This window comes from Adiantum capillus-veneris, chromosome 21 (assembly GCF_014529385.1).
Source record: "Adiantum capillus-veneris isolate H3 chromosome 21, ASM1452938v2, whole genome shotgun sequence".
Lineage (NCBI taxonomy): Eukaryota > Viridiplantae > Streptophyta > Polypodiopsida > Polypodiales > Pteridaceae > Adiantum > Adiantum capillus-veneris.
Window position 1 is genome coordinate 94,936,080 of NC_140951.1, and position 72,089 is coordinate 95,008,168.

Sequence of the window (72,089 nt, forward strand, 5' to 3'; positions counted from 1 at the left end):
GGACTTGCCTAACACTGTGTGCGAGCCACAGACGGCTCCAAGCACACAACTAGCTTAACTAGTAAGCTCAAAAGAGGGCAATGGTGTGTCACTCACCGCTCTATGCTCCTGCCGTGGAGGATTCCTCACCGCGAAGAAGAAGGAGACGCCGCTTTGTCGCGCTCAACCGCTTCACCGCCGTCGTGCTGCCACAATGCTCGATCGCACTCTCTCTCACACACACACATACACACACACACACACAAGGAGGTGGAGAAGAAGAAGATGGAGATGGAGATGGAGCAAGAGCACTCTTCTATTACACAAATGAGAGAATGAGTGAATTTTAGGTTTAGTTGGCTTTTATATGAGCTCACCCTATTCACACTTGGGCACCCATGCTTAGCCAACTAATCCCTTGAATGTCCCAGTTAGAGTGCGCCTCTCATCGGCGATCACTCTTACCCTTTTCCTATTGGACCGACAAGCCCGGTACCTGACTCTACCAAATAAATAATACAATGTCCACCGTAGGTTACAACGTCCGTCTCGTAGGTGATAGGGTGTCCGTGAGCCGTGAGGGTTAACAGTCCATGATTGACCTTGGTTGAATGTTTTGGAACCATGTCAATGCTTTTCCTTCTAATGTCATTTCAAACCCCTCAAATTGAGTATGGAAATTGAATATGCATTCTGCTCTTAGAACTTGCTTAAAGCTTGCTAAGTGGTCGTATGGATTCCCCGATCCACTGTATTTTTTTACCCATTTCTGAAAATTAGCTGGTCTGACACATCTATTTGGTTCAACTCTCGGTCTCCTGGCAATTGGTCCTATGTTCCAAGTCCTTCAAACCAATCTGTAAATAGTGACTCATGTAGCCCTGGACTGGCTTTAGTGTCACCTAATTTTCTTCGTGATGAGGTGGTTTTTGGTTTCTTAACATTACTCTCAAATGATCTATCACAATGTTCATCTCTTGGAATAGTTTTTGGTCCTTGGCCCAATATCCAATCCCTTATGGACTACCCTTGGTATTTGGTTTGTTCCACCTCCTCAGGAGTCATGATAACAAAGTTGTTGTTATAACAATCCCTAAACAAGTAGTTTGGTAGGTCTGTTGATCCCTTATCTTTGATCTTGAAGATTTAGATGATCTTTATGGGTGTTAGTTATCCCGATTTGGCATGCGAAGTCCACAGTAGATCCTTGACATTTCTATCCTCCCAACAATAGACTCCGATCCTAGGATTGTCTGTACTAAGCCATTTCAAAGGCTTCAAATCAACTTGATCGTATCCCTCAAATTTAAAGTTGGTGGTCCTTCTTTTGTTGCATATCTAGAATTATGGTGTTTACTTCTAACCCCCATTTGTCTATCACGTCAGGGTTTTTGACTTGTAAATACTAAGTTCCGTCTCTATCCATGTACATTTTTCCTTGTTTGTTTGCCCTGATCTCTTGTTCGAACTCAATACCATGGTCATCAATGCGAATAGCATACTCTTCGTTGGGGTCTAGGTAAACGTGAGCTCCATGGCGATTAGTCTTATAAAATGAGAGTATATGCTTGTAGCGCACTGTCGTTCCGATTTTTGAGTGAGTCGAATAGGAAGACATTTCAGATGTTGAATCTGAAAAAGTGTATGAGACTTCTTCAAGGATAGTGTGCAAGGGATTTCCTTGATTCACACTCTCTTTGGTGTATATTCTACTGGAGGTTTCTCCAAATTGCCTTGGTTTCCTAGTATATAACTAGATCTAAGGTTCATATAGACTTGTGAAGCCCTGGATAGAGTACTTACCTTTGGATTGACTTGTTGTCAAATTCTTCCGCTTGACTTGATTGTGACTTCCGTCAAGCTGCCAATTCCTTGTCTGCAACCTGATTCCTGTATCAATTTTGATCAAGTTAGCTATTCTTTCACAAAGACTGTATTGTTTTTGCTAACTATTGTGATTGGTCTATGTGTATCACTTCAAATTGAGCTCTTGGAGTCAACAATTGAGACTTTCAGATTCGACTTTGGTCAAAAAATCAAAGGACTAATCTTCAACATAAAAACTGAGTGAACATGTACCAATTTGGATCCGATTGAACCCAAAATTTCCCAGTGACCTTGTATTATTTTGGTCTGACATTGTACTAGTTCAAAAGTCAAAATTGGTGTCTCTGTGTAGCAGTAGTAAATGATCGCAATTATATACTTTTCTCAGTTTTTTACACTTTTTCGCTTGATTTGCCAAGTATACAACCTGTTAAGATCCCTGGACAAGTTTCACTAAGTTTGAACAAAATTTGTTCAAGTTTAGCAACTGTTTCGTGTCCATAGACTCGATTTTCAAGAATCTTGCTTAAGTCTCACTTTTGTGATCCAAATTTCACCAAAATTGATTTGTGTGGTCTACTTGATATGCTTGACCTTGCGGTATACTCAAATGTGCAAGATTGTCAATTTTTGAAGCAGATGTAAATAATCGCGATTATTTACTCTAGCTAACTTTTTGCAAGTTTTTGTCCCAACCTTGACACAGATTTGTTAAGCACTTCAACTTAAAGTCTCTAGGCAAGTTTCATCAAGTTTGGACAATTTTTGGTCAAATGGTCATCAGTTTTCTGTCCGCAGACTGACTTTGCAAATTTGGTCACAATTTTTAATCCAATGATCCAAAAACTTACCAAATTTGTTTTGTGGGCTTATTACAACATGGTAAAACTAGTGGTATGCTAACTTGGTCAAAAAAGTTAAAAAATGAAGCAAATGTAAATAATCGTGATTATTTACTTTGCAAAATTTTTGCATCTTTTTGGTCAACTGAGCATGTATACATGTCTATCAAATCATTATAAGCCTATGAATCAAGTTTCATTGAGTTTGAACAAAATTTTCCCCAGTTTACACTCAAGTTCCCGAAAGTCAGTACAGACTTTAGTTTTTACCCAGTTTTTGGTCAATTTGGTGATCCAAATTTTATGGTCCTTTACAAAAGTTGTTTGTACACATGCAATGAGTCATTGGTATCAAGCTTGGTCAATTTTGAGCTGAAAGTAAATAATTGTGAATATTTACTTCAGGCCTAAAATGAACATTTGTTTGCACTTTTCAATGGACAGTCTTTTCAGGAGCTATTTTAAGCCTATGAATCAAGTCAAAACTTAATTTGGCCTAAAATGTCAAGAAAAAGTAAATAATTTGAGTTTTTGTAAACTCTTGAAATTTTTTACCTCAATGTGTCCTTGAACTTACCCACTGGTTCATACAACTTTTAAGTATACTCTCCAGTCGGATTGAGTGATTGGCAGTCTTTTCATGCTATTTCTGTCGTAGATCTGAAATTTTGCAACTTCAAATAACAACTCACAATGATTCCTTCAGAGAGAGCAATATTCTGAAATCCACCTCGGAATCTACTTATCCTACTCATAGGTTCTACTGCAATGGGGTTGTGGAAAGTGTCCACAAACACTCGTTTTCTTGTTTTTTATGTTTTTTGAGCATTGATCTTAAAACTTGTTTTGTCTATCAATCATCCTCAAATCCTAATCTAGTTCTACAATCCTACAATCCTAAAGGCACTCAACAAGTACGATTACTTCCAAGCTACCTCTGCACAGCAAAAAACAACAATCTTATGCTATGCGGTTCTAAAAGAAAGTTTTTACTCTAGGAGATCCTAGAGGAAGTTAAAGTATAACTTCACAAAATGCTGATGTTTTTTTCTAGTTTAGGTCTCTTCGGTCCTCGACAGCGACGCCAAATGTGTGGGTATCTAACCTCACTCCTATCTTATTGCAGATTTAGCGAGAACCACGATTATACTGTCTTCTTGGTTTTTGGTTTGGAAAGTCAAAAAAAAATTCCTCCCCTCCTTTCATGAGTAGCTTAGCTCTCACATGTTCTTTTTCCGATCCTGAATCATATGAGGTAGCTGAATGTTCTTCTAACTGATTTGTTACATCATAGTAGAGGTTTGAAAAGACTTGTTGAGCTTTCATCAAGTCCTTGGATTCTGAAATTTCGTCTTCAATGTGGAGGGTTGAGATCATTTGTATGGGAATTATGTCACATCCGTCCTCATTGCAAAATTGAGTAGGCATAGACGTATTTACACATACATCCATTGTTGCTAAAATTTGAGTCCACTGAAATGGCTTAAACAAATGCTCTGGAAAGGGTTCAGGTACATAAGCTTCATCTGTGTAATCCCTTTCTAAGATACATTCTTCTCTTTTTAAGATCCCATTTTCTGAAGCTCCAGACATCCAAATAGGAGTGTCTTTGTTCAACCAAGATAGAAGCTTAGTTTCAGTCCAAGAGACTGAATCGAACTCTTGTATGGGCATTTTCATGACATGTCTATAAGTGTGATATTTTAGATTAACCCTTGTTATTGATCCGCTTGCTTCAAGTATAAATAATTGTTTTCCCAATCTTGGATGAGTTGTACTTGTCGCACGAAAGGTCTTCCCAATATGATTTCGTAATTGAGTTTCTTTCCAAAGTCTACTATGGCAAAAGTGTGTTGATATTCAATCCCACAAGAATTAACTAGCACTTTTTCGAGCAGTCATAAGGGTCTTTCAATTTGTTCATCAGCCAATTGAAATTTCCATTCGAGTTTGTCTAATGGCTGGTTGTCCTTAGGATTCCCATACTGCTTTCGTGGCTATGGCTATGCCTGCCCACTATCCAGTATTGCCATGGTTTCTATATCATTATACCTCACTGAAAGAGTCGTGTTTACTTCTTCCCCTTCGTAATATTCTTTGACTTTGTTTATTGGAATAGATCGAATCTCTTTGTTATCCATTTCATGTTTCAAATTTCCCAAATTTTATGCGAATAGCCTTGCTATACCCACCTTGTCTAGAGTTTTCTATAGATCATTCCATAAACATGGCATGATTTTCAACAGTTTTTCTAAAGTAAGAGTGCATTGGATGGGTGTAGACATGATTGAATGAATGTTGTCTACTTCTAGGGTCTGTTCCACTCTTTTTACTTGAGTGTTTTACACACTATGGGTTCATCTTTGTTATCTCCATTCCTGAAGCTTCAGATCTGCAATCCCCATACAAGGATCGTACATCCATGTCCATACCAGAAGGTAGATTGTCTAACCAAACTTACTCTATAGGAGCTGACTTCAAAGTTAGGCTCCCATCATTAATCTCTCTAAGTTTTTCCCATAAGTGTCCTGGCCAGTCTTCTTCTGTGAATGGAATTCCGTCAAAGGCATCTTCACTATCCAGTACTATAAGTTCTTGCTCTTTTGTTTCAAGGTGGGGTTCTACCACCACTTCGGATTTTTTTGTATTGGTTCTTACCACAAGCTCTTCAGGTTTTGCCATACTTTCGAGCTTGGGCTTTTGTTTTTCCAGCATCTCTTGCGTGATTCTTACAAAATTTTGATAAGCCTCAAGCTTAGCTGCTTCCATGTCTGGAGAAGGATAGTTTTTCCATATGTTTTCTAGGTTTTGGCCTGCTTTAAGTCCCGCTTGGTAAGCTTCCAGGGCTGCATTAATTGGCTCAAAAATTTTATCTACCAAAATTGATCCTCCAGATTTCACGGTGGTTTCTTTGATTTCACTTCTAGTTTCTTTCACCTTTTCCCGGAATAGCTTTTTTGCTTTCTCCTCGATTTCAGCCCTTGTTTCTGTTTTCTCATCTCATACCTTTTGTTTCTGCTTCTTTTGATCTTTTGAGAGGAAATTTTGTAATCTCCAAATCATCAGAGGAGTTATGTTTCTTTTCCTTAGCCTGGGCTCTGGTGATTACCTTGATTGGAACAATCGGTTCGCTCTTAGATGAGCTACTAGGTATCACTTGGACTACATTCACTACTGTTTTACCCTTGTTTAAAGGATTTTTACGACAATCTTCTGGGAAGCGTCCTCTCTTTTTGCAACATTGTATATAGTAAGCTTCAACAGGCTTGAGGTTTTTGTCAGGCTCTGGGCATTCATTTTTCCAATGATTATCTGCACCACAGTTATGACAGTTTCTAGTTCTGGGCTTAATCATGGGTCTTACCATAGAAGGTTTAACACCTTGATTAACCAAAAAATACATTGGTGTAAGCTCTGGTGGAGTATAAGTGACATGTTCTTCCATTGGTGGTGGATGTGAATTATAACAATCTCCGTCTACGATTACTGTAGATGAACTAGGCTCAGCATAGGGTGTAACATGCACTAGTGCTTGTTCATCTATGACTCCCTCTAGATGCATGTACTTTACATGCACTGCATTATGTCCCGGATATGGAGGTTGTTGTCCCAACATAGGTTGAGGTCTTTCCATACCCATCGGTGGTCTTTGAGTTGTGGCCATATTAGGCTGATATATGTACATGAGTTGCCCTTGTGGCCTCATAGGTACGTATTGAACATTCCCATCATACTTTGGTCGGTAATAGCACTCATTGGTTTCATGGTTGGTCCATTTTCCCTCGATTGCAAACCATTTTTTTGGCCTAATTGGTTGTCCCTGTTGAGGTATCCCTTGTCTTGGTCCTATAATAGGTGCTTTTTGCATGTTATTCATAATGTCATTCATCCTTTTGAGCATGTCTTCTATGGCTGAAAGTAGTGCTGCAACAGCCGTTCCCACTTGTGTTGGTTTGGTGGATGTTGTTTTCTCGCTTTGTTATCCTTAGAAACATCTTCTCTGTTGAAAATATCACAATTGTCTCCTAATTCAATAGCATCTGACACACACTCTTCTAGGGTTGTATGCTTCTTGCTATACAGTATGGCATGAAGTTCTTTGTTTAGCAGTCCTTCTAGAAACAATGATACTTCTCTTTCTTCTGCGGGTATCTCTAGCTCTGGGCATCTTGCAATGTATTGTTTCATTCGAGTTGCACAATCCCTAGCAGACTCACCTTGTTTCTGTTTAAAGCTATAGATTTGAGCTACCGTATTGTATTTGATCCCCATTTTGGAACAAGCAGCTACAAATCCTTGCGCTAATGTGTTCAAGTCTATGGTTGACCTTGGTGAAATGTTTTGGAATCATGTCAATGCTTTTCTAATGTCATTGCAAACCCCTCAAATTGAGTATGGAAATCAAATATGCGTCCTGCACTCCAGCACTTGTTTAAAGCTTGGTATGTGGTCATATGGATCCCCAGATCCACTATATTTTTTGGCCCATTTCTGAAAATCAGCTGGTCTGACCTGTCTATTTGATTCAACTCCCGATCTCCTGGCAGTTGGTCTCGTTCCAAGTCCTTTAAACCAGTCTGTTAGAAATAGTGACTCATGTAGCCTTGGACTAGCTTTAGTGTCACCTGATTTTCTACGTGATGAGGTGGTTTCTGGTTTCTTAGTTATTGTTATAACAATCCCTAAACAGGTAGGTTTGTAGATCTGTTGAACCCTTATCTTTGATCTTGAAGATATAGATGATCTTCATAGGTTTTAGTTGTTCTGATTTGGCATACAAAGTCCATAAAATATCTTTGACGTTTCTATCCTCTCAACAATAGACCCCGATCCTAGGATTATTCGTACTAAGCCGTTTTAAAGGCTTCAAATCAACTTGATCGTATCCCTCGAATTCTAAAGTTGGTGGTCCTTCTTTAGCTGCCATCTCTAGAATTATGGTGTTTACTTCTAACCCCCATTTGTCTATCACATCAGGGTTTTTGACTTGTAAATACTGAGTTCCATTTCTATCCATGTACATTTTTCCTTGTTTGTTTGTCTTGATTTCCTCTTCGAACTCAATACCATGGTCATCAATGCGAATAGCATACTCTTCGTTAGGATCCAGGTAAACCTGAGCTCCATGGTGATTAGTCTTATAAAAAGAGAGTATATGCTTATTGCGCATTGTCGTTCTGGTTTTTGAGTGAGTTGAGTAGGAAGACATTTCAGATGTTGAATCTGAAAAAGTGTCTAAGACTTCCTCAAGGATAGTGTGCAAGGGATGGCCTTGATTAACACTTTCTTTGGTGGATACTCTACTGGAGGTTTCTCCAAATATGGCTTGGTTTCGTAGTACACGACCAAATCAAAGGTTCATAAAGACTTGTGAAGCCCTACATAGAGTACTTACCGTCGGATTGACTTGTTGTCAGTTTCTTCCACTTGACTTGATTGCAACTTCCGTCAAGCTGCCGATTCCTTGTCTGCAACCTGATTCCTTTATCAAATTTAACCAAGTTAGCTATTCTTTCACAAAAACTGTATAGTTTTTGCTAACTATTGAGATTGGTCTATGTGTATCACTTCAAATCAAGCTATGTGAGTCAACAGTTGAGACTTTCAGATTCCACTTTTGCAAAAAATCGAAGGACTAATTCGAAACCTGAAAACTGAGTGAACATGTACCAATTAGGATCCGATTGAACCCAAAATTGCCCGGTAGCCTTGTATTATGTTGGTCTAACACTGTATAAGTTCAAAAGTCAAAATTGTTGTCTCTATATAGCAATAGTAAATAATCACGATTATTTGTTTTTGTCAAATTTTTACACTTTTTGGCTTGATTTGCCAAGTATACAGCCTATTAAGATCCCTGGACAAGTTTCACTAAGTTTGGACAAAATTTGCTCAAGTTTAGCAATTGTTTCGTGGCCTCAGACTCGGTTTTCAAGAATGTGGCTTAAGTCTCATTTTTCTGATCCAAATTTCACCAAAATTGATTTGTGTGGTCTACTTGATATGCTTGACATTGTGGTATACTCAAATATGTAAGATTATCAATTTTTATAGCAGATGTAAATAATCGGGATGATTTACTCCAACTATTTTTGTGCAAGCTTTTGTCCCAATCCTGACACAGATATGTTAAGCACCTCAACTTGAGGTCTCTAGCCAAGCTTCATCAAGTTTGGACAATTTTTGTTCAAATGGTTATCAGTTTTGTGTCCGTAGACAGTCTTTGCAAATTTGGTCACAATTTCCAATCCAATGATCTAAATCTTACCAAATTTGATTTGTGGGCTTATTATAACATGCTAAAGCAAGTGGTATGCTAACTTGGTCAAAAAAGTTGAAAAATGGGACAGATGTAAATAATCATGATTATTTACTTCTGGCAAATTTTTGCATCTTTTTTATCGATTGAGCATGTACACATGTCTATCACATCAATACAGACCTATGAATCAAGTTTTATCGAGTTTGAACAAAGTTTTCCCCAATTTACACTCAAGCTTCCGAAAGTCAGTACAGACTTTAGTTTTTACCCAGTTTTTTGTCAATTTGGTGATCCAAATTCTATGTGCCTTTACAAAAGTTGTTTGTACACATGCATAGAGTCACTGGTATCAACCTTGCACAGCTTTGAGCTGAAAGTAAATAATCATGATTATTTACTTTAGGCCCAAAATGAACACTTTTTTGAACTTTTTCATTGGATAGTCTTTTCATGAGCTATTTTAAGCCTATGAATCAAGTCAAAAATTAATTTGGCCTAAAATATTAAGAAAAAGTAAATAATTTGAGTTTTTGTAGACTCTTGAAATTTTTACCTTAATGTGTCCTTGAGCTTACCCACTAGTTTATGCAACTTTTAAGCATACTCTCCAATCGGATTGAGTAGTTTGGAGTCTTTTTGTGCTATTTCTAGCCGTAGACCTGAAATTCTGCAACTTTAAATAACAACTCACAATTGATTCTTTCGGAGAGAGCAATGTTCTGAAATCCACCTTGGATTCTACTTACCCTACTCCTAGGTTCTACTGCAATGGGGTTGTGGAAAGTGTCCACAAACACTCGTTTTCTTGTTTTTTATGGTTTTTTGAGCATTGATCTTAAGACTTGTTTCATCTATCAATCATTCTCAAAATCCTAATCTAGTTCTACAATCCTATAATCTTAAAGGCACTCAGCAAGTACAATTACTTCTAAGCTACCTCTACACAGCAAAAGACGACAATCTTAAGTTATACGGTTTCTAAAAGAAAGTTTTTACTCTAGGAGATCCTAGAGGAAGCTAAAGGATAACTTCAAAAGACACTCGTGTTTTTCCCTAGTTTAGGTCTCTTTGATCCCCGGCAGCGGCGCCAAATGTGGGACGGGTGTCTAACCTCACTCCTATCTTATTGCAGACATATCGAGAACCATGAATAAATTGTCAATCCATGGGACAAAACTGACTCGGCTAGTGCATAGAGGCTACAAGAGGTTGTCAATCTCTTGGAAAATAACAAAGAACTAGCCTCTAACTCAAGCTACACTCAAGTGACTGAAATCACCAAAAGCCAATCGCTCATTGGCAAACAAATCACATCCGTTACAGCATCAAATGACATCCAAACATAACAAAACTTCTAGGACATGTTTATAAGACCTAAGCATACATGCTTATGGTCTCAAATTCCACTTTTGGTCGAGTGTAAAAATCACGATTATTAAGAGCAGTAGATTTTTTACCTAGTCGTTTTCGACCCAAAATGCATCTAAATGCTTAGCAATGATACTTGAATACCCTACCTATGCTTAGTTTTTTATTTTGAAGTGTAAATTCCTACTTATGATGAGATTAGGCGGCAGCTTGGCGTCGCCGCAGCTCGGCGACGCCAAAAGCTACGGATTACATGAAATGCTTACATCAATGCGTAGAGCTCTTACCTGCGGTTACAACGTAACAGACGCGACTGCAATGTGACAATCGGGGAGGGAGTAGAAAGCGCGAGAAGGAGAGAAGTGAGCGCCATTAGCTCACGTTGTGTACTACATTATCCAAAAACTTAAGAATAACTTACAAAAATTTGCTTTTATACCTTAGCCAAGGTTTTTGTGGGTCAAAACTAATAATCTGGGAGCTCTAACTAAAGATAGGTAAAGACAGGTAGATACAATCTGGAAGCTTGTAGCCCCGGCTCATCAATTACAAAGTTTATCCCAAAAATTAAAGTAACAATATTTTCGATTCATCAAAATAATAAACTTTTTTACAATGAGAGCTCCAAAAAATGGTATCCGAGTTAGCTTGTTGCTAAAAACAAGCCTGGCATGTTAGAACTAGTGTGTAGACTATAAAAGACATTGCATGGCCTTAAGTAAGTCTCAAGGAAGTGGTACCAAAATTTGACAAGTACATGCAATCCCAAGGTTATGTGAGGAGCCAAGAAGATTGCTAATTGTATATGTGGAAGCTGAATGATGGTTCACTAACCATTTTGGTACTTTATGTCGATGATATGCTTCATGATTTGCTATGAAGGATTTGGGAGCTCACTTTCTTCGTATGTGTATCAAGAGATAAAAGCGTGGAATACTGGAGTTATCTCAGGAGATGTATATCCACAAAGTCTTGCAATGATTTAATATGTAGGGGGTAAGGCTTCATTGAGTATCCCAATGCACACATATGAAAAAATTATCAAGGATGATTCTCCCAAATTTGATGCCGAGAAAGTGAAAATGGCAAAGGTGTAACACTCTTCAACATTGGATAGTCTTATATATGCCACGGTAGCCGCTTGACTAGACATCACACTTGATTTGGGAGTGATTAGCAAAGTTATGGAAAATCTTGGCAAAAAGCATTGGGAAGTAGTGAAGTACATTTCAAGATACTTTAAGGGTACATCGAGCAAGTGCTTACACTTTCGGAATAGTGATGCATCCATAGTGGGCTACATGGATGCAGGTTATACGAGCTATGTAAAAAGTTGAAAATCCACATCAAGCTATGTATTCTTATTTTTTAGAGTAGTTTTGTGGAGGTCATGTCTCTAGGATTGCATTTCATCTTCCACCACAAAGGTAGGTATGTTGCGGTTTCTAGTTACAGTAAGGAAGCTGTATGGTTAGCTTGTCTAATGGGATATCTTGGCATTCATTAGATTCAAGTATTGCATGTTGTGATATTCAAAGCGCTATAGCATTAGCTAAGAACCCCGTGTTTCACTCAAAGTCAAAACACATACATGTTAGGTATCATGTGATACAAGATATATTGTAGAGCAAACACATAGAGCTTGCCAAAGTCCATATAAATGAAAACCTCATAGATGCTCTTACAAAGAGCTTAGCTTCAGAGTGGTTTGGAGTGGGGTACTAAATCCACATGCATGATTCACAACTGTACACATTTGTACATACATAGGCCACTTGGGCCAGGTTGGTCTTCAAGTGGGAGATTTTTGTAATTTCAAGCCAACTAGGTGCGGACACCCACTAACCGATCACTAACATAATTCACTTATTGGTTTAATAGAACAATAAGGAGTGGATGAGTATTCTTCTCATCCTGCACTCCATTGCATGTCGTATGTGTCTTTTCCTTCTTGCACTCACCGCATGAATGCCCCACACACACTCATAAAACTTAGGTTCAATTCACAAAAGTTGGCCTGCCAACGGTCAAAGTATGGCTCTCTGGCCAGTATAGCTCAGCAAACTAAGTGCCCTAGGTAATTAAGTTACAAGTTGGAAGCCATTGTCCCCAATATACTCAATAAAGGCTCACATATACAAGTGTAAAAGTAATATTTATATTTTTCAATCATGCTTTGGTCACATGTGGTCCTACTTTCAATTGTGTGTTCTCTTAGCTACCAACATTCCCCCCTTCCTAGCTCGTATCGTCCCATGACATGCCCATATGTAAGTTGGTGTTCAGGCAATGTGCATGTCATTTTTCAGTGAGGAGCTTCAAAAGTGCTTTTCACTTCATATGGTTTGAGGCATTCTATCCGTTCCTTGAGTGATTTCTTCCCTTGGGTGTTCTTGCAAGTCAAGAAATTATCCATGTATTGATTAGAATCCAAAAATTATTGCTTGTTTTCAACTTCAAAATTTAACAAAGTGATGCACAACATGTCTATAAGCATACAAGAATGCACAGGACTTGTAAAAAGTAAAAATTGACACATTAGACTAGTATTGCAATACAAAATCATGATGATATTAAACTTTTTTCCTGATAAGTTAGGTGTCCACATTCCCTTGATGTGTACATGAAGTCTTAGGTGATTTGGAGCATGAAAAGTTGGTGCAAGTCCCCAAAATAGGAGGACAAAATTTGGAATTGGCTTATCTTGTGATCTGTGATTATTATTGGTCTAAAGAAGTTGAGATTTGATGAGAGGACTTATCATATAGGTGCCAACACTTGAGTGAGAATTCTTGCTAAGTTTGGACCTCTTAATGAGAAGTTAGGCCCAGAATTGTCTTTGAGGCTCTAAAGTTAGACGTCTTGGGATTTTAGGGTGACATTGTGTGATTCAAACTTGATAAAGATTGCTATGCATAATGTCAGTACCCTGTAACACTTACTAGTGATGGAAATCCCCCAATTTTGAAGAGTATTGCAATATTGAACAATCTTGCCCAATTTCACTAATAGATGTCTCACACATTCGCATGGTCTATAAAACACTTACATGCAATCAGAGCCCAGTTTGAAAGTTGAAATCATTAATACGTGTCTTATACATCCCCATGGTCTAAAAAATACATACATGCAATCACAACCAAGTTGAAGCTTCTTGATAGTAGTTTTGATATGAAATCTTTAAAATGCCAATTGTTAGCCTTATGTGATGCTCCCATGTCTCAATTGTCAAAAACGAATAAAGATTATAAAATCTTGAAGAGTCCAACCAAAATAGATACAAGCGTATTTTGTGAATTTCTAAAATTTGAGGGATATTTTGAGAATTTCCACAAATTAAAGGGGTACTTTGATACCCTTTCCTTGAAAAAAATAACATTTGTCAAAATGAGTTGGATTTCAAGCTTTTGTGAATGATTTATTTTTTGTTGTCGTTTGTGTCACTCACACCTACAATTGTTGCATTTTTCCCATTCGTTGCTTCCTGCCCATAAGATCACGCCCACACAATCCGGCTCTTGTTAAATATGAGACTCTCAAGGATATGGGATCCTTGAGAGCCTGCCATGTAGCCGTGGGGACAACCTACTTAGTAGATTAAGCAGTTAGCAGTTCGTTCCACCAAACATGTTTGAACATAGGCTACAAATGAGCACGAACTCTGTTCAACACAGGTCGGTATCCGAACTAGGGCGAATGAGCACGAACTCTGTTCAACACAAGTTAGGATTCGAACCAACACTCTCGATTCATTCCAACTTGGTATACCCCATAGCGCTAATGACGTTCGCTTACAGTTCGATATTTATCCTAAGTCACAGATGACAGTATTGTAGCAGATTGGAGGGACATTGGATTGTAGCCATAGACGTCTGCATGTAGAAGAAACAGTTCTATTGTACCTATGTTCCTGTGATGGTTGCTCTTGTTTACCTATTGCTGCAAAAGATCTTGCAGGCTTTGGAATTTGTAAATCACCATTCTTTGAGCTAGGACTAAAAGATTCTTTCAATCTTGCCTGGATATCCTAGGATTAGATGATTCTCTAGTTCTGCCATGGCCTTGGGTGTTTTTAACAGTGAGAGCACTCACAGTATAGAAGCTTTTAGGAATTTTTGCTTGATGATTTTATCTCTGCATCCAACAGGCAAATGCACCTGAGACTTGGGCCTTTCCTGTGTAGAAGAACTTGCATTTGGCTCTACATTGTATCGTTTTTCTCTACAGATCCCACAATAGACTCGTTAGGCAAGAAATTGTCTCAAGGAAGTGGTTCCAAAAGCAAAATGATCAGATAAAGCAACAAATTGGAGGTCCTGCAAGGCAACTCTTCAAGCTTTATTTTATCCTTAAATTTGCAATTAGGAGGGCTCAGAGAATTAAGAGGCAACTTAGAAGCCGATGCTGCACAAGCTGCCAACAAACTTAAGCGAGACGAGAAGTTTTGATATGAACTTTTGGTAATTAGTAAAATGGAGCTTGCCAACTCTTTTACAACTTATTTTTGAGAGGAGGTATGCCACATGGAATTGAATTGTATATGATTCAAGTATAAAGAGATTGCTTGTGCCTCAGGTATTCAATTTTCATATTGGTTTCAAAATCTCATTTTTTGTCGATTGAGTGTTAGATTTGTGTAGTGAAAGTAAGATGATAGACATAATTTTTTTCATTCACCATTTTTGAGAGGAGGTATGCCACATGGAATTGAATTGTATATATTTCAAGTATGAAGAGATTGCTTGTGCCTTGGGTATTCAATTTTCATATTGGTTCTAAAATCTCATTTTTTTGTCGATTGAGTGCTAGATTTGTGTAGTGAAAGTAATGTGCATGACATAATTTTTTTTCTTTCACCATTGTTTCTATTGTATCAATTTTCTCTAATTTGTCTTCGCTCGATTTTTTTTGCTCGGTGATTAGAAACCCCCGGTCTGATGGGATGTCCATGACAAATAAACAAATCTTCTCTTCTACCCATGAGCCATAGCAATGAAGAACTCCTAGCCGCTTGAAGGAGCTTTTGACCATAAAACTTGACCTGAGTTGTTGCAACTTTGAATTATACTTGATTTGCACTTAAATTTTCTTGAAGAGGTTATGGAGTGATGATCTTGAGTGTAGCTTCCCCCTTCCTAGATGTGAATGAATTCCATACTAGCCGTGTACCCATCAAAGGTTGGCTAAATTAAGATCCAAGAATCTTATGAGCATGTCTCATAAGTTTTAGAGTTTTGCCCTATCAAGTTTGGTTCTATTTGGAGTTGATTTGTGACAGTAGGTTGAAAATGATGCTTTGTGTCTATGCGTGTCGTTTTCTATTACCATAGGCACTTACCGATCTTATCCCTCAATCCCATTGAGGTACATTGTTCATAACCTCTATATTGAAGCCTCTTATTGTTTGATAGTTGGTTTTCCTGAAGTTTTCCATGTCTCAAAGTTTGAATGTATGCGTGTGTGTCTGATTCATTATCTGAGTCTTGATCCTCATATATTTCACTAATGTCAATGAAGGTTCATTTACTGTCACTTCCCTTAAGGTGTTATTGCAAATCCTTCTTGTCGGCTCCTTCGCTGGTCGGGAAAATAAGAAAAAATATCCTCTTCATTTCTATTCAACATTCGTGGCCGTGATCTTTCCTTTTCCAAGTCAAAGTCACTTGTGGTAATCGTATTGTCTTATTGTTTTGTTGGTGATATCTATAGGAGTGAGATCCTTTTCTACTTTAGTTGCAATAATTTTTACAAGTCAAATCATTTGAACGGGTATGAATTTATTTCCTTCTTTGACTCATAGAATTGTTGGTTTGTCAAATTCCTTGACACATACATCCAAGGTAGCCAACCAATGTATTCAAATGGCTCAAATTAGTACTCCAAAAATGGTTCAGGTATATATGTGTCAATTGCCACACCCCTTTCAAGGATGCAATTTTCCCTTTGTAGGCTATCATGGTCTAAAGCACCATACATCCACATGGGTGTATCATCTTTGAGCCATGATGGTAGATTTGTATTACTAGAGGCCAATGATTTAGTAAATCCTCTAGTAGTGTTTTATGTACATATCGGTAGGAATGATTTGTTAGAGTCACTCTTGTTGTTGCCCTAGATTGCCTAAGATATATGGCATTATAGACCTAGTCTTGCATCATCTGGATTTGTCTCATGAACAGTCTCTTGGTTGTCATTTTAAAAAAAAAATTGAGCTTATGAGCATGTCTCATATTTTTTGTGTTTTGCCCCATCAAGTTTGGTTCTATTTGGAGTTGACTTGTGACAGTAGGTTGAAAGTGATGCTTTGTGTCTATCGGTGTTGTTTTCTATTACCATAGGCACTAAATGATCTTATCCCTCAATCCCATTGAGGCACATTGTTCATAACCTATATATGGAAGCCTTTTATTGTTTGATAGTTGGTTCTCCCAAAGTTTTCAATGTGTCAAAGCATGAATGTACGCCTTCATTGCTTGATTCATTATCTGAGTCTTGATCCTTATAATATTTCACCAATGTCAATTAAGGTTCATTCATTGTCACTTTCCTTAAGGTGTTATGTCATATCCTTCTTGTTGGCTCCTTCGTTGGTTGGAAAAGTCAAAAAATTATCCTCTTCATTTCTATTCAACATTCGTGCCCGTGATCTTTCCTTTTTGAATCGGAGTCACTTGTGGTAATCCTGTTGTCTCACAGTTCATTGGTTGCATCATTTGGTCTCTCTGATGGATAGTTCATCTTGAATACTCTATATAAGAACATATGTCTCCTTCATTGTCTTGTTGGTGATATCTATAGGAGTGACATCCTTTTCTACTTTAGTTGAAATAATTTTTACAAGTCAAATCATTTGAATATGTATGACTTTATTTCCTTCTTTGACTCATAGAATCTTTTGGTTTGTCATATTCATTGGCACATACATCCAAGGTAGCGAACCAATGTATTCATCTAGCCAAATGGATCAAATAAGTGCTCCAAAAATGATTAAGGTATATATGCTTCAATTGTCACATCCCTTTCAAGGATGCAATTTTCCCTTTGCAGGCTATCGTCGTCTAAAGCACCATACATCCACATGGGTGTACCATCTTTGAGCCACGATGGTAGATTTGTCTTAGTAGAGGCCAGTGATTTAGTGAATCCTCTAGTAGTGTTTTATGTACATCTAGGTAGTAATGATTCGTTAGAGTCACTCTTGTTGTTGCTCTAGATTGCCTAAGATTCATGGCATTATAGACCTAGTCTTGAATCATCTGGATTTGTCTCATGAACAATCTCTTGGTTGTCATTTAAATATATATTTTTGAGCTTATGAGCATGTCTCTAATTTTTAGTGTTTTGCCCTATCAACTTTGGTTCCTTTTGGAGTTGATTTGTGACAGTAGGTTGAAAGTGATGCTTTGTGTCTATCCTTGTTTTTTTCTAGTACCATAGGCACTAAATGATCTTATCCCTCAATCCCATTGAGGTACATTGTTCATAACCTATATATGGAAGCCTTTTATTGTTTGATAGTTGGTTTTCCCAAAGTTTTCCATGTGTCAAAGCTTGAATGTATGCCTTCATGCCTGATTCATTATCCAAGTCTTGATCCTCATAATATTTCACCAATGTCAATTAAGGTTCACTCACTTTCACTTCCCTTAAGGTGTTATGTCATATCCTTCTTGTCGGTTCCTTCGTTGGTTGGAAAAGTCAAAAAAATTATCCTCTTCATTTCTATTCAACATTCGTTCTTGTGATCTTTCCTTTTTGAATCGGAGTCACTTGTTGTAATTGAGTTGTCTTGTAGTTCATTGGTTGCATTATTTAGTCTCTCTGATGGATAGTTCATCTTGAATACTCCATTTAGGAACATGTGTCTCCTTCATTGTTTTGTTGGTGATATCTATAGGAGTGACATCCTTTTCTTCTTTAGTTGCAATAATTTTTACAAGTCAAATCATTTGAATGGGTATGACATTATTTCCTCCTTTGACTCATAGAATTTGTTGGTTTGTCATATTCATTGACACATAGATCCAAGGAAGTGAACCAATGTATTTATCTAGCCAAATGGCTCAAATAATTGCTCCAAAAAATTTTCAGCTATATATGTGTCATTTGTCACATCCTGTCAAGAATGCAATTTTCCCTTTGTAGGCTATCGTGGTCTAAAGCACCATACATCCACATGGGTGTATCATCTTTGAGCCACGATAGTAGATTTGTATTACTAGAGGCCAATGATTTAGTAAATCCTCTAGTAGTGTTTTATGTACATCTCGGTAGGAATGATTTGTTAGAGTCACTCTTGTTGTTGCCCTAGATTGCCTAAGATATATGGCATTATAGACCTATTCTTGCATCATTTGGATTTGTCTCATGAACAGTCTCTTGGTTGTCATTTTTAAAAAAATTTGAGCTTATGAGCATGTCTCATAATTTTTAGTGTTTTTCCCCATCAAGTTTGGTTCTATTTGGAGTTGATTTGTGACAATAGGTTGAAAGTGATGCTTTGTGTCATTTTCTATTACCATAGGCACTAAATGATCTTATCCCTCAATCCCATTGAAGTACATTGTTCATAACCTATATATGGAAGCCTTTTATTGTTTGATAGTTGGTTCTCCCAAAGTTTTCAATGTGTCAAAGCTTGAATGTATGCCTTCGTTGCTTGATTCATTATCTGAGTCTTGATCCTCATAATATTTCACCAATGTCAATTAAGGTTCATTCACTGTCACTTCCCTTAAGGTGTTATGTCATATCCTTCTTGTCAGCTCCTTCGTTGGTTGGAAAAGTCAAAAAATTATCCTCTTCATTTCTATTCAACATTAGTGCCCGTGATCTTTCCTTTTCAAATCTGAGTCACTTGTGGTAATCATGTTGTCTTGCAGTTCATTGGTCGCATCATTTGGTCTCTCTAATGGATAGTTTATCTTATATACTCCATATAAGAACATGTGTCTCCTTCATTGTTTTGTTGGTGATATCTATAGGAGTGACATCCTTTTCTACTTTAGTTGAAATAATTTTTACAAGTCAAATCATTTGAATGGGTATAGCTTTAATTCCTTCTTTGACTCATAGAATTTGTTGGTTTGTCAGATTCATTGACACATACATCCAAGGTAGCGAATCAATGTATTCATCTAGCCAAATGGCTCAAATAGGTGCTCCAAAAATGGTTCATGTATGTATGCATCATTTTTCACATCCCTCTCAAGGATGCAACTTTACCTTTATAGGCTATCGTGGTCTAAAGCACCATACATCCACATTGGTGTATCACCTTTGAGCCACAATGGTAGATTTGTATTACTAGAGGCTAGTGATTTAGTAAATCCTTTAGTAGTGTTCTATGTACATCTCGGGAGGAATCATTTGTTAGAGTCACTCTTGTTGTTGCCCTAGATTTCCTAAGATATATGGCATTATAGACCTAGTCTTGAATCATCTGGATTTGTCTCATGAACAGTCTCTTGGTTGTCATTTTTTAAAAAAAATTGAGCTTATGAGCATGCCTCATAATTTTTGGGGTTTTGACCTATCAAGTTTGGTTCTATTTGGAGTTGATTTGTTATAATAGGTTGAAAGTGATGCTTTGTGCCTATCCGTGTCGTTGTCTATTACCATAGGCACTAAATGATCTTATCCCTCAATCCCATTGAGGTACATCGTTCATAACCTCTATATGGAAGCCTCTTATTGTTTTCTATTTCCATATGAACCAAATGATGTTTCCCCCCTCAATCCCCACGGAGGTACATTGTTTATAACCTCTATATGGAAGCCTCTTATGAAATCAGAGCTTGATTCTGACACTTGGAAAAAATAGAGCTTACTATCTATGGACCCCTTTGGACCTCAATCATATGGTCATCTAAGCTTGTGAGAATGTTCTATATGTCTATGTTGTGCCCCCTTCAAGTTTGGTCAACTTTGGTGCTTCGGGCCAGCCGCTATGTTCATTTTTGTGTTTGTCTTTCCCGCGAAGGTTCAACTAACCTAGGGTTTTTCTGAGCTATCCAATGGTCATACCCGCACTCAAACATGCTCATTAGTAGGTTAAGATATGACCCCTCATGTCTCTATAATATTGTGTAGCATGGAAGTTGCTAGAAGCTTTGAAGCACGCATTGAAAGAAGGTTCCGAGAGCTATTCTCCAAAGGTCACTAATGAGAATGAGACTCTATTTGGCCTACTTAGACTATATATACGTGGGCTTTCCAAATCACTTTCTTGTGTACTCTCAATGAGTCCTAATAATTCATGAAAGTATACTTCCCTTCCAAAAATTTCTCCATTTGGACTCCAATTGCTCCATTTTTTAGGATATTGCAGAATCACGCTATGTGTGTGCCTAATTTAGGTCTCCTGTCATCGTCATCGAAATTGAACCAAATTGGACATGCATATTCATCATAGCTTCCTACTCTTAGTCATATCTTTCATTTGTCATTATGAACTTGTTGCTATTTATTTATTTGTTGATCTTTTTTATTAGAAAAATCAAAAGAAAATTATGAATACAATCTAGAAATTAGAAATCCAAAAAAAAAATTATCAAAACATACATAAAAACTATACTTGGCCATATCTTTGTGGATTGCTGAATTTTAATCACCTTTTTAGCCAAAAAACACACAAAAAGAGTGAAAATTATAAATTTTTTACTTTTTTGACCGTTTTGATGATATTTACACTATATACACACACCTAGGAGTTATCACATTATATTTCTCCATTATCTTTACTTAGAAGGGTATTTTCAACGGATTTTGTAGAAAAAATCACACGATAATACATAAACACTTCAAACATTGCTCATTTTGTAACAAATTTCATGCATTTGGGTCTGCATTCAAAATGCTTCCCCCCTCTTAATTGGAGTCTAGGTAGTGCTATGCATGGGTTAATAAGATGACTCTATGCATAACCCTGATTGGCTCTACTATGCTTGTGATGCCAATGCATTGTAAAAAAGTATGTTGTGCAAGAGGAGTGTCTTAAGTGGATTGTTGTTGGGGTTCAACAACACAAGAATCCTTCTCAACACACATGCTCTCAAATAGAGAATCAAACTTCACTCCATAATCACACTCAACAGAATATCAGACACACAACTTCATGCAGAGCAAAGTCAGAGCCAAGAGAAAAGATCAGACACAGGAAGAAACTTCATTGATAGAGCTTGAGTACATCTTGTGTGTTGTGTGGTTGTTACCAACGACTTCTACTATAAAAGACAGTTACAACTGTCTAACTAAATGTTCTTGTCATATACATCCGATTCATCAAAGTCTAACCCAGCAACATTCCGACTAAGTATAATTCCAATCAGCAAAGCATAATCCAACTAAGCACTATTTTGGCTAATCAATTACCCTTTCAGCACATGGCACGCCCCAGTGGTGGATTTCGTAGAAATCCGACTTGGACTTACTTATCCGTTGATCCAAAATAGAATATGACCACAAACAACCACAAACAAGCTCAAAAATTTACATATGCTACTCAGTCTAAAAATACTAAAGTTGCATTTCAATTCTCAATAGCCTCAGAAACAGCACCACCTTGAGCTGCATCAAAAGGAACCTCCACCTACTCAAAATTGCTGTCAGCTGGTATTGCAAAATTTGCCAAGACAATTCCATCTAGCTCCATTTCAAGCTCAGCATTCACCTTTTGTTCTGACTCTTGGTTCTCCATTTCTTGCAATGGCTTTTCTAAACACTCAGCTTGCTCTGCAGACTGTTGCTCTTCTTCAACTCCTAGCTTCTCCTTCTATTTTGTTGTAAGTTCTTGGACCTGCTTAATCCAATGCTCTCTTCCCTTCTTGAGCTGATCTACTTCCATCCTCAAGTCAGCCTCATGGTTACTGACAAAACCAGTTTTAACCATTTCATATGAGAGCTTCAATGCAGTGGTCAACCTATCTTTCATTGGTTTCCATGCCTCTTGCATTGCACTCTTCAATTGTTGCCTAAGCACCTGCACATCCCCTTCTGACATTAATACTCCATTAACATCTAACTCCTCTTGATTCAACACCTGCTTCTCCATATCCAACAAGGGTTTAAGCCTTTGATCAAACTTCATATTCTGCACCTGCAAATCTGCATTTTTTCTGGCCAATTGCTCCAGCTCATGGTTCACTTTCCCTTCCAAAGTTATTGTCCATTCTCTGAACATCCCTAAAGACATTTTGAACTTTGCTAATCCACTCTTCTGCTGCATTAGAACATCTTGCATTTCATCCTTATGTTTTAGCTTCAAAAAATCCATCTCCAAGTTCCAATTCTGCACAATATCAGCCAGGGTAAAGGATAACATGCTTGAAATCATACCCTTGGTTTTTTTGAGAATATCCAGCTATGAATTTGCAGATTAATTATGCCTACATTCATCCCATGGCAAAGTTGCAACCTAATCTCCAACCTGGAAAACTTTAAACTTAACATTCATACTCACCCAAGATTTACTCCTTCTCTGAATCACTTCAGATATATAGGAACTAATCAACCTGTGCTCTTCTAACTGCATCAAATATCTGCTTCTGTACCCGACTGACAACTTGGGACTTCAATTTTTTGGTAGTTACTCTAAGGCTTGGAACCACAAATTCCATAGGGACCACAACTTGCAAACCATAAACCAATTTGAATGAAGTCATACTTATGGTGACCTTAAAAGCTATCCTAAAGTACCATAATGCTAAATCAAGCTTCTAATCCCAATCCTTCTTGTTGTCTCGAACAATTTTCTTCAATATCTTCACCAATGTCTTATTTGTGCTTTCAGCCTGTCCATTAGCTTGAGGATGATAAGCTGTGGACTTTTTGTGCATAATCATATGAGTTTTATTAATTTACCAATCGCCTCATTGAGAAAGTGGCTTCCTCTATCACTCACCAACTCCACAGGACATCCAAACCTAGTCATGATGTTATGATAGAGAAATTTGGCTGCAATCTGAGCTTTATTGTCTTTGAGATCAACAGCTTCAAACCACTTAGTACAATAATCTGTAGCCACCAAAATGTACTTACATCCTTTACAAGTAGTGGTCTTGACAGGTCCCATAAAGTCCATTCCCCACTTCTAAAAAGGTTCCAGAGGTAATATAGGATGATCAGACATTCTATCTCCAGAATCTGGCTGACCCAACTTTTGACAAATAGCACAACTTCTAGCATGCTCATGTGCATACTTCCATACAATGGCCACCGTAATCCAGCTTGCAAAACTTTCTTACCTGTTATATTACCTGAAAAATGTCCTCCTATTGTTCTTGAATGAGCTTCTTGCAAAACAGCCTTTTGTTCAAAATCTGGAACACACCTTCTAATGACTTGATCAATCCCTTTCCTATATAATGCTCCTGCTATCGTAAAAAAAGGTCTACTTTTTAAAGAAAACTTGCTCCTCTGATCACCTGAAAATCCCATTGGCACTGTACCACCTGTCAAAAATATTAGCATCCAATCATACCATGATTCAAAGACTGTATTCTGAACTTCAAATAAATCAGCATCAGGTAGATCATCTTGAACAACTATTGGTTCTTCACCAGTATCAATTCTACTTAAATAATTAGCAATGGTATGCTCTTTGAAACTGACGTTGTTGCCTAACAAATAATGTCTGTATTTGTTTAAAGCATATACCATACCAAGAGCTTCTCTGTCTGTCACATCATAATTCCTTTCGGCTGATGTTAAAACCCTACTAGCATAGTAAACAGGTCTGAACCATCCCTCACTTTTTCCTGCATAAGGACAACACCAATAGCCATATCCGATGTTTCAGCAAATACATGGAAAGGTAATGACCAATCTGGAGGTTTTAATATTGGTGCTACTGACCAAATCTTTTTTAACATCTAAAATGAGCTCTCTTGAGGCTCATCCCATATAAAAGGCACATTCTTCTTTGTTAGATGAGTAAGAGGCTAATAAACATTTGCTAAATATCTGACATGTCTAGCATTCCATTTCACCTGGCCAACAAACCTACTAACTTCCTTTACATTCTCTGGGGCTTTTTCTCCTTTAATAACTTCAATCTTCTTCTCATCAATGGACATCCCTTCATGAGAAACCACATGACCTAAAAGTACTCCATTTCTAACAGCAATAACATTCTTAAAAGGATTAAGGCACATTCTGAATTGTCTACACCTTTCATAACACAACTTCAAATGCTATAGATGTAGTTCCTTCTTCCCAAATACTGAAAAATCATCCACAAAAACTCTCATGAAATCCTGCAAATAAGGTTCAAATGTCTTGTATGTTATAAAATTGAATGATGGTGGTCTATTTTTGAGTCCAAAATTCATAATTGTAGATGCAAAAGCACCCCACTCTGTTATAAAAGTTTTTAATTTGTGTTGATCCTTTTCAGCCACCTGGATCTGATTGTACCCTGAAAACCCATCCAAAAAGCTATACATTTCTTTCCCTGCTACAACATCCAATATGGCATCACAAAATGGCATTAGAAAAGGATATGTAATAGTGGATGCATTTGACTTTCTGTAATCAACACAAACTCTGATTTTTCCAATTTTCTTGGGCACCACAATGATTGGTGGCAACCATGTAACCTCATGTTTTGGTTTGATAAACCCAACAACTAATAGCTTATCAATCTCCTGCTTAACCTGTTCTGCATAGTTTGGATTCATTCTATACCTCTATTGCAAAATCAAAACTGCATCCTCCTTCAGATTAATATGATGCTGATATAAATTAGGATCTATACCTTTCACTTCAGAATAGTCCCATGCAAAAACTTCTTTGTACTCCTTCAACAACTGAAACAACTCATGCAAAAACTGTCCATCTATATGAATACCGACCTTGACAATCTTGGGATCCTCTTCAGTACCCAAATTGAGGTCCTTTAACTCATCTTTCTTTACTCTAGATGATCCTCAAAATCTTTTATTATGAATTGTTTTAGCCAAATCTCTTGCTTCCTTTTCCTCCAGCTGCAAAGATTCCTTTGAATTAGTAATCGAATTCCGATCCACCATCTGCACCAACTTTGATCCATGTATTATCTATCCAGGTACTAAGTCGGAATCTTCATGTTCTACATCTTCATCCTTCTACAAAATACCTTCAGCATCAAATTCAAATACTGGTATAATGGTTGGATTTGCTTTTAAGAATGCTTCTTCTCATCATCCTCCACTTCCTCTGCCAAATTGATTGTTTGAGCATACAATGGTCTTTCTTTAAAAGGAATGTTCTTTCTCCCAAGCATAGGAATTGTAATTTCCTACTTCCCTTTCTTTATAACAACTTCATTCTCACCCCAATCCTGCTTGACTGTAGCCTTGACTTTAGCCAATCTAAACCAGGGCCTCCCCAACAACATATCATAGGAGGTATCACCTCTCTTCATCTTCAAACACAACAAAATTCACCTGGAACTGGATTCCTACAATATAAATAGATTTTCACCTCGATATTCCTGATGGTTGAACTCTCCTCTGGAACTCTCCTTTGATCTGCCATCTTCACCTGAAATGGTGCTGGCTGTAATTTTTCCAACTTCATTTTATAATACACAAACTCAGCCAAGATGTTGACTCCAGATCCTCCATCCAACAATAATTCATCAAACAAAGTGTTGTGAAATACCACCTTCATAACTGGAATTACAAAGTCGACATCTACTAGATCAACTTTGTTCACTACTGGCTCAAGTATGCTATATGTCTGAATTGGATACTCCCTTGATAGCAATCTGTTCAACAATTTTTCTTTGAAGGTTGGAACCATACATAATAACTGATCTAAAGACATCTGCAATGGAGAATTTATTAATACTTCAAACCAATCCTTGTCATCTTTTTTTGTTAAGGGTCTCTCATAGTGCTGTTGCAATTGGTCCCCCCCTGAATATCTGAAGTAATGTCATCCACGTTCTGATTCTTCTGGTCCTTGTGCACCTGTTTTTGAACTTGGTGTCTGATTCCTTTTTGTTCCTTCCAATCAATAAGACCTTTAGCCTTAGACCTAGTAACAACCATTATATCTATCTCTTGGTTCTCCCCACATTGATTACAATCACAAGCCCATTCATCACAATGCTCTTGAGATTGAAGCTCCAAATTTTCACTAAGTAGCACATTTGATGTTTCTTGCTCATCAATGTCAATTATGATTACATTTGCTTGAGTTAGTGGGAGATGTTGGTGCTACTGCTGTGGGTTAGTCTGATGATTATCTTGATTGTAGGGTACAACTGACATTCCTCTCTCCTCTCTATGCTTGACCCACAAAGCACAATTCAGACCAACCCAATGATCTGGTGCTGAACAATACACACATGGAATTATTCCTGGGGGTCTTCTCTGATTATTATCCTGATTTCTCTAAGGTGGTCATGGAGGTCTTTGAAATGGTGGCCTCCATGTAAATGGAGCTATTTGATTAGTTTCAGCATCATTTCTCCCTCTTCTTGCATGTGGAGTTAATCTACTCCTATTATTAGGGTTGTACCAACACTAGGTTGTGTTATGGCCTTCCCTTTCACAAATCTGACAATACTGCTTTTCCTTTGGAGCTACAATAGTATATCCGTTTTTCTTCAACTGACTAGTCAAATCTTCTTCTTTACCCTTCTTATCCTTTTTCTTCTTACCACTCTGCTTCTTCTTCTTCTTCCGTTCTCTTTTGCTACTTTCAGCCTCACTATAAGAGGACACCTCTGAATCACTATCCTCATCGGTTCCAGACTCAGCATCTGACTCTGCTTCCGATTTAGAGCTATGCTTGCTTCTACTTTCTGTCTTGGTCATACCAAGTCTTTTTTCAACCCTTGCTACAGCTGTGACCAAGTTGTTGAAGCCACCTACAATGTCTATGCTGGCCACAACATTCTTCAATCCCTTTCTCAGACCTTTCAAAATAGCCTGCTAACATCTCATCTATGGGTCTCTCATTACCCTGTAATCTTTCCACCAAAATTTTGAATTTATGAGCATAATTTTCCACCAACATACTTCCCTGTCTATTGTTCGTGATTTTCTTTAGAATATCAGTCAAAGTTTTCTCCTTTCTGAATCTCTACAAAAGTGCTACTCTAAGTGCAGCATATGTTGCAAAATGTGCAATTCCATATTGGCTAAACTAACTCATGGCCTTGCCCTCTAGTGTTGCTGCAAATTGTGGCAATTTTATATCATCACCATATACAGCCCGATGTCCACTAGCTTGCCACTTGGTCTCAAACTGAGCCACATGACAATCTGCATCTTCACTTGACTTGCCTCTGAAATTTGATGCTTTAACCTTAGGGTTATATGTGTGTATGTCGCACGTGTCAATGCAAGGAACTTGCCGATACACTGTGTGCGAGCCACAAATGGCTCCAAGCACACAACAAGCCTAAGCTAGTAAGCTCAAAAATGGCGATGGTGTGTCACTCACCGCTCTACGCTTGTTGTCCTGGAGGATTCCTTGCGTGAAGAAGAGGGAGACGCCGCTACGCCACGCTCAACCGCCTCGCCGCCGTCGTGCCGCCACAATGCTCTCTCTCTCTCTCTCTCTCTCTCTCTCTCTCTCTCTCTCTCTCTCTCTCTCTCTCTCTCTCTCTCTCTCTCTCTCTCTCTCACGCATACACACACACACACACACACAAGGAGATGAAGAAGAAGAAGATGGAGATGGAGCAAGAGCACTCTTCAATTGCACAAATGAGAGAATGAGGTTTTTTAGGTTTAGATTGACTTTTATATGAGCTCGCCCCATTCACACTTGGGCACCCATGCTTAGCCAAGTAATCCCTTGAATGTTCCAGTTAGAGTGCGCCTCTCATCGGCGATCACTCTTACCCTTTTCCTATTGGACCGACAAGCCCGGTACCTGACTCTACCAGATAAATAATATAGCGTCCGTCGTAGGTGATAGAAGAAGATGGAGATGGAGCAAGAGCACCCTTCAATTGCACAAATGAGAGAATGAGGTTTTTTAGATTTAGATTGACTTTTATATGAGCTCGCCCCATTCATACTTGGGCACCCATGCTTAGCCAACTAATCCCTTGAATGTTCCAGTTAGAGTGCACCTCTCATCGACGATCACTTTTACCCTTTTCCTATTGGACCGACAAGCCCTGTACCTGACTCTACCAGATAAATAATATAGCATCCATCGTAGGTGATAGGAATGTGCGTGAGGGTTAACATGCCCCCCTTCCTGATGTAGATTCCGTCCTCGGAAGCTATTGAGTTGAAGCGCGTTCGTTGAGGTGGAAGAGCATTTGAGATGAATGTCCTTAGCCTTCTTCAGTCCCTGCAAAATCAAACAACATTGGCACAGTCATTGCATTCTCATATACAATTAAAAATCATGTGCCGTTTTAGGCAAACAAATTGATTGGTAGCATAATTCTAAACCATTTGTCAGCAATAAACATTAAATTGCAATATAATCAAACGCATAAACAGTTGGGGAGGTAAAAAACTAAACAAGTTCGGGGTCGCTAATTCAACGGTCGAAAGGCACTAAAGATCGACTATTAATACCATGGGTAAGATTCTTAATTTTCTCTGGTCAATTAAGTTGTTTAATCGCGAGAACCAAGTATTTCATGTCCGAGGGTTGACTAGAGGCTATACCTAGAAGACCTTGTAGTTAAGCTACGATAAAAGGAATTTCTCATGAAATCATCGCCTGACTGATTACTTTTTCTTTGACTCCCCAAAGTCTTTTCACAGTGATTCAATTTTGATGTGTGTGCTTATTTTGTATGCCTTGGGTTTTTTGCTTTTCAAGGAAAAGTGCCCACACTGGGAACCTCTAGGGCTCTAGTACCATAGGTGATACATGTGAGTGGAGTACCAAATCAAGCTAAGATTTCTCTTCCAGCTTACAATTTTACATTGTGGCACTTTGATTTTTTGTTTGTTTGTTTTCAGCATTTTAATTTTGTAACTTGGGGGGTCATATAGCATTGTTACCCTCCCCAGGCTCATCACACTAGTAAACTCCCTTTATAATACTTAAGCTAAAGGTCAATAGGGACTAAGCCCACTAGAAAGCCCTAGTACATTGCACACAATGCTGCCTAAATCGGATTAAGAACCTAAGTAACCATAGATTATTAGGAAGGTATTCCCCATGGTATTAAGAGAAGATCTCTAACACCTAGCTTGGTCAAACTAGCTTAGTCGGACTGCTTGATTTTTAAACCTAGACAAGTGATTATGAAAAAAAATTACATTGAATTTAATATTTGATACTAAGAAAATGCATTGAATATTATGCTACTAATCACAATTAAAGCAGACAAACATGGATGCAAAAAGGTAAGGGGCAATGCTAATGGACAAGAAACACCTGTTTGTGTTGATGGTCGTGCTTGGTTTGAAGTGTGAACGAGAGAAAGATTCCATGAAGGTCCAAATCCTAACAACAACAATTGTTCATGTACACACTATGAAACACAAACAATACCTCTAGGAGGCACATCAGTGGGAAAAAAGAACTTTGCTAATCACTCAACTCTAAAACAGAAACACTCCTATCGTACCAATTCTACCGACCCTACATCACTTGAGTGATGAGGATCAAAGGTGTTTGATGACATAGGTTTCTGTTTCAGTGTACCGAATGTGAATGTGTAGGTCTGGGTCAATGTTTTGACTTTTATTGTGCATACTCGTTTGCTAATTGCTCTTGCTCTTTATTATTTTTGTTTTTTGTGAGTATAAGGCTTTATATATACATTCCCTAAGACTGATTATTGAGAGGTCAGGGAAAGAAGGTTGAGAGGGGAGGGAGTGAATGATGACTGTCAGCAAACACTCCCCCCTTCCTTGGGTAGATCATACCATTTGAAATGTGCTCGTCACCCTTTGAAACCAATTGTTCCAGTTGGTAAAAGGTGAGGATTTTTGCCAGTAGTCTTCTATTACCTTAGGTGCCTCATCAAGTTGCAAGGGTGGTAAGGTACTCTCCCAGGATAGAACTGGAAGTGGTTCATCAGATGATTCTTGAACACTGGGAGGTGTGGATCCCTTTGTAGCTTTATGGAGGTCCATTATTGTAGGTGGATATTGTGGAGAAGATTTTACCTCTATGGATGCATTACATGAGGAGCTAGAAGCTTCATGGGACTCCCCCCTTCCTGAGCTAGGTGGAACAAATCGTTCTTTCTTCGGTACCCAAACTAGCTCTAGAGCAGGTGTGTAGCATTCTATGATTTTTTTCTTTCCACGATCATCAATTCGTTTTGGAGCTACAGGATTGGGTGCACCTGGGTCGAGTGACAGGTAAGAACACAATCTACGTTTTGGCACCCAGATTTGATCATTTCCCTAATAGTAGCCTTGGGCTTCCAATAGTCGTTTAGGAATCCAACGCCATGTTTCCTTACATTTCTTGGGGCGAGTTGGACGTTTCTTACAAGGCTTCTAGTTTTTAGCATCAACCATGGTCGCTAAAGAAGATTTAGGGACCCACTTGTATGTTTTCTTTGTTATATGACCAAGTGTTACCCAGGTTGTCCCCCCGTTTCCCTAAGTGTCTATGGTTGCTACTAGGTGGACCCAATCCACATTGTCCGACTCAGTCATTCCTGGTAGTACGTCCATATAAGGAGAATATTCCCCAACATCAGTGTCCGCTTTACACGTGTAGCAATACTGCAATGGGGCCGAGTGAACTGCTGTGTCAGATCTATGATCAATTATAAACCTGTTTCCTAGAGGATGTGCTCAACCAGTCACAAGATCCACTCGAATGATAGAATCTTAGAACTGCAAGTGAACATGGTTTTTAGACCAGTCAAGCACCATTTTTGCTTCCCTCATGAAAGGACGTCCTAAGATCATCTCCGATGCCATAGTGTGTTTGGAGAAATCCATAACAATGAAGGTAATCCTTATTTTATGTCCAAAGACCTTGATCTTGAGATCTTCTAGCATCCCAATAGGTTTAACAATAGACCCATTGGCCATCTTTACTAATATGGTTGTGGTCGCAAGGTGAGGTCTTCCCATAGTTTCCCATCAATTTTTAGTCACAATGCTAACCCCAGCGCCACCATCAAGGATCCCCTTCACAGTTAATCCCTTAGTAGTGATTGGTATGGACGCATTGGACTCATCACCCTCAAAGTCTTGTCCCAACTTGTTAACAGGTATTTCTATAAAAATGTTCTCATCTAGGTTGGGTTGTGGATCTAAGTGTTTGTTAAGGCGGTTACGCCGCTAGCGGAAGCTAAATAGCGAGAACTCAACCAACAACAGAATTTGTCAGACGAGGACGAAGCTTGACCCGCAGGCACATGGAAACAACTAGGTGGGTGTCAAATCACCTAATCGACCTTCTAATGACAATCACTACTAAGGAAATCAAATCTAAGTTCTAAAATACGCAAGTGACTGAAACCCGTACTACGAACGAATGCTATACGAAACAGGATCTAGAATCATTGAATCGATCTCAAACTCAAGGGGAAGTCTATGCACTAGGTAAGAACAACACCCTAAAGACTTGAACTGCAAAATCAACCTATAACCACTCCGTGCGGTAAACGCGTATGAAGACAGGCCGAAAAATACAGGTGACCGAAACTTGACCCCGATGGTACTAATGCGTAGCTCTACTCGTTGTGGTTCTATAGATATGCTGCACGCTCTATTCCGAGACACGAGTTGGAAGAAAACTCACACCGAAGCTCGTAGGAACTTACCACACAAAGAAGCCGATAGCGCGCACTTTTGGTATCTGTGCGTAGCTCTCGCCGTTGCTAACACAATGGCGGTGTCGCTTCTCCAATGGCGGCTCCATAGCTCGCGTAGCATGTAGATAAGACTCTCTCTCTCTCTCTCTCTCTCTCTCTCTCTCTCTCTCTCTCTCTCTCTCTCTCTCTCTCTCTCTCTCTCTCTCTCTCAGACACAGTCACGGCGCTCAAAAAACTCACTTTGATTAATAATCTCAATCCCCTTAGGTTACAAAAACTTTGGCTTATATACCTCAGCCTTGGAGGTGAGAACATCTCTAACTAATTACATCAGCAAGTGAAATTACTTCGGGATTACAAGGTGGAAACTCAATTGAGTCCCGTTACTTAATAAATGGCTCAATTCAAAATCAATGTCGGAAAGACATTTATTACAATCAATGGTTACAAAAATGATGAGTGTGAGCAAAAATGTGGGTGTGATCCTCTGCTGGCTCAACACTCCCCCCCTCCGCGTTCATGTCGTTCCTGACATGACCTTTATTCTTGGTCAATAAAGTCCTGTCGTCTTGAGCATCTGCAAATGTGATTCGTATCACAGGTTGCCGATGGTCAAGGTTGGGCCGAATATTTTGCTTTCGTGGGTGAAAAGCCGGTGTAGAAAGCTTCTTCGAATGTTTGCATGTGGAATCTAGGCAAAAACATAATCCTCTGGTATAGGAGGTGCAACACTTTTGGAGAAGGCTGCAATGAAAGATCATCCATCATATCAGTCATTGTGTCGGCCGTCGATAGTAGACTCGAGGTCGTGGCTTTATCTGGCGCGAACACTTCAATGCAAGCTAAGAGAGTCCTGCAAATTTTCTTGATTATCTGACACGAAAGGTCAGGAGAGCCAGTAAAGAGCTTGATGGTGCCCGTTAGGGTTTTCACCATGTAGGCTTTACCTATTCTCTCTCCTGCCTTTGGTCCTGGCATCCTTGGGTAATTAAGCCAATTTGGCTTCTTTTCTGCAATCCTGCCATGCTCTTTCCAGCTTCTGACTCTTGGCACCGGGCAGAAGGTTGCATCCTCCCGAATCTCCTTTGGTGCCTCTACCAAGTAGATGAGGTAGGGTGGGTATTTGTTCAGCCAACCTTTCCTCCATCTAGGCTGCGAATCTACAATCTTATTTGATTGTTCCTCTTTTGTGATGTCGCCTTCGTAAAGAGCGACATACTGCTCCTCCTCTATTCTCTTTTTCGTTTTTATCACTTCAAACTTCATCAAAGGGAAAGGCAGGCTGGGTTGCATCCACTCTTCATGGAGCACTTTTGTGTCTAATCCCTGAAGTCTAATGGAGATTAGGAGTCTCCTCTCCCATTCCATTTCCGCCTTGGCACTCTCCTCTGTTGAGTTTTCTATTTGGTCATGGAGCCTTTGTTCTTCTTCTTCAGAGATTCCTGAATTTGAGGTCACCTCGTGAACTGGGGCTGGATCTTCAATTGTGGTTGCCTCTCTAGTTTCTGGTAGCTCTATGGCTGCTCCACGTGATTCTTCTTGTGGTGTCTCTGTCTCTCTTCTTTGTTGCTCTTGTAGATCTTGGAGCTGTTTGCGGAGGGTCTCATTCTCTGTTCTTAGTGTTTGATTTTCTAAAGTGAGCCTCTCCTATGCTGCCAATGATCCCTCCGCAATGTGCAACCTTTGCACTTGCTCTAATCTTAGCTCTCTTTGTAAGCTTCGGACGTGGTCTTCCAGAGCTGGTACAAGAGCTCCCTCTTGTTCGGTTCCTGCTCTGCTAGCTCTAGGGGTAGTCCTGAGTCTAGTGATTGTTCTTTCTTGGAGATCGACTCTTTCCCTTAGCTCAATGAGCTCATCTTTAGCCGCCTCCAAGTCGTCTTCCATCCGCTCCCTTGCTTCCTGTGCACTTGTTACTTCTCTTGAAGCCTCGGCTAGCTGGAGTATCAAGCCATCTCTCTCGTTTTCCGCATCGTAGAGTGATGCTTTATGACTTTCAGATTCAGTCATAGCATCCTCTAATTTCCTCTGCAACTCGGCTTCCTTTTGTTTGGCTGTCTCAATCTCCACTACCTTTGCCTTGGATCTTTCTTTGATCTTGTTGAGCAGTTCATGCACCATGTGCATGTCTTTTTCATCTTCATCTGTCAACTCTAAAGCTTTTTTGGCCACCACCTCCACTGGCTTCGGCTCTTCTAGTACGTTCTGCTCATCCAGTTTTTCATCACTTTCTTTTGTACTCTTTGTATTTTCCTCTGTCCCTCTCCGATCATCTCGTTTTTGTAGGGTGATCCCATAAACCGCTTCAAGAGCCTCTTCTTCAGTGTACCCTATCGCTACCAGATCCTCATAATCGTTTTTCTTTTGCTGAATTGGATCTATCTCCTTTTCCTTGGTCTCGGCCTCCGGCTTTTCCATACCAGCCGTGTCCATCTCTACTGTGGTCTCTTCCACAATGATTTCCGTCTTCTTCGGGCTAGGTACATCAGTAAAGGAGGGCTGATTTTCCTCAGTCATCTTGGCTTTCCCTTTGTTTGCTTGCCCGTCTTTCTCTTGAGGTTCAGTAGACTCATCTACTTTCTTCTTCCCCTTATCGTCCTTTTTTAGCTCAGCTTTTAAAAGCTGTACTTCCTCTTCAGTGTATGGCTCGACAGGTTGCTGCTCCAGTATAGCCTCTGACTCCTCATAAGCTCTAATATATTGATCATATTGATCAACATGTGGCCTGGCTGAGCTAGTTCCGACTTTAGTGGGGTCTGGAACCCACTTTTCTTCAAAGTCCCCCTTTAGAGCTCTTTCCGCTCTAAACTGCTCCACCAGTCTTTCCATTCTTGCCGCTTTCTGACTTTTGGTTTGCTTGGGAGCAACCTTCTTCTTTGCTTTCTTCATAATCGGCTCATCCACATTCTCTTCAGGTTCTGAAACTATTTCTAGTTTCCTGCGTGCTCTTGTGGACGCCCTCTTGGATACTTCAGGCTGTTCTTCCTCCTCATCGGCTTCTCTAAGCCACTCATTCTGGGAGGGAACCTTTGGCCATTGATCTCTAGCTCCAATAGCTTCATAAGCTATTCTTGTCAGAACTTCAGCTCCTCCTATATACTTTGGCTTCTCGTTGTGCATGGCAATTACTTGCTCGTGGATGTGTTGAGCGTAATTCACCTCTTTTGGCATAATGCTCTTCAATGCCCATGTGATGGTAGTTGCAATGGCATGGGGCGGTGTCGTATACTTTTGCGGTCTTTTACTGCAAATATGGAGAAATTGGTTGTACAGTCGGCAAAGGGTTGCCGCTCTTTGGTCTGCCATATCTCCATAAGTTGCATTCTGTTTCTTGGACCCATAAACCTCTATAGCCTCCCTTCTTTCCCTGACAGAGCTCCCTTTGTTGTTCAGCTTCAATGCATCTGCAATGAGCTGTGGAGTGATTTGTACCTCTACTTTCTCTCCATCTATTGCTGTCAATGTGGCTTTCCCATCCTTCTGAATGGAGGTTGCCAACTCATACACTCTTCTTGTATCTACACCTGATGGTCTCCAGGTGAAGAATCTGTGCAAGTCTGCCCTTTCCAGGTACCTGCTGATGTTCTCTGACCTGCTATAATCCACCAATTCTTGTGGGATCATCGATATATCCACCGCTTGCCCTTGAGGATCTCTGAAAGTCCCCTGGTAGATCTTTATTCCCTCTTGTTCCAGTACTGCTTCCTCCACCCAAGTTTTGGTTGGCTTGAGGGTTTCTGCTGGAATGTCAAAGGGTTCCGCTTCTGCAAGAGCATCTTTGATTGTCGGTCTTTTTCTCTTTGTTGTCGATAACTTGGCGGAATCCATGGATCCTGTAACTCCAATTTCAGAAGTTAGCGTCTTTTTAGTACTGAAAGCCGAAATGAAGCTTTTAACTATTCAAATGACTTGAAAATTGAAACATGAGCTATTCAGGGCCTAAGGATGCAGGGTAGGTGAAAAAATATGCAAACTGGGCTCAAAATCATGCTGGAGACATCATACGCGTATGATGTTTTTTGTGTCAAAATGACTTCATATTGGTTGTGCTTGTAGCTAATAGTGTATACATGAGTATCATATGCTTGGATTTGAGTTTGGATCCCATTTGGTCAAGTTTTGGCCAGTTTAGTCCAGATCAGGCTCTTGGCAAAATTTTGAAAGGGAATTGGATTTTATGATCCAAATTGGATAAAACTTGGTGGTTCACCTTCAAATGGCATGTAGATCACTTCTGTTTGGTGATTGAAGCCCTGAGGTGCCAAAATCACATAGTGAGACATTATACGCGTATGATGTCTTTTAGTGTATTTTTGGACCAAATTTCTCTATAAGCTTGGATATGGCTTTAGATAGACTTATTCAGTGGATTTATGAATTTTGGATAGATTTTGGGCTAAAAATGGCTCTGGAGACATCATACGCGTATGATGTCTTTATCATCAATTTTTCATGGGATTGGTTCTGTGGACTCCCCATGTACTAGTGAAGGACTGTCCCTATTCAAATCTTGGTTTGGACTTGAGTATGTTGAATTTGGGCTAAAATAGGCTTTGGATGAAGGATTTTCCCTCAATTGGGCTAATGGGGTGATCCACTTGACCAAATGGTTCCAAACTTCATATGTAGCATGTATTAGATATATATAATGGATGTATGATGACAAATGAGCAGTTTTGGCTCTGTAAGTGCAAATAGACATCATATGCGTATGATGTCTTTTGTGTCAAAATGGTGCTTTTTGGTTCCAGATAGCTTATAGATGTGTTAATCAACAATCCTACAAAGTTTCAATGAGTTTGGAGTTACTTTGATAAAATTAGGACCAAAAATCAATTTTATGGCCTACTTTGCGTCTTTTTGGTTTTCCTTGGGTTTTCTAACTCCAATTCTCATGATACTTGGTTCATAGGATGTGATTAACATGTGGAATGAGGCTATGCACTCAATTGTTGAAAAGGATGTGAAAATCATGCTGTGAGACATCATACACGTATGATGTCTTTTCTTGAAATGATGGTCTTTTTGTGCAAAGAATGCTTTGTGCTAGTGCCCTAAGCCCTGCTAACTAGTTTTCAACTTAAAAAGTCATCAGTTTAGCTAAAAAGCCCCCTTATAGGCATTTCAGTCTCCGAAGTCGTCTTTTTGCCTTGGAGTTGAATTTCTTCAAATTTTCTTCTCGAGAGTTGCATTTCCAGCTCATTGGATATGTTGTGAAGCCACCTATTTGGTTGAATTTGACTTTGGCTCCCCGTTCTCCATCTTTCTCCATTTGGTTGCCCGAAAGCGTCTTTTTCACCATCGGTAAGTGAATCAGCTTTCTTTTGGGTTTTGCTTGCAAACATAAGTCATCCATGTATATTTGAAGCTGCTTGTGAAGTTTCATGTCATTTGGTCGTCAATTTTAGCCGTTATGCCAAAATGACGCTTTGTGTGTCCGCAGCCGAATCGGTTGTTCCGACCTACTTTTGGTGATCCAAACCCGGAGATACTCCATGGTTGCATTGCCCTCGATGTTGTTAAGCTTCCTGAGAAGTTTTGTGTCGTTTCGACAACTTTTTTCTGTTTGCCTCTTGCAGGCTCTGTTGACCTAGGGTTTTTCAAGTCGTTCTTTCTCGAGCTTTGAGTGTTAGAAACCCATCTTCTATACTAGGGTAACCCACCTCTAAGTTCTTGCAAGGTTTGGTTAGGCGGTTGTGCCACTACTTAGCGTTCTTCCCCATTCCCCGTCTGCTCTTGTTTCTTGGTTTTGGTCAGTTTTCGCGACAAAAGTTAACTATAAGCATCAAAAGCTTATGGCAACGAGTCTACCTCTCATGTCTAGTGTCCTCTGAGCTCTCGTAGCAGTCGTAGAAGGCGGTAGAAGGTCGGATGCTCCTGTGTGCTCTTTGCTCTCTCCAAGAAGGTAATAGTGGAAATGAGCTTGAAAGTGATGTGAAAAATACTTAACTTCGGACTTCCCGGATCACTTGTTACCAAATTTGACATGTGCTCCTATCTCGTCGTGAAATGCACTTTAGGATTTGAAATTTCTCAATTTGGACTCCGTTTGACCTGTTTCTGAGAAATCTGTCCACTTTGCCAAAATTCTGTCATTTCAGGCTTTCCGCAACTTTTTCAGAATTGTACCCAATTTTTACCATGGGTTGCCCTTGTCATTAGGACCATCACCATCTATTCTTTTCTTTTTTCCGATCTCATTTCACCTGCTTTTTTATTTTTCTTTTACTTTTATTAAGAAAATCATAAAAAATAAAGGAAAATAGCAAATTGAAGCCAAAAAATTCCAAACATACACGATAATTAGCTGGTAACCCTGTGTATATGAACATACACTTATTTGTGATTTCTGGACTTGGATTACCACTTTTTTCCGCTTTTTAGCTCCAAAAACACTCTTATTTAGTGATATTTACATGTCTAGAGACCCAAATTCATCATTTGATCTCTTCTTGTTGCAAAACAAGGTATATAAGGGCATAAATATTATCAATATCCGCAATCAAACATAAAAATTGCAAAATCATGTAAGACACTGCCGTTGTAATATAATTTTTGTTTTTCTTTGTTTTTGGCGCTTGTAGCTGCTTTGTAACTCCTGTATACCTGTATACCTCCCCCCCTCCTAGTCTGAGTCCTCCCGGACGACTATGAAGTGTCTGTGGGCGAAGCATTGTAGTTGTTTTGGTCATAAGTTCCCAATGCAATTGCAGAGCGATGATACAACAGTCTTTCCAATAAAGCTGCTCTTTGTTTGATTGAAGGATTGGTGGTCGGGTTTTGGGTTGGTGATACTTCGGTAGTAGAATCAGTAGATGGATTCATCTTTACCTTGTTGTTCTTTTTCATAATCCAAATCTGCTTCCGCTTCACTTGTGCTTGCCACAAACTCTTTGCGACCCAAACCTGCTTTGTTCTTTGTGTTGATTTCCTCGACTTGAAATACCTAGGAGTGTCCGTTGATTGTACTGAAGGGAGTTCCTGTTTACAAATCTTTGGGATCCAAATTTGCTTGCTATAGTTTTGTGCCGTCATGAACTTCTTTGGAATCCAGATCTGTTTCACTGTCCTTGATTGTCTGGAATCACTCTGTCGTCTGGTATTGAAGACTCTGTTTTCCACGTTTGTGTTTTCTGGCACAACCTTTTTTGGTCTCCATACCAACGTTGACTCCATTTTTACCCAAGGTTGAGCTGTTATATTATTGCTTGTCTTCCTTATCCACTGTTGAGAGTTCCTCGTCGAAGAGTAATCCGGTTGTATAGAAACTTTCGGTTGCCATTGCTTCTTCTTTTTCTCTGGTTGTTGTTTACCTTTGTCTTTGGATTCGTCCTTTGGAGTTGTCTCTGCTCCTTTGGTGAACTTAACTGATTGACTTTCACCTTCGTATTTGATAAGCACTGATTTAGAACTCCAGTCAATCATTGCATTGTATTGCTTCTACCATGGTTGTCCTAGCAATACTGGTTGTTGTGTAGCTTGGTCTTCAACCATGTAAAACATATGCGGATACACATACTGGTTAATCTGTATATGTAAAACTGTGCATCCGACAGTTTTGATTGAATTCTCAGAGTAACTCTTTAACTCTTGCTTGGCAGTTTGTAGTTTAGTGTCATTTGTCAATTGTCTATACAAACTGAGTGAAAGTAGGTTAGCTTGAGCTCCTGAATCCAATAGTGCTCTGGCTTTGATTTGGTTGGTTCCTACTTTGCATTCAATGATGGGTTCTTCTTTGTCATTATCCATTTCTGTTATATTGACTGCGTTTATTCGTATTGCTCCTTCATTGCGCTGTTTCTGACGCAGTAGTCTTCTTTTCTCCATTCTTTCCTTCACCTCGGCTTGCGCTTCCTCCACAATCTTTTTCTTTTTCGGGACACGCAGCTTTTCTTGATGTATTTTGAGAAGCATGTCTTGGGTTAGCGGCAAAAGATACTTTTTCACTCTGCATCCACTAATCCAATTGGGCATTTCTTCTCCGTCTAATGTAGCAAGCTTGACGGCTCCACTTGGTGATAGATCTTTAACCACCAGAGGTCCCATCCCTCGCTTTTTAAGCTTCTTAGCATGCTGTTTCAGAGTGTAAACGAGGACATAGTCCCCAACCTTAAACTCTTTAGTTCGCACATGCTTATCAAAAAATTCCTTTTGTCGCCTTTTTTGAGCGTAGATAGAAGCTACTGCTTTTAGGCGAAGCTCATCTAGCTTTTCCAGGTCATCTATTCTATCAGAAAGCTCGTGCCCTGTCCACTCTAGATCCTTAGCCACCCTTAATGTTGAAATCAAGAATTCTATTGGTAAGATAGCATTTAGCCCAAAAACCATGTTATATGGGGTCGTTCCTATTGATGTTTTATATGCTACCCTATATGCCCATAATGTTGAATGCAACTTCTGGTCCCAGTCAGTTCTCGACTCGGATACAATCTTTGTAAGGACCGTGCATATGGTTTTGTTTGTTGCTTCAGCTTGTCCGTTTGCTTGTGGATGATACGGGGCTGATTTCCTATGGATTACCATGAATTCATCTAGAAGGATCTTTATCACTTCATTTATAAAATGTGTGCCTCAATCACTCACAATTTCTATTGGCAATCCATATCGTACAAAGACGTATTCATATAGAAACTGTGCCGTGGTCCTGGCAACTGCTTTTTGAGTTGCCTTTGCTTCGACCCACTTTGTTAGATAGTCTGTAGCCACAACGATGTATTGTGCATGAGTCTTATATGCAGGAGGTGAAATGGGTCCGACATAATCAATCCCCCATTTTGCAAAAGCTCTTGCCCCCATCATTGGTCTAAGTGGCATATCATCTCTTTTAAGTGGTACTTTGGTCCGCTGACAGTCATCACACCGTTTAACGTATTCCTCAGCGTCCATATGTAATGTTGGCCACCATATTCCTGTGGCTAAGACAAGTTTTGTTGTCTTATCACCTGAGAAATGGCCTCCACCTACTCCTCCATGAGCTTGCTCCAGGATTATCACATACTCAGACTCTGATGCGCAAATCCTAAGCTGGTTGTCTTTACCTCTCTTATAGAGTTGATCTCCTATGAAAGTGTAATCTCTAGCTTCTGTCTCTACAGATTTCTGACGAGCTTTTGACATTCCTTCTGGGAAAGTTCTATTTGTGAGATATTCAACAATATACTGACTCCATTCTGGAGCAATCATTATCTGATATAATGTCGAATACTCTGCTGGCGGTTTTGATGAACATACAATACATACAGTGACATATTCATGTACGCTTTCTTTCATTCCTGGCCAATAGACTCCCAATTGTAACAAATTCCTATATGTGTTCCTTCTTGAACAATGAAATGCACATTCCTGAACATGTGCTTCGCGCAGATATATATTATATTTCTCAGGATTGATGCATAGTCGTAAAACATGATCATTTCCCAATTGATACAACCTTCCTGCAACCAATTGAAGATTCTTGGATTGCTGAATAGCAATATGTTTCTGGTTGTATTCTCTTCTATCGAACTCTCCTCCATAGGTTAATAGGTTAACGACATTTTGAGACCACTTCGGTATCATTTCTATGTTGAACAAGTACGCGTCTGGCATGTCGTCATCTACTCCTATAGGGTCTTCTCCATTCGTCAATCGCGAAAGATGATCAGCTCTAAGATGTGTTTTTCCTTTCTTTACTACTACCGTGAAGTCGAATTCCAGTAAGATAATGAACCATCTCACTATTCTCCCGGTATTGCATGGTTTATTCACTAGGTAGAGCAAGGCTTGGTGATCCGTAAAAAACACAAACTTGTTGGCTAGAAGATAATGCCGAAATTTTTCACAGCATATATCATTCCTAATCCTTCTCGCTCTGTTGTGGTGTAATTCTTCTCTGCATTGTTGAGCTGTCGACTGGCGTAACAGATAGGAAAATCCATGTTTCCTTCTTCTGGCTGAGCCAGAATGCATCCTATTGCATATGCCGAAGCATCTATATGCACATGGAATATCTTCTCCCAATCTGGTGATTTCAAGACTAGAGCAGTAATGAGTGCCTCTTTCAATTTCTTGAACGATTCCTCACACTCCTCTGTCCATTCAAAGTTCACTATTAGCCTGTAAAGTGGTTGGCCTATTATAGCGTACATGTAAATGAATCGTCTATAATATCCGCAATGTCCCATAAAGCTCTGTACTTGTTTCGCATTGGTTGGTTTAGGCATATCCACTATAAATTTTATCTTCTCTAAATCCGTGGATATTCCGTTTTGTGAGACAATATGTCCCAGAATTCTGCCCTGTCGAACCATAAACACACATTTCTCAGGATTGAGACAAATGCGATATGTCCTACATTTCTCAAATACTTTTCTTAGGTGTTCTAGATGCTCATCTCTTAGAAGAGAATGTACACATAAGTCATCCATGTATATTTCTAGAAACAACCTTAAGTATTCTTTGAAAGCATGCGTCATCAGCCTCTGGAAGGTTGCGAGAGCATTGGTTAGACCAAAAGGCATAACCCTATAAGCATAGATTCCCCACTCAGTTGCAAAAGTTGTTTTATGTTGATCTTCCAGTGCTATGGCTAGCTGGTGCTATGGCTAGCTGGTTATATCCTGAAAAACCATCAAGATAGGAGTAGGCTGTTTTCCTTGATACACGCTCTAGAACATGATCAGTTATCGGCAGGGGATAATTGTCCCTGATTGTTGCAGCATTCACTTTCTTTAAGTTGACACACACTCGGAGTTTTCCGTTCTTCTTGGGTACTACCACAATCGGAGATACCCAATCGGTGTGTTCAATCTCGTATATGAATTCAGCTTCCATTAGCTTATCTATCTCTTCTTTGATTCGCTTAGCAAAAGTATCATTATATGTGTATGGTCTCTGTCTGCTAGGCTTTGCGTCTTGTTTCAGTGGGATTGTGTGTTGGCATATCGATGGGTCAACTCCCTTTAAGTCTTTATAAGACCATGCAAACACATCCCTATACTCTCTGAGAAGACTCAAAAGTCTCTCTTCCTTGCCTGGAGACAAATCTGTGGCTATGTACACCGGTCTAGGTGTCTCACCTGGAGCTGCTAAATCAACTTTTTTTGCATCCTCCGGTCCGTCATAAGATTCGTTCTCCCTTCTCTCTCGAATAGGTTGGGTTAATACCACCTTCCTATCCTCTATTGTGAATTTCCTATAGTGAGAGGGAACATCCATGTTTTCCTTGATTTTGGCGTTTTCGTCCTCTCCACTCTCAATTTCTGTCATCCAAACTTCTTTCAGAGTTTTCTTGAGCTCTCTGTACTTGTTTCTACGTTCTAGCTTGGACTCCGTGTGTTCTCTGTTGCGCTTGTTCTTTTCTGATTTTTCAGTTTCAGTTTTCGTTCCATTCCTTTGAACTCGATTTCTTGAGCCTCTTTTGTCTTTTCATAAGCTCTTTTGATCATTGTCTCTCATTCTTCCAGAAATCTTGTCCTTAACACAATCTTCCGCCTTTACTAGCATTAGGAATTGATTTTTTCCTCTTATTCTAGGCATCGGATTGGTTCTAACCCCCTTTGTTTTTTTCTTTGCTCTATAGCGTTTCTGGCGTTGTTTAGTTTGGTTCGGAAAATCATAAAATCGGACATCCGTTATAGTTTCTTCGTTTTCGCTTGAATTGTCCGTTGACTCGTTGTCTGCTTCATTTCTCCACTCAGGATGATTGGGAATGTCGTGAAACACCTCTTCTTCATCTTCCTTTTCCAGTGTATCATTCTTTTCAGTTTCTTTTTCGAGTACAGTTCTCAACATGAAGTACGGAACCACGTCGTACCCGTCCTTGTCGCAAAATTTTGTTGTGGGACCATCCGGAATTGCACAAACATCTAGGGTTGCTAGAATGTGTGTCCACTCTAATGGTTCAAGCATGTCCTCTAGAAAGGGTTCTCCTATATAAGCTTCGTCTTCGATAGCCCTTTCTAAAACACATTCTTCTCGTTTCAGACTTCCACATTTGAAGCTCCACACATCCATAACTCCTTGGGTTTACCTAACCAAGCTGGAAATTCGGATCCCGCCAAAGTAGCTGAATCAAACTCCTCCACCGGTGTTCGGTTCACATCTTTGTAGCTATGGTCTTTCAGGTTCACACGTGTAGTGGTTTCCATATTTCTCAGGTATATGTGATCGTAGCCCCAATCCTGGACCATTTTCAACTGTCTCATGAATGGTCTTCCCAGTATGATATCATAGTTATTCTCCTTGCCAAAATCGACAATAGCAAAAGTATGTTCGTATTCAATGCCGCAAGAAGTCACTACAACTTTCTCTAATAACCCCATAGGTTTCTCCATGTGTCCATCTGCTAATTGGAGTTTCAACCTAGTCTTCCTTATTGCTGGTTTCCCCCATTTTTTCCAGATTTCTTTTGTAGCAATGGCTACCCCAGCTCCGCTGTCTAGTATTGCCATCGTGTTTACTCCTTGGAATTCAACTGGTAAGGTTGTATTCCCCTCTTCACCTTCGCAATACTCTCCGACCTTGTTTAAGGGTACAGGCTTAGCGTTCTTTTGTGGTTTACTCAGCTCTTGTATACCCTCTTGCAGTCTCGATGTTGGGTCTTTTACCCCAAATTTCTCCAAGCATTTTCCTACAGTGGTCCACATATGTGGTCTTAGCCTCAAAAGCTCAGCTAGAGTGATAGTGCATGTCACTGGTGTTGACAAGATCTCTATCAATCCTTGCGAGTCCATGACTTTTTCTGATGAGATTCTTCGTGAGGGAAGTGCTCTAATCTCGGATTTTGCTTCATACTCTCCTAAGTATGAAGGTAAGGTATTCAGTGAGTGAGGTTTGCTCTCCATTGTTCTAACAGAGCCCCCATCTCCCCAGTAAGATTGCAGATCCAAGTCCACTTGAGATCCTGCCTCAAATTCCACTATGGGAGGGTTCCTGATGTCCTTTTCCCAATTTGTCTGATTAGCTTGGCAACTTAGCTCGTTTGCAAAGTTTGCCTCTCTCACTTGTTTCCAAAATTCATTGTAATCCTCATCTCTTCCGTAAGACCTCTGTATGACTGGATGAAAACTCTCTATCTCCTGATCGGTTGTGTTCAACACTATGCGGTCATCCTTGTGTGTATTTTCAGGCTTTTGTGCACTGAGGGTCTTTTCAGCTACCCGTGAAACAATAGTCTCTTGCTGAATTGGGTTTTCCGTTCCACAATTCATTGTTTCTTTTGGTGGTTCTAATAAGGCTTGTGCAGTCTCGATCATTCTCTGGCACATTTCAAGTCTCTGCTTTTCCAATTCCGCGTTTGGGTATGTCATCCACCTCTGTTCTTGTGTTTGGTTGTTCTTTAACCTAGCTTCGTAAGCTCTCATCAGTGCTTCCAATGGTTCGTGTACTTTGTCGACTAGCACTGATCCCCCTAAGCTTAAGCTCGTTGTTTCTTTGATACTCTTTTGTTTCGTTCTTTCAGGGCTCATCTCTCGTTTCCCGTTTTGACTCTCAATTTTTTCTAATCTATCTTTAGTTCGCTTTAGTTCCTCAGCTAGAATAGCGTCTTCACGTTCTTTTCTCAACTTCATGCGTGCTTTTCTAGCTTTCCATGTGTTTTTCTGACTCCGCGGTCCTAGACTAACCATTTCAGTCGCTAACTTTCCATTCTCAGGTTCTCTAGTGGTTTTCTTAGGTTGAGCTCTAGTAACAACTTGCGTTGGTATCAGAGTTTCATTTTCAGACCCACTGCTGGTAGGAATAGTTTCTAGCATATTCAATGTCGTCTTTTGCACTTTGTTTGGATTCTTTGAACAATCCTCAATGAAGTGAGTAACCCCACACTCAGTGCAATAAGCGTTAATTCTAATGATTTCCGTATGTGGGCAAACATTCATCAGATGGTCACCTCCACACTTGTAACAGGGTCCTAGTGCTGGTCTTGGTCCCATTTGATTCGTCCTTTGTGGATAGGATGGTCTTTGTCCTTTAACCCTCCATGAGCTATGAACATCAATGTTCTTGCGTCCAAATTGTATCTCTCTTCATCAGAAGCACTTGTAATTGTTGGTATTCCAACATTCCCAATCATGCCCCATGGTTCTGGTTGTTTGGGTTCTTCTGGTGGGTAATACACAGTTGGAGACATGTGTGCACCAGATTCTTCATAATAGGCTTGAACAGGCACTAGGGCTTGTTCTTCCTGATTCTCTAAGGTTGGTGCATATCTAATGCCTACTGGTCTTGCTCCTGGTAAAGGTGGTTGTTGTCCCAATACCGGTTGCGGTCTTTCTATCCCCATAGGTCCTGGTACATTTCCCGTTGGGTATCGAGGTACTGGATGTACTTGAGGTGGTGCTAATTGAGCAGGAGGTGCATACTGACGCTCCCTTACATACCCTTTGATGTAATAGCACTCCTCTGTTGGATGGTTTGTCCATTTTTGTTCAATAGCACACCATTTCAGTGTTTTTGGCAATGGTTTTTGGTATGGTGCCATCCTTTTTAGAGCATCTTCTATCATTTGCTCTACATTTGGCATGGTTGTTGTTTGAACATTCTTTTTAGTGGTAGTCTCGCTCGCTACGGAGGAAGAGCTACTGGATGCGAAATCTGTATCCGCTGACACCTCTCCATAAACCGTATAGTTATCCACTAAGTACAATGCCTCTCTCGTTACTTGCTCGAAACTTGTACAAGCTTTCAAGTGCAAGTCCTTCTTGAGAGTGTCATTTCTCAGTCCCTCAATAAAGAGAACAGATAGTCTGTCATCTTGTGGTCGTTCACGTACTGGACATCTCTCAATGTATTGTTTGAAGCGAAGTGAAGCTTCCTTCACTTTTTCGTGTTCTCTCTGTTTAAAAGCATATATTTGTGAGACCGTATTGTGCTTAATCCCTTGTTTTGAGAATTCCTCCGCAAACTCTCTTAGCAAATGGTCAATGTCATGGAATCCCCCTATGTTCAGTGGTTGAAACCATGTCAATGAGGTACCTTCTAGAGTAAGACCAAATCCCTCGTATTGTGTATGGAAATCTGTTATCTGCTCAGCTCTTAAGACTTGCTTAAAGAGTGACACATGTGCATACGGATCTCCTGAACCACCATACTTCTTTGGCATACACTTCGCTACTTGAGATGGTCTCATACGTCTATGGTCTGCTACCAATCTCATTGCTCCTGTGTCCCGGCTAAAGCTTTCTCTAGCATCATGGACTTCATGGGTTACCCTTGTCGGTTCCCCTGCCCTGAATCTACTACTAGGAGGTAAATGTGATGGTTCCCCTTCGAACCTTGGACCTGGAGTGGTATATGTGGAGATTGGAACTGCACTACCTCGATTCTTATCCATTGACTCTTTGGAATGTAATGATCCCATTGGTCCGGGCTTCGAGTACTGAGGTTGACTGAAAGAGTCAGCAACCTTAGTTCTTTGTCCTCCTGTTGTCATTGGGTTTTGCACTCCATTTGTTGGTGCTGGTCTTTGTGACCTAGAAGTAACATAATACTGATGTAGTGGTCCCCCAAAGTATGTATATCCTTCTAATTCTTTCTTGCCCATTGTTGAGTATTGTCTCCCATACTTGTCGTAAGCAGCAATTTTCACTTCCGATCCCTCTGTGTAGGTAAAGACATAAAGTCTTTTTTGGTCTGTCAACTCTCCGGTGTAGGGTTCTTCACATCTATAATAGAGATCTTGCTCCCCATTATTATATTTGTATAGCACCACATAGATGTTATCAGTGTTGATCCTTGTAGTTTCATTCTCTCTTCTTAACCTCGCATCAGGTAAGTTCATTATTGGTGCTTTCTCCTCAAGTTGCCCATCAATCCCCACTTGTCCACAATGTTAGGGTTTAGGACTACCAAGTACATGGTACCCTCGTCATCTAGATATCTATCTCCGCTATAGCTCACAGGCACTAAGTCCTTGAACTCACTAGGTCTATCTTCTATCTTCACACAATAGCGGTCCATTCCATCCTTGTAGATCTTGGCACCTTGCTCATTGTCGTACTGGTATTTTATGAACAATAGCTTCATTGTGGCGGAAGGGTTTGATGATCCTGCTGCCATATTTTCTCTGTTGTTCAGGTTCAAGTGTTCCAAGTGTTCGGTGAAAATCTCGTAAGATCTCTCCGAAGAAGTATCAGAGACACTTCCTTCAAAGATCGGCTCTAATGGTTGCACCCAACTTTGGTTTACACTTCCCTCGGTTGATATGACACTTGCTGGTTCCCCTTGTTTTGGTTGGTTATTCTGGAGGTTCCTGCCCGATCTCAAATTCATCAATTCCCCTAAAGGACTTTAACTTTTCCGTCTCGGCAATTTGTTTTCCCCAAGCTTTTGTGGTCAGAATTGATCCAAACTGATTGATACTTGGTCAATTGTTTAATCTTGTCAGTTGGACAACTTTTGTTTCATCAAGTGAGAATTTTATTGCAGTTATGTTGAAAAAGATATTATACGCGTATGATGTCTTTTTTCACAGATTTAGACTATTTTGGTTATGCTCACTCTCAGTTGTGATCCAAATGGGATGAAACTTGAAATATAACCTCTAGACAGCTATTACAATGGATCTGTGTTAGCAAAGTATCAAAATATGTCCAAAATTAGGTCAAAGACATGATACGCTAATGATGTCTTTTTCATCAGTTTGGGTCAAGACTTGATATTTTTGCTTTCTACAGTGTTTGTAACAATCTTGTCAGGTCAGATATCAAAAATAAGCAGTGGATGTGCTAAAAGACATTATACGCGTATGATGTCTTTTTTCACAGATTTGGACTATTCTTGGTTTTAAGCCTTCTCCAATGTTTATAATTGAGTTTCAAGTGTTTTTGTCAGGTTTGAATGTAAAAACAAGATCTGAATCCAAAATTTCCTATTCTTTGCGTTTCTTGGACTCCGACTTGTCTTTTTGGGTTTCTTTGAGTGTTAATGCTCTTGTTTTAAGTTGAAATTAGGGTATAACCCCCTTTTTGAACACTCTGGTAAAGTCAAAATTTCTGTTTTGGTCTCTGTTTGGTCATTTAGACATCATACGCGTATGATGTCTAAAGTTGCAGATTTCCATTTTTTGGCACAGAATCCTTCCTAAAGCTTCCTCTAGTGCTCCGCAACTCCCAGATACACAGAAAATTTCTCTGACTTTTGTTTATTGCAAGTTTCACTACTAACTCGACGGTTTAGTGATCTAACATGCAATCAACCATATCAAGCAAATACTCCAATAATTATTAGCTCCAGATCAGGATCAAATGAAGTCCTACCTAAGCTATTCCTAATCATAAAATGGGTTTGGTAATTGTGACTTTAAAGATATCCACTGTCACTCACGGACTAGCAAATTCTTCTTCTATCAACAACTACTCCACACCAACAAAACAACAAACAAATCTAAGCTAAACTAAAAATACTGTCAACACGGAAGACCCAGGAATACCCCACTTCCTAGTATCTCTCGAGATCTTCGGAGTCCACCACTCCTAGATCTTTTCTAACTAAAGTATACAAAGTAGTTTATACGACTCACCTCGTAGGATTAGTCTAAGGTCACCTACTTAGGGCTCTCGTCCCCGGCAACGACGCCAAATGTTAAGGCGGTTACGCCGCTAGCGGAAGCTAAATAGCGAGAACTCAACCAACAACAGAATTTGTCAGACGAGGACGAAGCTTGACCCGCAGGCGCATGGAAACAACTAGGTGGGTGTCAAATCACCTAATCGACCTTCTAATGACAATCACTACTAAGGAAATCAAATCTAAGTTCTAAAATACGCAAGTGACTGAAACCCGTACTACGAACGAATGTTATACGAAACAGGATCTAGAATCATTGAATCGATCTCAAACTCAAGGGGAAGTCTATGCACTAGGTAAGAACAACACCCTAAAGACTTGAACTGCAAAATCAACCTATAACCACTCCGTGCGGTAAACGCGTATGAAGACAGGCTAAAAAATACAGGTGACCGAAACTTGACCCCGATGGTACTAATGCGTAGCTCTACTCATTGTGGTTCTATAGATATGCTGCACGCTCTATTCCGACACACGAGCTGGAAGAAAACTCACACCGAAGCTCGTAGGAACTTACCACACATAGAAGCCGGTAGCGCGCACTCTTGGTATCTGTGCGTAGCTCTCGCCGTTGCTAACACAATGGCGGTGTCGCTTCTCCAATGGCGGCTCCGTAGCTCGCGTAGCATGTAGATAAGACTCTCTCTCTCTCTCTCTCTCTCTCTCTCTCTCTCTCTCTCTCTCTCTCTCTCTCTCAGACACAGTCACGGCGCTCAAAAAACTCACTTTGATTAATAATCTCAATCCCCTTAGGTTACAAAAACTTTGGCTTATATACCTCATCCTTGGAGGTGAGAACATCTCTAACTAATTACATCAGCAAGTGAAATTACTTCGGGATTACAAGCTGGAAACTCAATTGAGTCCCGTTACTGAATGAATGGCTCAATTCAAAATCAATGTCGGAAAGACATTTATTACAATCAATGGTTACAAAAATGATGAGTGTGAGCAAAAATGTGGGTGTGATCCTCTGCTGGCTCAACAGTGTTTCTCCTCTATTGGCATCTCCCCAACTCCATCCATCTATGCAAATTGTGGTAGCCCAAACTTTAGTTTTCCATTGAGGAAGGCTCGAAGAGCTGAGACTAGCTCAGGGTCTTTATATAGTTTGGACATGATGGTGGTTCTAACTTCTGAAGACATGAAATCCATCAATATGGCAATGTTTAATGGCACCTTTTGGACTTCAGTCCCTTGACGTGGGGAAGATGGGATCTCCATTTCTTCGATAGGATCAGGTAGTCCCTCTGTAAACATTCTTTCCATAAGGAAGTGAGTACACCCACTTTCCCATGACTTTAAGTCACTTTATTCTTGGATGACACTAGTTATGGCTAAGGGTCTATGGACTTGGTGAGGTTGTTGTTGCGTAGGGAACACGGTGTCTGTAATCTGGATCTGCCTAGGTGCTGGTTCTAGATCCCTTTGGGTATCTTCTACCAAGCTCCTTAATTGCTTGACTCGCTCAATCTCCTCTGTAGGGTTTGGATAAGTTCCTATCTTCTTCTTGGATCCTGGCCATTGTGGCTTATAAAGATCTTCCTTGTTGGTTTCTATCTTAGTGGTCGTTTTGGTCTCCATGGTTTTACCTGAATCAAAATCCTCTTCAACGTTGTTCATATATACGGGGTCATCTCCAGTCCCTATGTTGGTCTTTGAACTGGAGTCTGACTTCGCTGCTTTTTGCGATCTCTTCCTTCGTGTTTTCTTCTTTTTTTTGAGATTGGGCAATTGATGTCATGTCTCTTTCCTCAAGAATATAATTTCTTTTTTGGAGCATCGATCGTGTGAGTACATTTACTGGTACCACAGGTGTACTTTGTGATGGCTCCTCGGTAACTTCAATCAAGTTAAATGGCGTGATCTTCGGTGCATTTGGATTATTTGGACATTGGGCAATCAAATTTTCTATGCCACATCGATTACACATGAGTATCGGCATTGCAGACATGCTCGCTTGATTGGTTTTCATTAGTGTGGCATTCTTTTGTAGCCTAATAGGACACTCGGCTACACGATGTGGACCTCCACACTCATAGCATTGAAGAGGTGGTCTCTTAGAAGTGTAATTGATATTTTGGCCTCTTGCCACAAGAGCAACTACTTGATAGATAGGTTTGACTTGTCCCCAATAGTCCTCCATGTAGTATTGTGGACTTTCTTCAAGCACATCCATCCCATAGGCAATATTAGGGTCTATATCTTCCTCACAGCCTTCCAAACAAGCAATAGATGACTCACAACCTACTTGATTCACAAAAGTGATTCTCGGATGTGGTGGTTGCAATCCTAGCACTGGAGGTGGTAAGGGTGTTGTTTGAACAACATTTTGGGTCCTAGGGACCATGTGTTGTGTTGTGCTGTTTGTTCAAGAGGTGGGGCCGGCATCAATGCAGGCACTCGAGGTGTGTCTGTCCATGCTAAGGTTGTTCTATTGGCCATCGCACGCTTAAATACTATGCAATCCTTAGCTTGATGACCATACCTTCCACAGGCATTGCAATTCCCATTGAATTATACTCTAAAAGTAGGGCATTCACTGGTACTATACGGTCCATAGCATACTGAGCACCATTGTTGCTCCCTTATTGGATACATATGATTGTTTTGTAGAGAACGATTATCTCTAAGACTCTCTTGGATAGCCTTGGTGAGATCTGCTAAAGTCATCTCAGATATCTTTGGCTCCTTAGCAATAGGCTTTAAGGTCATTGGCTGATGCCCCGATGCTTGAGAGCTAATAGATTTAGGCTCAACAGACACTCTTTCTCCTTGAATCATTAAATTATCCTCCAATTGGATCGCATTGGTGGTGACTGCTTCCCAAGTGGTGATACCTCTAATTACTAGGCCATTGTAGATATCCTCATGTCGTAATCCCCTGATGAATCTATCAAGCAATTGATTATTATTGAAGCGCTCATTTGGATCACAACGAGAATTCAAATGCTTCAAGCGACTAATAAAGTCTCTCACCGACTCTCCTTCCTCTCGTTGGGCTTGGAGCTGAGAGGCTACACCCCAAAGCACTCCCTCTCGTATGTATTCTTTCAAGAACAGTCTCCTAAGAGTAGGGTAAATCGCTTTTTCTTCCACCCTTAGGGTTCTATACCAATCCCCTACCTTCCCACTTAAGGTTAGGCTTAAAGCATTACTCTTATGCAGGTCATTGCGTTCTCTTAGAGAATCACATATTTGTTCAAACACTTAGATATGCTCTCTCACATCCCCGTCTCCACTAAACTTTTTTTGTGTGAGCTTGGCTATTTGTACTGCCTTACTTCTAGGCTCTCTATCAGGCGTGTTACGCATATTCTCAGCAATAGATCGACCAATAGCTTGAGCAAATGTTGCCAAGTCACCTAAGTGAGTAGGCACCATGGGTGAAGGTGCTCCAGAGACTACATGTGGAGTAGGTATTAGCATTGGGCTTGGCGCATAGGAAGCCCTTGGGTTCCACGTTGGGTACGATGTTGTGCCATGTGGTGATCCATAGTTCATATATGTGGCCCTAGGCATAGTAGACGTCGGATGTGACATGCTAATGCTAGCCGATACAGTCCCATGGAAATAAGAACTTGGGTGTTGTGGTTGTGGAGCATAGGTAGTCGAAACAATGGGAGGGGTAGGGACTACATGAGTGCGATGACCCATAGGTGCATACGATTGGTACACACTTGTAGGTATTGTTGCAAGCATTGAGCTACCATGTAGCGGGTGCTTTACTAACAAATGAGGTCCTCGCGTGTTTCTTGGCATGCCCATCATTGTGGTAGGCATGGTAGCCGTGGTGTCATCAAGGGAAAGATGAGCTAGACTTGGAAAGGTAAAGCTATCACTTGTGGGCTCAGATTGCACTGAGACCCCTGGAAAAACAACATATGGGGGATCCATCGAACTTACCGAGGGAGTCTCCATTTGCGATAAGGTAGGTTGTTTAGCCTTTCCTGTATCCAAGAATCTCATGAGACCCGTTGAAGGCATGTTAATCCCCTTGTTCTGTCTCTCTAACTCAATGACCCTATGGATGACCTCACAAACTCTTTGTTGTTGATCCTCCAGACTAGTAGCACCCATTGTGGATTGTAGGACATTAACCAACCCATGTGATAGGTGTGACCTATGTATAGATCAGTCAGAGTTTTCGTTTGTAGTTCATACTCCCAGTTCTCATTTAAGAACGCTCCATCTAGAATTGAGGTGCTAGGGGTGTCCTTTGAGCTAGATGCAATGTTGCTTTGTAGGGGTTGGCCCTTAGGGGTTGCTAAGTTAGGAGCACTCGATTGCTCTCTTAGCAAGGATATTGACATAGGGGCTTTCGCTTTTAACTCTCTTCGTTGCTCCGCCTTGCGTAAGCTCTCGACTTCCTTTTCCCTAGCCGCAATGATATATCGCTTGACCTCTTGCACTTCGGCAAGGCTTCTACCATCGGGTAATATGACCTCGGAGGGGAATAGCTCTGAAGAGTCAGGAGGTGCAACTAATAAAGTATTCACGTGCACATTCTCTAAGGGCATAGGGTCTACGTTGGTCATGAATGGAGAATTTACTTCCCCACCCCCCTCATTTACATCATTAACTCCATGTTCAGAGCGAGTGGCTCTACTAAAGGTTTCCTTCAAGCGGCTAAGCACCCTCGGCACGGACCGCGGGCCCATGGCATGCATGTCTTGGCTTGAGCTATCGGGATTAGGCATTGGGAAACCCTCCATGACGTCGTAGTTAGAGGAAGAGTCACTAGGTCTTATAGCTGGTTTTTGTGGTTTGCAAGCACTTTGCTTGTTCCTTGGGCACCCAAATTTGCTTAGGATTTGACTAAATTTGTTTTTAGTATCCAATGATGCCTAGTTCCTTGCATGCTTGTTTGATGAAGATATATCTTGTGTCGAGCAATTGACATAGTTGCTATGTTGGGACATTGTTTTTTAGAATTTGAAGCTTGTAGGTTAGTCTTCCATTCCTCGTTGTTGTGTTGTAAACAAATGGTACTTTCAATTGTCCACCTTTGAGTGTAAGTTCCAATACCTTGCCATCCCAATCTTGAACAAATTTATGCGTTCTTATCCATGGAACCCCTAGTACCATGTCTTCATTCATGTGCTCATCTGCAATGCAAATAAATGTGTGTGGGTAGGAAAATCCATGCAAAAAGATGTTGAGGTTGATCATTCCCAAAGTTGGAGTAAGTTCTTTATGACGCGCCTTCACTTTAGCTCTGCAATACTCCAAGGGTTAGGTAGTTGCCTTCTTGTAAGTGGAATAGCTCACTGCATTAATTCTGGCACCTATATCTCTACTAATGCCTTGACTTTAGCCCCATCCTTCAAAGTCATTGTAATCCTCATGTCAACATTTTCCAATCATTTGTAATCTGTTTTGACATCATCTTTTTCTAAGGGTTGAGTGAAGTGGAGGGCTTGGACTTGTATCAAGATTATTGGCATGAGTTCTTGAACTAGTCACATTTCTACCTTCCTTTCCAATATTCAAATGCTAGCTTCCTTTTGAGCCTCTTCAATGACCTGTTGGCGTTTGATCTTTTATTCTTTTGCTACATGCATTCTTTCTAAAAGTACATTGGCCAGCGGTAAATTATATTTTTGCAAACGACATCCACTTATCCAATTTTCCACGATTTCTATGTCTAAGGTGGTTAACTTAACATCCCTCCTCGGTGAAACACTCTCAATCACAAATGAACTGTGCCTCTATTTCTTGAATTTTGGGATTTCTTGTTTCAAGGAATAGACCAATACAAGATCTCCTTGTTTGAAAATTATAGTCTACAAATGAGAGTCAAAGATCTATTTTTGTTTCCTTTTTGAGCATAGATGTGTGCAATGGCTACCAAATTTGCTCATCTAATTGTTCAAAATTCTCTAGTTGTTCTGACAATTCATGACATGTTACTTGTAGCTCATGTGCAACTCAAAGTGTTGGAAGTAAAATATCCATTGAGAATATCACATCAAGTATATATACCATATTGAAAGGAGTGGCATTCAGAGCCATTTTGTAAGAAACCCTATAAGCCCAAATTTGAATGGAGATTCATTTCCTAGTCAGTATGTGCATAGCTCACTACAATGCTAGGGATTTTGTTTGTATACTATGCTTGGTCATTTTCTTGAGGATGATAGGGAGTGGATTTCATATGAATAGCCATAAAATCGTTCAATAAATTCTCTATCACCTTGTTAAGAAAGTGTGCTCCCCGATCTCTCATGAGCTCAATAGGAAGTTTTTATCTTGTGAATATACATTCATACAAGAATGCAACTGTGGTTCATGCATCATTCTTCCTAGTGGCTCTTGCTTCGGTCCACTTGGTCAGATAATTTGTTGCTACAATAATATATTGTGACTAAGTTTAATAAATTGGTGGCTATATTAGACCAACAAAGTCAGTACCACACTTAGCAAATGTCCTTTGCTCCCATCATTGGTAACAATGGCATATTGTCCATTTGATTGGCATTCTAGCTCTTTGCAAGAGTCACATCTCTTGACAAATTCTTTAGCATCAACAAACAGAGTTGGCCACCATATGCAATCCATTAAAATTGCTCTAGCCATGATCTTATGAAAGAAATGGCCCCTACTAGAACACATGTGGTATAGTTTTACCTACTAGTCCTTTCCTTGTTGATACAATTGTCAACTAATCATGGTGTAATATGCAGCCTCACTTTTAAATGCTCTTTGATGGTGTTTACTTATATCTTCTAAAACAATTTGGTTTGTTAAGTACTCTACCAAATGTTTGCTCCACTTGGGTGCAATAGATATGTGGGACAAAGTAGCATGTGGTATAGTTGCTCTCATTTTACATTGGAAATAGTTGGGTGCAATAGATATGTGGGACAATGTTTGCTCCACTTTGGTGCAATAGATATGTGGGACAAAGTAGCATGTGGTATAGTTGCTCTCATTTTACATTGGAAATAGTTGTCTCTACATAGACATGGACATCTCTTTTCATGTTTGGCCATCAAAACCCTAACCATGTAAGTCTTTTCAAGGTTTGATCTACTGTAAAATGGATTCCTACTATTGTTGTATGAGCTTGATTTAGGTAGTTATCCTGTTCCTCTAGGCATGCACAAAAGTAAAATTCCAACTCTATTCTTGTGGTATACTTTTAATGCTAGAAGTTGATACATAGCCGATTGCTTGATCAAACGCGGTGTTACAAAAATTGGAACTTGCGAATCTACCTGTGCTATGGACATTAGAGTAACTAGATCCTCTAACCATCCAGGAATCATCTCAACAGAGAACAAATATGCATCTAGCAAATCATCAACTCCTTTGGGAGGTTCCCCTAAGGTGATTCTTGATAAGCGATTTGTCCTTTGATGCATGGTGTCCTTTTTTATAACCACCATAAAGTCAAACTCCAATAAGATGATAAACCATCTTATAATTCTTTTTTGTATTACATGATTTATTGATGAGATATAGTAGTGCTGGGTGTTCTACAAAGAAGAAAAACTTATTTGCCAATAATGTCCAAACTTCTTGACGACATAAACCATTCCAAGTCCTTCTCTCTTTGGCATTTCAACAATCATAGCCACTTTCTCCGTGTCTATAATAATCCCGTTCTTGGAAACAATATGTCCAAGAAGTTTTTTTTTTCTAACCATGAACACACATTTTTTAGGATTTAAACAAATCCCATATAGACTGCATTTCTCAAAGATACTCTTGAGGTGCTCAAAATAGCCTACTTGTTTGGATGAGTGTACACATAAATCATCCATATAAACTTCTAAGAAATTTTGTAGATATTTCTTGAGTGTGTAGCTCATTAGCCTTTGGAATGTTTCTAGAGCATTAGTTAGCCCAAAAGACATGACTCTGTATGCAAATATTCTCCATTACATGGCAAAAGCCGTTTTATGATGGTCCTTGGGATCAATGGCTAGTTGGTTATAGCCAGAGAATCTGTCTAAGAAGTTGAAAGCTTCTTTTCCAGTCACTCTCTCTAATTCATGATCAGTGATAGGAAGATGGTAATTATCTCTTATAATTACAACATTCACATTCTTGAGATTAACACACACTCTTATTTTTTGGTTTTTCTTTGGTACCACTAAAATTGGGGACACCGAGTCGGTGTGTTCAATTTCATAGATGAATTTTGCTTCTTTGAGTTTTCAATCTCTTCCTTGATCTTTTTTACAAAGGTGTCATTATAAGTATAGGGTCTTTGTCTGCTTAGCTTGGCATCATCTCACGTGTGCTAACAGATGTCAAGATCCACTACCTTGAGATCTTTACAAGACCATGCAAAGACATCCCTATATTGCTTTAAGATTCTCATGAGGATTTTCTCTTCTCCTTGAGACAAGTTAGTTGCTATGTAAGCCCGTTTTGCTTCTTCTCTAAGTTTTTCTAGGTCAATATTTTTGGCATGAATCTCATCCCTCATAAGATTTTTATGGTTCCCTTGGCTATCTCATGGGCTTCTCTACAATGATCCTTCGGTCCTGCAAAGTTATTTCCTATAATGCAATGGAACAATTATCACCCTTTGTTTATCGCTCCCTGATTCTATTTGAGTGGTCCAAACTTCTTTTTCAAGGTTCTTTTTAATTCTTGATATTTGGCCTTTCTCTCCATTTTAGTCATAGAAGGCTCTTTCTCTTTTGTTTGGTTGGCTTTCTGAGATTTTTGTTTCTTTTTTTTTTTGGATTGGCTTTCTGAGGATTTTGCTTCATTTTGGTACGTTGCTTCACATTTTTCTCTTTTTTTGAGATAGGGCATCTGTCGATGATTTTGTCTTTGTTGATACAATTTTTCGCATCAACAATCACCAAAAATTGCATCTTGCCCTTGATGTCTGACATAAATTGATTTTTTTTCTATTTACTCTCTTGTTTTTTCTTATACCTTTGTTGTCATCTTTGATGTTGATTGAAAAATTCAAAGAGCTTTTCCTCTCCTTTCCAGAGTAATAGTTTTTCTCTTATACGCTACTTTTTAGAGTTGGATTCCTCTGTGGTAAGAGTCTCCCCCTTCGGTTCATCAGTAGCATGGACTCCCTTGGTCAAGGCTTGCCGCCGTTAATGCCCACTTCTTACATAGGCTTAGCCATTTGGTCATTTTGGAACTGGCTACCATGTTAGAGGATCAAGTGTTATCCTTTCTCTTCTCCACCATATTGAAGTCTCCCACCAATAGCAATTCCCCTTTGAAACAAAAATATTTCAGATGCTCCCATAGTCTGGCCCTTCCCTTTGCTAAGCAAGGTACATAGATGTTGAAAATAGTAATATGCTGATCCACCACTCAATCCTGAATCTTAGAATTTTTTCAAAAGGGTGATTGAAGACCACCTTTGGCTCTAATTCCATATCCACAATAGAGAGGACGCTGCTAAATCCATCCGCACCCTCTTCGTAGAAAACTAGCTTCTTCCCTACTGCTTGCTTTCTTTTACTTGTAGCATCAAGGTGATGCTCCTAGATCACCCATTAGTTGACATCCTTGCCTTTTTTGACTTCTTCCTAGAAGAGTGATCTCTTCTTCTGGGTTTTAAACCCCTTCACGTTCCATGATTGGAGAAAAAACTCTTCCATTTCTGTGAGAGGGGTACAAACTCCTCCACCTCAAGGAGCTCTTCTTGTGTGCCCTCTTTCCTGTTGTCCTCCTCCATTCGGCCTATCCCCTTAGCCTCAGCTACCTTGAGGTTTTTTGGGTTGTCCTGAAGAACCTCAAAGATGTTATCATAGAGGAAGGGGTCTTGGGGATATTTGGCAGACCTCTTTCCTTGACTTGGCCACACGAGCTTGGGATTCAAACCGCTTGCATGAAATAGTTGAGATCTTTTGTGCCAACCTTCATCCTTCTTACCAAAAGTGGGTGACAAAATAATCTTTTGAAATACTAGGGATGCCGTTTTTTTCTGGGTGACGGACGTAAAGTGATAATTAGGGATGGCCATTCTATTGACGTGATGGACTTTGGTGGGCTTCTCAAAATTCTCTGCGGTTTCCTTGCTTGCATCAGCCATCCCGTCTTCTTGTAACTTCTCATTGTCATTTGGTTACGGAGTCGCTGATTCAGATTCATTCTGGAATATTTTCACCAAGTGAGGCCAAGGCAGTTGGATATGCCCTCGCAAAGTGCCCAAATTTATTACACTTAAAGCAAGCCCCGAAGAAGGTGCCAAGTTTAGAGGAATGACCTTAAAATTGACCCCCACATTAACAACTAGATTCTTGGGCTGGGGCTTTCTGATATCCCACCAAATACACACCTTATTGGGGCGACGCTACCAATCGCTTTGCTTGATGGAACAAACAACAAGGTACCTAGTGCTGCTGTGAGGTCTTTCATGTTTCTTCTCATCCATAAAGGTAGGTTGATGAATTCCACCCACACCAGGCACATATCTTGGAATGAATTTGGAAAATTCAAATGAAGGGTCCCAAGGGAGTGCACACACCGGAAACCTATTGAAAAAGAGTGGGCTTTTGGCCATTACTTAAGCTATTGATGCTTCTTCTATTAGATATATAGAGCCTATCTAGAATCTCTTTGAACTTACAAAATGAATTGATAAAATCTAGAATGTTTCTTATTGTGGAAGACAAAGAGATAATACCCGTATGAGTATGGGTAGTTGGTGGACCAAAAAATGTTACTTTTGTGTATATTTGCAAATTTTCTGAAGTGTTGGATCTAGAGAGAGATAGAATCATTGAGCCATTGTGTGTTCATGTGAGCAACCACTAAATTTGTAGGTTGGACCACCCTTCAAAGGGGACTTTACCCTTCTGTGGAAATTTTAAAATATACTGCACGCTAAAACAATGGTTGAAATTTTTTGAATTTCATTATATGCCCTTCCAATCCCTATATATAGAAAAGGGGCATTTTTCTGAAGCAAAAGAAAATCATAGCAACCCTTCCAATTTTAGGCGTGATGATTCACAAATAAATTTTGTCATAGCAAAAGAATGCTTTGAAAACAATAAAAAACTACTTCAACGAGTGCTACTTTGGGACCTATCTTTCGCTTTTGAATGGTCGTCTCAACACCTGGGAGGTCTTGCCAAAAACTTATCTCTACTAGAGAGAAATACGATTCACATTAAGCTCTCTCGGTTTTCTGATCAAAATTTGAAGGATTTGCCAGTCTTTACACTCACACTTGTAGAATGTTATTGATTTTCTTCAATGCAAGCTTGGATTTTGTAATTTTTGCTGGTTAAAAGTACACTAGACCTCATTTTTTTGCAGACATTGCTACCTGGATATGAAAATGGTGTTTTGTGGTTATTGCTTTGGATTATAGCTAAATTTATGGCCTGCAGGCATGTTTGGTGACTACATATACACAACTATATTATATAATCTTTGTATTCTCATTATCAAATAGAGAATCATACTTTCTACATACATTTAGCACAATGGAAGTGAGAATCATACTTTCTACATACATTTAGCACAATGGAAGTGAGAACGTCATTGTTTCTGCAAAGTGACTAAGAGCCTGGTTGCACCTAGAGGTAGTAGAGGAAAGGTGTAAGCAATCAAAAAACTCAGCAACTTCATCGCACTGGATGAGAAATGCTTGGGGCCAATCAATCAAGGGAAAATCCAGCCGAAAAGAAAAACTCCTTTTGATACGCACATTGGGTTGAAGTTGTAGAGAATTGCCCTATGCAACTCTTGCCTAGAAAGATAGCCTAGTACCTTTGAAATAGAGAGGATTGGTTCATCGCTTGTAGGGATTCAAAAAACATAGCTTTACACTATAACAGGTGAATGGCATTGAGCCTTCTCCCTACTACCCTTGGTTGTGACCCAATGCGTAAAGATTCTTTTAGTTTTTTTAGCCTTGCTTAAACTCAAAAGTTTGTTATGTTATCCTTAAGTTCCAATTAAGTAGATGTTTTTGCTTTTGGTAGATAATCAAAGTAACCATGAATAATTTTGCAATTTGGATACTTTTTGGAAAGCTTTTCAGTTTCAAGCAGGCTTTTGGCATTGAGGCATTCAAGGATTTTTAATTCTTTACTGATGTGTGATACGTGCATTGCTAGAGCTAAGAAGAAGCAAGGACTAAACGTGTGGCACTCTCTTTCCTTACTTTCCCCCAAGGTGGCAACATGTGAAAATATTCTCTATGCATCAATAAGGTAGTTCCAAGTATATTTTTTGACACTTTATTATTAAGTAAGATCATCCTCCAAAGCTATGATAAGGAAACTTTAGCTTACTATCAATAGTGACATCTCATGTAGAACATTGGAGAAGATGACATCTAAAACCTCTCGAAAGGAAATCCAATGAAGAAGACCCATATCAATGTGTTTAACGCATTTTTATAACCTTCTTGTATCTTAAAGTAATTGTTGATTGCTTTAGGTTGCTATTGCTCCATTAAGATGGCTATTGTTTGACATTCATTAATTAGAAAGAAAATCATAGGTGATAGATTTTTTTGCTCCTAGCATGGCCCAATTGTTTTAGGATCTATAGATAGAGTGTATAACCTTGGTATATGTGGTGCATAATCTATGAGGATTTGTAGACTTGAATATCACATAATATTTCAATCAAAAATTTTAGGAGTGTTTCTATTTGATTAGCCAAGAAAAGGCCTTCGCTATTATCCAAAAGCTAATGCATGAGTGCCCCCCCCCCTCTCTCTCTCTCAAAGCAAAAGGGAATGTTCACATACTACATTGTTCTTTACAAAGGAAGACATGTAGATGTATAAAGTGCCATTGAGAATTCTCTTTGACAATATTTTGAAGTAATTAACCATGAAGATGCCTTCTACCCCAACTTTTTATTCACCTATGTGATGGGCTTGGTAGTGGACATCCACTGCATGTGTAGGGGGCTTGGTTAATGCCATGGATAGGCTCTTTGGCCTAATTTATCTATCTCTTGTTGTTTGAAAACACAAGACACTTTTTTTCTATTTTAATTTATTTGTTTTAACAAAGAAAAAAGAGTTTGTTTCCATAATTTCTCTTTTATTTTAGCCTGAACTTAAACACAAGGCATCCCCAAGTCATTACGACACTGAAACTTTGTCTACTCATATCAACATAACTTAACATAATTCTCATCGATCTCCCCATTGCTAACCTAGACTACTCACTCTTGCCAAGATCCATTATGACATCATCTAAACCCTTCAAAAAATTCTATGTTTGATGGTCCAAGAAACCATCGGGCGTAACCATGTGTTAAAAGTTATATGGAGCCTGGTCTACTAACGTAGCTAGGCAAACACAAGATTAGGAGTGAGGGAAAGCAACCATCAATGATTTTCAACCATCCAACATTATCATTGGCTCTCTACTCTCTCTTCCTCTCTCTATGTATGTGTGTGGGATGATAGAGAGAGGGAGACAAACAAGGAAATGCAAACTATTAGACCTTGCAAAATGGAGATAAAGTTGTAACTTGGTGGTTGGAACCAAACTTAATCGAATTTCACAAATTTGAAACTAAATATGATTGCAAGAAGGAATTGAAGTGGTCCCTTAATCATCTCATTGCCCAAACACACTAAAATGAAGTAGGAGATCCATGTCTTTGGAGCATGAATTTTCATATCAAGAAAGGAATTTTTCCTTCAAAGTGATACCTCAAACTTCATTGTCATCTCCATATCCTTACTAATGCTTTGGTCATGAATGATCATCTGAGAAAGTGACATTGAAAATGACAGGCTTAATCATGCTATGGTGATGATTGAAGAGTTTAAACAACAAGATCAAGTAATGGATTATGGCAACTTATAAAAATCCAAATTACCACATTACCATCAATTAAAAAGAATGTTAATCTCTAAGAGGATCTACTAAAATCACCTTTAGATGCTTGACCCTATCCCCCCATTTGCATTTTGCACCTTAACAGTGTCCAACTTAGCTCCCTCCCACTCCCTTTGATGCGATACATGGAGGTGGGGCATTTGGAAAGTGTTCTCTATTGTTGCACACTATATCCCTTGCAATTTTAGTAGTGATACCCTTGTTGAGTGCCTAGCTTGTATCACATTTGAGCTTGCTTCCCTCACATTTTCAACCTCTTAGCTACTTTATGGATGCTTAATGCCACCCTCATATCCACAATCCTCAAGCATTGAGTGTCATTGATCAACTCATATCCACAATCCTCAAGCATTGAGAGTCACTGATCAACTCATATCCACAATCCTCAAGCATTGAGAGCCGTTGATCTCCTCATTGTAGAGGATTTGACATGTTTGATGTTGTCCCATAGGTCATATTATAACCTTTGAGGATGATAAGACTCTCTCTCTCTCTATATATATATATACATTTATTTATTTATTTATATGTATCTTTTGGTCTCATTGGCTTTGTGAGTGCCTTCTCTTTGTCTCTCAGTTCATCTCTCTTACGCTCTATGGGAGACACCCTATAGATTTATTTATATTTCATTCTTATTGGCTATATGGGAGCATGCTCTTGCTCATTATCTCTCTCTCTCACTCTCTTATTTGATTGTAGCATACATTTAGATTTATTTACTTAGCTTCTGCTCCCATTGGCTCATTAGGAAGAAAATAGGGTGGTCTTGGATGGCCTCTTTATTTTCCATGGGATTACGGAATGGGAAAATGGGTGGATGCCATGTGGATTGAAATAATGGGTATGTCAGGACTGAAAAGTGAAAGGTCAAATTGTAGGCTTAGAGGTGATGGAAAATAAATCTCATTAATATAAAGAGAAAATCTCTTATAAAAGCAAAAAATTGAACCTTTTTCTACTAAGTTGGGATAAAAACAAATCTTCTCTCTCTCTCTCTCTCTCTCTCTCTCTCTCTCTCTCATGGCTGTCGATTTCTCTCCTCCAAAAATATGCTGGTGATTTCCTCTCTCTCTCTCTCTCTCTCTCTCTCTCTCTCTCTCTCTCTCTCTCTCTCTCTCTCTCTCTCTCTCTCTCTCTCTCTCTCTCTCTCTATTGTACCATCTCTATCCTCTTTCCACCCTTCATGCTCTGTGTTTGTGAAACCTTCACTGTATGTTGTTGCAGACTCATACTCATAACTGGTTGTGGTATCCACCTTACAAGTTCCATCTCTTTCTTCAATGTCACTTTTTTACTCCAAAAGGCTCTTGTAGAGCAAAGGTTTGAAACCTCCTTTTCCTCCTCAAGCTTGTTGCATTCTCCTCAATGGTAGCCACCACCTAGTGAAGCTCTCCATTTCTCTGTGAACCTCACTTCACACCCCTCCCTATAGCTATAGATCTGCATCGTATCCTACTCCTAGAGCTTCTCTTTAAGTGGATTTACTTTCCTCAATAGCTTTCCTTCTCTTTCTTCCTCATTTAGCTCTCTTGAGTGGATTTCCTTCCTTAATAGCTTCCCTGCTCCTCCTTCCCCATTTAGACAACTTGTAGGTGGAGGGACATAGCGGTGACATTGGTTGTCTTTGTTTACCTTCTAACCTTGCTCTTTATGCAGCTGAGAATAAATGTGTGCATGGACTAATCATAAATTTCTTTGTGTAGGTGGTAGTACTTCCTTCCACGATGGCACCAATAGGTGCTTGATGACCTAGGAGTGTTATCAACTTTGTTTCTTGCAGCAATGTGCAAGATAATCGTGCTCATTGGGTTACCATCAAATACAAACAATTTTATGTGGGTGACAATGCAGCCAAGTTTAAAAGGTGCACACAAAGTCTTAAGGAGACACATATCTTCTTGAGCAAACCACTGGAAGGGAAGAATCATGGAGTTCAAACAAACTCAAGATGATAGGCGCCTATCAAAGGTGAAGCATGTGTATATAGCTTCTCAATTAAAGCTCGACATTAACCCAACTAAAGTTTCTTGCAAATTGTGTGTCCACTCCTCTATAAAATCTTAGGATTGTCTAAGGTGAAGCATGTGTATATAGCTTCTTGATTGAAGCTAGACATTAACTCAACCAAATTTTCCTGCAAATCGTGCATCCACTTCTCTATAAAAACTTAGGATTTTCCATTTTCTATTTTCAACTAGTAGGTTCCTTCCAATGTGTGCATGATTTATGTTGTTTTTTCCTTTTGTAGATATTCTTTCATTTGATTTTATAGAATGGGAGCTAGTAGAATTCTTCATGGGGATCTTCAAATCCATCCACATAGACCTTAGGAAATTGCTATATGTTGTTTATCCTCTGAGCTTGTCTCATAGGACATCTTTTGTTTATAGCCATGCTTATGTCGTCACGCCTAGGAAAAATGGGTATGGCAATCTATCTCCCGTTCTCTTATCAATCTTGGAGAGTTTGGAATTGCCTATGCCAAACAATCCATTGATAGGAGCAACCAAAAGGAGAATGGAGGTGGATGCACATGTAGCCATGAAGTAAACCTATGGATCACACAAAGCAACAATAATGTGGTTTATGCCTCTTCACATGTTTGTGTATATCTTTAGATCATAGAGCATCCATAGGACACAAACAGTGTGGATTTGAAAAGGGTATTGTGCAATGAATAGTTTTTTTGCAGTTGGATGGGAAACCAAGGTGGTCAACCACCAAGAAGATAACATTAAGTGCTATGTAAAATTCATGAGAAAGTTGGTTTTTGATGCGGTGCCAAACTCTTTGTTTAGAACATCCCAAGCTCCTTCAGAATCCTTAATGCCAGCAACGTATAATATAAATGATCGTTGTCAAGTGACTGCACTATAAGTCCTACCGCCTTTTGATTTTCAGCCATGCAACTGCTACAAATGCATCCTCATGCGGCTCTATTAAGTTCCAAAGCCCTTTGCACATTAGCAAATACGTCATTTTGCTTTGCCAAGTGAAAAAATGATCTCCATTAAAAGTGGTGATCATGGCCATTTTCTGCTCCATGAGGTGGTCTTACTTTGTTGGAAACTCGCTTAAGCAGTGTCTGTCCTCTTACAATGAGCATGAGTGTGTGCTTTAATATGTTAGAAAGCCTCAAATGATGTGGCTACGAGGCAGTGTCTAACGCCATACACTTTGGCCTACTAGAGTCAATGAAAGGTGCTTTTTTTTTAACCTTTAAAAAAAAAAAAGCGTCAGCAATGCAAAAAATTCTCGTCCTTCACAAAAGAGCACAATTTTGCTCAAGCTTGACTAGTTTAGAGACACAACGAGGTTACAAATGATAAGTGTACGAGAAATACTAAAATCCACCGACAAGCTATGTGAACAACCCCGTGATGCATAAACAATGGATTGGGGAGAAATTGGTGTTTATAAATCACATTGCAAAGAAAACCTTGTCGATGGTCTTTTCTTATAGAAGATGGAATCATACCTTGGGAGGCACTTGACTCTGATGTTGATACTCGAGAAATTGCAGACCTTCAAATATCTCTCCACAATGATGTGGTGCATGAAATCTCTGTGAATAACGACTAGCCCCTTGACCATATTCACAAATATCTCAGTTTGAGATATACATTTCCCAATCTGCACCTCTTTGTTGTCAATGAAAATTTATTTGGTGCAAACATTAAAAAGGATTTCTTTGTGTGAGGACATTGCATTCTTGCGATCTATTTTGTGAAAGCTTGTAAATAATGTGAAAGTTTTTTTTTCTTTTTGTGCAAAACTCACAGTGCTGAGTGAATTATATTAACATCAACAAAAAAAAGCATATCTTGGTCATGCTCGTTCTAAGCCATGACGTCTCCTTGCAACACCAGATACATCGGCTGATAGGGGAACCACCTTGTGTCACTGAGGAGGACCCCAAGGAGGAACTTGGCTAAACATGGTTGTACACTAACCAAACATTAACCAGACACAACTATGTCAGTTGCCCTAATCCACTCATTAGAGTTGATCCGCTTCCTAAAGGCGATATTTATATCCCTGATATCTTGAATAATCATCATGAACCTAGCCATTTTCAAGGCGTTCTTGAATTTCAAGCCTTCCAGATGTGTTTAAAGTAGTAGTATCTAACAATTTGAGTAAAGATGAGAAGCACTTGGTTCTTTGAAAATGTTGCTTGTGCACTATGGTGCACAAGGGTGTTTTTTGCCCCACCAAGCGTTGAGGCACATCCTGGGCCCCGCATTGCCTTCCAACCCCCCCCCCCCCCCCCCCTCTCTCCTTCTTCCCTTGTCTCCCTGTGTGACCTCATTTTGGCAAAAAATTACCAGCTACAGTCACCCCCTAGCAACCCTACCATGGCTGTGCAGTCAAGAGTTTTTTGGGAGCCTTTGCAATCACACATGGTCGGAATCAATTTTTTACAAATAGAATGAACACACAAAATTATATAGTATAAAACTAAATAAAAAAGACAATTCAAAAGACAAATTTTATTTCTATTTTATCTCACATTACATCATGGACTATTTGTCTTTCTGTTAGTTACATAAGTTGGTATAGGATGAATGGCAGGCCTCATGCCAAGGGTTTTTACAATATCTTTAGGGTTTGTCACTCCTTGACCTAAGCTTAGGTCAGAGTGGGATAGGACTAACACAAGGTGCTTGTCTGCAAAGGCATACAGAGTGGCTTCACGATCCGCTAGTTTACATTTGTTGGCATCAAGAGTGGGGGAGTCTTTGCTAAGGATACCATTCAATGCCTTGTATTTGAGGAGCTCCACATAACCATGCTTCAAGAACTGTGTGTGAACAACTCAAAGAATGGATGGTCCCAAATAGCTCAAGTAGTGCCACAATGAGCTATCTCTACCAATGGGCATGTTGTGAGAGCCTCCATTTCATATAGCAAACTTGTCAACGTGGTTTTTGGGGTAAAGGTAGCATGTGCCTTGCCCCAAGATGGAAGTTCAGTGTCCATCACCCCATTGAACTCACTAACCCACTCACTTATTCTTTATATACATAGAAGAGTATGAAGTGAGTGTTACTTTAGGCCACTCTCCTCCATCCCACACAGTGTGTTCTCTCTCTCTCTCTCTCTCTCTCTCTCTCTCTCTCTCTCTCTCTCTCTCTCTCTCTCTCTCTCTCTCTCTCTCTCTCTCTCTCTCTCTCTCTCTCTCCCTCTCCCCAAATGCACCGCATTTGTTCGCTCTTCAACTCGTATCAAAGCACATGGCGATCATAGGGAGCATGGCAATGTTGAGAGCTTTGAGGCGATATCTTGCTTGCTCTTGGCATTAGAGAGATCAAGAAAACTTGGAACCTTTGTGAGAATGCAACGGAAGCTTGTGGGATTAGTTGAGCATGATGTATGCTCTTGTGGAAGGTCAGAAGAGAGTTTGGAAGATAGTTTGTAAGTGAAGGTGTTGCCCTAAAAAATTGTGTGCACAAAAACACTATTTTGCAAATTGTTTTGCTCCTTGTAGAATGAAAATTTTACTCTTACTTCCCCTCTATTTTGATGTGGTCTACAACTTTGCAGAAGAAACCTTTTTGCAAATTCCTCACCGATTTGCTAATATTCAGCTCAAACTAATTGTGTATAGGAATTTTCAGGTTCTTTGTTTCATGCATTGTGTGAGTATAATGCACTTTTGAAAGCATGACAACACTTGAAGCTGGGTGGATAAATTTTGAGGTTGAAGATGCAATTTCAACTTATGCAGAGCTTGAGGTTTGAGATTTTTTGGTAGTTATAGGTAACAAAGTACGGAGGTGTTTACACACCCTCGTAGTAGTCTCTTGAGAGATGTGGTTTTCCAAGCACACAAATGTAGCTTCTTTCACAAGTCTTGGCATACAGATTGTCTCCAGACTCATCTATTTGGCATGCATTTTTGTTCACCGACATAGACACACTTATGGTGTTCTCTGAGGTTTCAAAGTTTTTTTGGCAGCCATTATGATATGGTCTTGATGGATGGTCTTTGCAATTTTTGAGAGACATTGTTCTCTAATCACTATGCATAGCCTTGTTATAGGACATTTTGGCATTGATTCAATGCTTTAGTTTATGGTCATTGGTGGACATTTGCATATGGTTTCAATGTTTGTTATGTGTGGACACTTCATTGATGTACATGGAGTGCGGGTTGCCATTGTATGTGACATTGTGGAGCCATTTTTGGCGTTTCTACTCATTGGCATTGGGCAATGTTTACTACTTTATGGTATTGAGTCCTTTTTTGGACATTGTCTCACTTTGATAGTGATCGAGTTTTGACTCTCACCTTTATAGGTTTTGTCAATTTTGGTCACAGATTGTGTTCTTGTATCCTCTCGCAGGGGTGATATTTGTGTATGCTCATAGTGGCTATAACATACAAATAGTCATAGGTTCTACAGGTTATAGGTACAAATATTTTGCAGTTGCCTGATTGAGCATGCAATTTTGTGGGATGTGTATTGAGCATCATATTTTCTCTTTACTTACACATATGGTTATGTGGTTTATGATCTTTTGAGAGTTGTTTATCCCTGGATTGCTTATGCAATGGCTTTGCTTGGTTTAGCAAATGGTTTTGGTCACTGCTTATAAACATCTCTTGGTTGCAGATCTACATTGAGCTACGGATTGCATATGCAAGCATTGGATTGATGCGTTGATCATGGTTATGGTTGTGTAGTGGTCGAGTGATATCCCACTTTATTTTGGCATGGTTTCTAGTTGAGATATTGATTGAGATTTTTCTCAATTTATAGGGGAGACTTTGTTGGTTTTCTCCCAAGATTTCTCACCATAGTTTTGGTTTCATCACCATAAACCTTTGTTGCATATGTACTATTCATTGATATGACATCCATCACATGCGATAGTTTAAGTCAATACTGACGACTCACGAGAGACAGAGGTCTTTGCCTTTATATGTGGAGCTAGCAGTGTGGTCACACAAGGCACATTAAGCATCGTTGCTTTCGGTGTGTGAGACAATGGCAGTGATGTACATGAGATGCAAATATGGTTCATACACATGCTAGAGGTGTCTTCATATGCTAGTGACGATGATGTCATGTTTATCTCTAGCATTCCTCTTGCTTACATGTCTTTCAGAGGTGGAAATTATTCCCATTGGTTTCTAGATGAGGACGTAGTTTTCCATGTTCTACCGCATCGTGAGTGGCTTAGCACTTTCTCTAGAGGGATCTTTGGTTGGGTACACTTGGCCGATGGTTCGGTGTTTGACATTGCAGGTACATGAAATGTCTACTTGTCATTACCTGATAGTGCATCCTATATGCTATGACATGTACACTATGTTTCTTTGCTAAGATGGAGCTTGATCTCAGTGAGAGAGTTAGCAGATTGTGGGTGTCAAATACTACTTAGAGAGTAGCTTTCTAGATGCATTGTGGATCCCTAGTGATTTCTAGAGGAGCCCAAAGTTGCTCGGTATATTCTATGCATGTATTTGAGGTACGAGAAGACACAGTCTCACTTTTGTTGTTGGCATGTGATGAGCAAGAGACGAGACGTGTCTCCTTCATGAGTGAGCTCCAAGATGCTCAAGAGACAGAGCAATTTCCCACTCCTCCTAATCCCTTTGTCGTCACTCCTCCTCCTCCTTTAGGGATTCTTTCTCTACTTTCTCTTTCCTTCACTTCTTCTCGGCTCTCTTTCTTTGATTGGCCTCTCACACTTTTGAATCAAGGTTACCTAGTACAAGATTCCTAACCCTTTGCTTTATGCATAGGCCAAACTTTCTCGACATATCCTACGTGGTAAGTGAAGAGAAAATATGATGCTAAGATGGAGCTTGATCCTATATCAAAGATTAATTTTGAATCAAGTCTTCATTCTCTCTCTTCCTACTAAAACTCTATAGAATCAATTGAACATCTCATACATAGCATTAAACCTCCATGATGTGTATTTTTGAAGTAGACCTCTTTTTTTTTATAGTGTGAGCACTTCATTCCTTGGCTACTCCAAATTACCAGTGAACCATACATGTTGAGGAAAAAGGCACCATGTGCAAAAAGTATGAACTGCAAAAAAATATAAATGACTTTAGTTCAAACCCACTAGAATTTTGACTATAGAAACTAAGTGTTTTTCCCACCATGGAATGTGTAATGTGTGTTTCTTCCCAGGAATCAACCACTTGGGTTGTGAAAGTGTCGATCAAAAACTTCAAGGTGGAGAGCTCATCAGAGGTTAGTTTTTCCTTTTCAAGGAGACTAATCAACTCATCAAAAAATTGCTATATGCAAGCACGCTTAAGTCCAATGACTGCTTTGTTAACTTCATAGGTGAATATATCACACACATTTTCATAATTGAAGCTCAGTGAGACTTTGGGAGTCAAAATAGTTTGAAAATAGATGCCTCTTTACCACCACCCATACATATTTATTGGGTTGATCCTATGTGCTGCTTCATGATGCATTCTTGTCCTTTGTTGGTTTAACCGCACTACCATGAAAACCTGACAGTTTGGCCTCTAGTTGTCTTATACACTCTTCCCATCTTTTTGTAGCCTCCATAATCCAAAAATAAATAATGTGGAGTATTAAAAACTTGTAAAGAATTCTTAAATGTGTACAAAGGGTGCACACATGCACATTTGCTAGTGGAATGTATAAAATAGGATCCCAATTTGGGTCTTTTGTATCTTGATTAGGAGGAAACTTTGGTCATAACTAAAGATACCTTGAAACCATTGTTGTATTGCTTTAATCATTTTTTTGAAT